General features: G+C 45.1%; 2 protein-coding genes across 6 annotated transcripts; one reads left to right on the forward strand and one right to left on the reverse strand.

The window, feature by feature from the left end:
* Positions 1 to 7,854: 7,854 nt before the first annotated feature.
* Positions 7,855 to 21,466, reverse strand: clcf1 (cardiotrophin-like cytokine factor 1). Its single transcript, XM_045717722.1, has 4 exons — positions 20,960 to 21,466; positions 11,262 to 11,422; positions 9,721 to 10,944; positions 7,855 to 9,688 (listed from the first exon to the last, which is right to left on the reverse strand). The coding sequence occupies exons 1-4, from the start codon at positions 20,970 to 20,972 to the stop codon at positions 9,575 to 9,577; spliced, it is 1,512 nt and encodes a 503-aa protein (XP_045573678.1). The 5' UTR covers positions 20,973 to 21,466; the 3' UTR covers positions 7,855 to 9,574.
* A 3,038-nt stretch (positions 21,467 to 24,504) lies between these two features.
* ssrp1a (structure specific recognition protein 1a) lies at positions 24,505 to 54,664 on the forward strand. Of its 5 annotated transcripts, none has more exons than XM_045718088.1 (19): positions 24,505 to 24,775; positions 25,347 to 25,428; positions 26,471 to 26,656; positions 41,049 to 41,154; positions 41,386 to 41,579; positions 41,795 to 41,895; positions 42,082 to 42,211; positions 42,426 to 42,529; positions 42,704 to 42,832; positions 44,166 to 44,390; positions 44,474 to 44,546; positions 44,668 to 44,673; positions 45,774 to 45,897; positions 46,159 to 46,201; positions 48,817 to 48,949; positions 52,734 to 52,901; positions 53,076 to 53,173; positions 53,305 to 53,527; positions 54,116 to 54,664. In XM_045718088.1, exons 2-19 carry the CDS (start codon positions 25,375 to 25,377, stop codon positions 54,179 to 54,181), a joined length of 2,163 nt encoding a protein of 720 aa, XP_045574044.1. In that variant the 5' UTR covers positions 24,505 to 24,775; positions 25,347 to 25,374; the 3' UTR covers positions 54,182 to 54,664. The 5 variants fall into 5 exon arrangements, with proteins under 5 accessions (XP_045574044.1, XP_045574047.1, XP_045574045.1 ...); XM_045718091.1 differs by having other exon boundaries at positions 53,326 to 53,527; XM_045718089.1 differs by lacking the exon at positions 44,668 to 44,673 and having other exon boundaries at positions 45,771 to 45,897.
* The last annotated feature ends 6,284 nt before the right edge of the window (positions 54,665 to 60,948 follow it).

A 60,948-nucleotide genomic window follows, 5' to 3' on the forward strand; every position in this document is an offset into this window, starting at 1 on the left:
ACGCTCACTGAGGATGAATTGATTAACTCATAAATCAAGCTCATCCCAAGCCCTCGGGCAACCCCTGCCTAGCGGTTAAGAGGTTCAGCCCAACCCTGCACCCTCCAGCTAAGTTAGTGGAGGCAGAACGTTCCATTGCATGGCAATGGCCCAGAGTGGGGGGAGGGAGAGGGTGGGGCAGGTGGGGCATGAGGTAAAAGGAAGGGATGGGCCAGGAAGAAGTGGGGTGGAGGAGAGAGACGAGGGGAGGAGAAGAGAGACGAGGGGAGGTAGATTCAAGAGTGTGAGAATAAATGTATGTGAAGACAAAGGATGGAGAGAGAAAGGGGAAATAAAATTGTTAAAAAGAGAAAACATGTCAATGCTATGTAGCTGTGCAGAGAGAGAAGAGGAATGCAGTAAATCCCTGGGACGACTCAACAGTTCTGTGGAGAAATAAAATAGGAATTTTTATGTGCTGCAGGTGAGCAGAACAGAGGGAAGGAAAGAGAATTGAAGATAGACATAAAAAGGGCTCCCGAGTGGCGCAGCGGTCTAAGCCACTGTGTCTCAGTGCTAGAGGCGTCATTAGTCACTGGTTCGAATCCAGGCTGTATCACAACCGGCTGTGATTGGGAGTCCCCATAGGGCGGCACTCAATTGGCCCAGCATCGTCCGGGTTTGGCCGGTGTAGGCCGTCATTGTAAATAAGAATTTGTACTTAACTGACTTGCCTAGTTAAATAAAGGTTCAATTGAAAAAAAAAATATATAATAATAAAAAGAGGGAGAGAATAAGGGGGTATTAGAGTTAAAAAGTGATGGTAATGAGAGATTTGCGGTGAAATGTAGTTGGACGGACAGACAGATAGAATGACTGACAGGCTGGTTAACATTCGGATAGATGGACTGAAAAAGAAAGGGATTCAAAGGGACATATGGGGAAGAGATTGAAAGAGTGAGAGAGGGAGAGAGACCGACGGGGGGGGGGTCAGATTTGTACTTAGGAAGGAGCATCTGTGTGCAAGGAGAGAGAAGGAAGTAAGAACAGAGGGAGAGAGAAAGACAAGAGACAGACAGCGTTGCCTCTCACAGTGCAAATAAAAGTTCTTAACAAGAGGACTTATATGTCAACTCCTCTGTAGGCCATAACTCTTCCATTAGGTCACAGACTGCCACTCATCTGGACAGGGCTTTCCCAGACTGCTACAGTGAGCCTTAGAGAATGGAACTCAATACAGACTGCTACAGGGGGGCTTAGAGAATGGAACTCAATACAGACTGCTACAGGGGGCTTAGAGAATGGAACTCAATACAGACTGCTACAGGGGGGCTTAGAGAATGGAACTCAATACAGACTGCTACAGGGGGGCTTAGAGAATGGAACTCAATACAGACTGCTACAGGGGGGCTTAGAGAATGGAACTCAATACAGACTGCTACAGGGGGGCTTAGAGAATGGAACTCAATACAGACTGCTACAGTGAGCCTTAGGGAATGGAACTCAATACAGACTGCTACAGTGAGCCTTAGGGAATGGAACTCAATACAGACTGCTACAGGGGGGCTTAGAGAATGGAACTCAATACAGACTGCTACAGTGAGCCTTAGGGAATGGAACTCAATACAGACTGCTACAGTGAGCCTTAGGGAATGGAACTCAATACAGACTGCTACAGTGAACCTTAGGGAATGGAACTCAATACAGACTGCTACAGTGAGCCTTAGGGAATGGAACTCAATACAGACTGCTTTCAGGGGGGCTTAGGGAATGGAACTCAATACAGACTGCTACAGTGAGCCTTAGAGAATGGAACTCAATACAGACTGCTACAGTGAACCTTAGGGAATGGAACTCAATACAGACTGCTACAGTGAGCCTTAGGGAATGGAACTCAATACAGACTGCTACAGTGAGCCTTAGGGAATGGAACTCAATACAGACTGCTACAGTGAGCCTTAGGGAATGGAACTCAATACAGACTGCTACAGGGGGCCTTAGAGAATGGAACTCAATACAGACTGCTACAGTGAACCTTAGGGAATGGAACTCAATACAGACTGCTACAGTGAGCCTTAGGGAATGGAACTCAATACAGACTGCTACAGTGAGCCTTAGGGAATGGAACTCAATACAGACTGCTACAGTGAGCCTTAGGGAATGGAACTCAATACAGACTGCTACAGTGAGCCTTAGAGAATGGAACTCAATACAGACTGCTACAGTGAACCTTAGGGAATGGAACTCAATACAGACTGCTACAGTGAGCCTTAGGGAATGGAACTCAATACAGACTGCTACAGTGAGCCTCAGGGAATGGAACTCAATACAGACTGCTACAGTGAGCCTTAGGGAATGGAACTCAATACAGACTGCTACAGTGAGCCTTAGAGAATGGAACTCAATACAGACTGCTACAGTGAACCTTAGGGAATGGAACTCAATACAGACTGCTACAGTGAGCCTTAGGGAATGGAACTCAATACAGACTGCTACAGTGAGCCTTAGGGAATGGAACTCAATACAGACTGCTACAGTGAGCCTTAGGGAATGGAACTTAATACAGACTGCTACAGTGAGCCTTATGGAATGGAACTTAATACAGACTGCTACAGGGGGGCTTAGAGAATGGAACTCAATACAGACTGCTACAGTGAGCCTTAGAGAATGGAACTTAATACAGACTGCTACAGTGAGCCTTATGGAATGGAACTTAATACAGACTGCTACAGTGAGCCTTATGGAATGGAACTTAATACAGACTGCTACAGTGAGCCTTAGGGAATGGAACTTAATACGTAAATAACAAGAAAATGCCACTGGTCAGACTAACATTGGGTAACACTCACCAGTTACATCATCAATCTACTCATCCATACAGAGAGAAATATTGAGACTGTGTGAGTGTGTGTTGCAGGAGAGAGAGTGTAGAAATGGCATAGTTGTGAAGGGGGAGCCTCGTTTATACCCGCTTATGACACTTGCGCCTTGTATGAGTCACACACGTGGGGCGCATACAAGCCACACAGGGTCAGACACGTGCATGCACACATGCACAAACACACTCTGGCACAAAGCGGTCTTTGTTGACCACTGGTGGCGGCCCCTTTGATGTCTTTTACCAAATGTAAAAAACACACTGCGCTGTGTGTGTGTGTGCTGTCTCAGAGTTAACCCTTTCCCCCACTTTCACTCATAGTTACTGAGTCAGAGCGTGTATGACCATGTGTCAGCATTGACAACCAACCAAGGATAAGTCCCTTCCTACTGAACCATTACTGCTCCCTTTCCCCCCCCCCCCCGGTTGGGTTGGGAGTTTGAACGTCAGTGTGTGTGTATATGTGTGTGTCAAATACAATTTTATTCGTCACATGCTTCGTAAACAACAACTGTAAACTAAAAGGGAAATGTTTACTTACGGGTCCTTCCCAACAATGCAGAGAGAAAGAATACAGAGAAATAGTAGAAAAGTAACACGTAATAATAAAAGTAATAATAGATACACAATAAGTAACGTAAACATGGCTGTATACGCCGGTACCAGTCGATGTGCAGGTGTATGAGGTAATTGAGGTAGATACATATAACTAGGAATAAAGTGACAGATAGTAAACACTAGCAAAAGTGTATGTGATGAGTCAAAAAAGTTAGTGCAAAAAGGGTCAATGCAGATAATTAAATAAACTCGTAATAACTTCACAGATCTTCATTGCAAAGGGTTTAAACACTGTTTCCCATGCTTGTTCAATGAACCATAATTCATGAACATGCACCTGTGGAACGGTCGTTAAGACACTAACAGCTTACAGACGGTAGGCAATTAAGGTCACAGTTATGAACACTAAGGACACTAAAGAGGCCTTTCTACTGACTCTGAAAAACACGCGTGAACGTGCCTTAGGTATGCTGCAAGGAGGCATGAGGACTGCAGATGTGGCCAGGGCAATAAATTGCAATGTCCGTACTGTGAGACGCCCAAGACAGCGCTACAGGGAGACAGGACGAACAGTTGATCGTCCTCGTAGTGGCAGACCACATGTAACAACACCTGCACAGGATCGGTACATCCGAACATCACACCTGCGGGACAGGTACAGGATGGCAACAACAACTGCCTGAGTTACACCAGGAACACACAATCCCTCCATCAGTGCTCAGACTGTCCGCAATAGGCTGAGAGAGGCTGGACTGAGGGCTTGTAGGCCTGTTGTAAGGCAGGTCCTCACCAGACATCACCGGCAACAATGTCGCCTATGGGCACAAACCCACCGTCGCTGGACCAGACAGGACTGGCAAAAAGTGCTCTTCACTGACAAGTCGCAGTTTTGTCTCACCAGGGGTGATGGTCGGATTCGCGTTTATCATCGATGGAATGAGCGTTACAACGAGGCCTGTACTCTGGAGCGGGATCGATTTGGAGGTGGAGGGTTCGTCATGGTCTGGGGCGGTGTGTCACAGCATCATCGGACTGAGCTTGTTGTCATTGCAGGTAATCTCAACGCTGTGTGTTACAGGGAAGACATCCTCCTCCCTCATGTGGTACCCTTCCTGCAGGCTCATCCTGACATGACCCTCCAGCATGACAATGCCACCAGCCATACTGCTTGTTCTGTGCGTGATTTCCTGCAAGACAAGAATGTCAGTGTTCTGCCATGGCCAGCGAAGAGCCCGGATCTCAATCCCATTGAGTACGTCTGGGACCTGTTGGATCGGAGGGTGAGGGCTAGGGACATTCCCCCTAGAAATGTCCGGGAACTTGCAGGTGCCTTGGTGGAAGAGTGGGGTAACATCTCACAGCAAGAACTGGCAAATCTGGTGCAGTCCATGAGGAGGAGACTTAATGCAGCTGGTGGTCACACCAGATACGGACTGTTACTTTTGACCCCCCCCCCCCTTTGTTCAGGGACACATTTTTCAATTTCTGTTAGTCACATGTCTGTGGAACTTGTTCAGTTTATGTCTCAGTTGTTGAATCTTATGTTCACACAAATATTTACACGTTAAGTTTGCTGAAAATAAATGCAGTTGACAGTGAGACAGGGGCGAAAATCTGATATCAACTTTGGGGGGGACAATTACATTAAATTTTCTCAAGAGCAATTCCTGAGGGGGACACCAAAAGTAGTGCCGTAACACATAGCCTACATTGTAATATGGTAAATGTATATTGAGGAACCAAAGAAATAAGGTGTTTGCCGTACTCCTAACTACCGGTACCCAAAACTACACAACTACTCACAACAGCAATACCATTGCCTTTAACAAATCTTAGTTCAGTCACCAGTTTAAGTTGAGAGTGGGGGTATCCATGGCATTTTCCAATTATGTTCCTATTTTACAAGTTAAAAAAATGGAGAACCTTTCATGTTGCCAAACAAAGACTCAACAAACTTACCTGAGACTCCCTGTCTCTGCCAGTCTGTCCCTGCATATCTGTCCCCAACTCTGCTGTCTGTGTGCCATCTGTTGCCTGCTCTGCCTAATGACATCATTGTGAAACATTTCCATTAGAATTTCATTTCTTTCTTATGAACATTTTATCAACTAGTCTTTGAGATATTAGGCTACTAGGGTTCTTACTTTGCGTTTTGGTGTACTGAAAAATACTCTGATGTCTGTCTTTTATTTTTCTGCCATTTTTCTACCTGGCTGGCTGGCTACACACACACACAGTGTGTAGGTTATTTACAGTAGGAGATGGGCTTCTATCATATCTTTTATCATTCTATTTGGGTTTCGATCTAAAAGGTAGCTAGCAAATGTGAAACGGATTAAAATGACAAGAGTTGACAGCTGTATGAGTTCACCATTTACACAACATATGCTGCAACCTTTTGTAATTTTAATAGTTTGTTTCATATTGGCTGGCTTCCAACAATAGCTGAATTTGCAAAGCTAGCGAGCACCAATTCAGTTTCAGTGGTGTTTGCTATAATCTTTGCTACCCGGGTTAAATAAAATAAATAAAGAAAAGTTCCCTTGCGACAATTTAGCTTTTGCAACGAGACCATTAAATATATTTAAGACAATGGTAGAAGAGAGTGTAGTTCTGTTCAGTTTGGACTTCAGTTTATCGCTAACCTTATCACAGGGACTTTAAAGCACTAACTTACATCATCTGCATGCTGATCTCGGAATAAATTGACGATAGCAAAGATTCCATCTTTGACGAGGCCACATAAATGGAATAGGTACTAGCTAGCTTAATAGTTAATATTTGCGCACTAGCTCTGCATATTCAGCTAGTGTGAGTGCGCGATTGACTGGATTAACCTCACGTCAGTTACGTTCATTGAGTGCCTTTCAGACAGTGGCTACAACCCCTCTGTTACCTTGCCAGTGGATCAAACCATTGTGAGGAAAAGGGTGGGGGGGTCGCAATCTTTTGAAACTTAAAAACGCGCTATTAAGTGTCTATAATCAGCACAATTGCTTTCATTGCGTATTATTAATATTATTTAAATTACATAGTTATGTTTCAGTGATATATTGGGGGGGACAAATCATATTTTTCCCAGGATGGGGGGGTCGTGTCCCCCCCGTCTCCCCTGGGATTTCCGCCCATGCAGTGAGAGGATGTTTCCTTTTTTGCTGAGTTTAGTTAACCAAGTAGCAATCCGGACTAACTATTTATCAGTCTTATGGCTTGGGGGTAGAAGCTGTTCAGGGTCCAGGTTCTAGACTTGGTGCATCAGTACCGCTTGCCATGCAGTCGCAGAGAGAACAGTCTATGACTGGGGTGGCTAGAGTCTTTGACAATTTTTAGGATCTTCCTCTGACACTGCATGGTATAGAGGTCCTGAATGGCAGGGAGTTTGACCCCAGTGATGTACTGGGCCGTACGCACTACCCTTGCAGTCAGATGCCAAGCAGCAGCTGTACAAAGTGGTGATGCAGCCAGTCAAGACGCTCTCAATGGTGCAGCTGTATATCTTTTTGAGGATCTGAGGGCTCATGCCAAATGTTTTCAGCCTCCTGAGGGGGAAGAGGCGTTATCGTGCCCTCTTCATGACTGTGTTGGCGTGTGTGGAACATGATAATTCCTTAGTGATGTGGACACCGAGGAACTCTCGACCTGCTCCACTACGGCCCCGTCGATATGAATGGGGGCGTGCTTGGCCCTCCGTTTTCCGTAGTTCACGATCAGCTCCTTTGTCTTGCTGACGTTGAGGGAGAGGTTGTTGTCCTGGCACCATACTGCCAGGTCTCTGACCTCCTCCCTATAGGCTGTCTCATCGTCGTCAGTGATCAGCCTACCACCGCCGTGTCATCGGCAGACTTAATGATGGTGTTGGAGTCGTGCGCGGCCATGCATTCGTGGATGAACAGGGAGTACAGGAGGTGACTAAGCACGCACGCCTGAGGGGCCCCCGTGTTGAAGGTCAGTGTGGTGGATGTGTTGTTGCCTACCCTCACCACCTGGGGGCATCGTGTCAGGAAGTCCAGGATCCAGTTACAGAGGGAGGCATTCAGTCCCAGTGTCCTTAGCTTAGTGGTTTAGCTTGGAGGGCATCTATGGTGTTGAACACTGAGCTGTAGTCAATGAACAGCATTCTCACATAGGTGTTCTTCTTGTCCAGGTGGGAGTGCAATAGAGAGGGCAATATGGAGTGCAATTGAGTCATCTGTAGATCTGTTCCCACTCAAATGAGAATTTGAGTGGGTCCAGGGTGTCTGGGATGATGGTGTGGCTGTGACCTCCAAGTTTGTTAGTAACTCTCACTCAGATGTCAATAACATGGCATAAGCCATGGCAAAATAGGTCGAATTGCAGGAAATTAGCTGTAAAACTGAAAAGAAAATATCGGCGCCATGGCAAAATGAGTAGAATTGCATGACATTTTTTTCTAAAATATAAAAAGTTTATTTCCGCCCATGGCGAAATATGTAGAATTGCAGGAAATTAACTTAAAATTTACATTTCTCTATGTCAAGAGGGGGGCACACTAAAAGGGCCCCCAAAAGGCTAGAGCCGGCCCTGTGTATCTGTGTGTGTAGTCGGTTGGGAAATGGTTGTGCACAGTGTAGGTGTGTAGCTGAGGTGAAGGGTGGGATCTTCATTGATCCCTTAATTTCCAGCCTGAGGGGAAACGAGAGACGGGGGGAGAAAGAGAGTGAGAAACTGTGTGAGGGAAATGGAAGAGAGAGTTAGAGACAGAGAACAACGGAAAGAAACAGAGGGGGTGAAGGTGGACGTGTTTAAGGGTTGTGTTCGTACCTGTGTGTTTATGCTCCTAAGCTCTGTCTGTTACGAGGCAGGTTAGAGGGATATTTTTGGGAAGGCGAGATGCGTGAGATAATAGGATGGAGAACAGAAAGGGAGTAGTGAGGGATGGGGGGAAGGGGAGAGATGAAAGAAAAAGAGACATCGTAAATTTTGTCAAGACAGACAAATAAAACTCTTTCATTACCCTCTTGTTTTTGATAAATGTGAGTCGCTCTTAGTTTTCGGAAATGCACCCCCTTCCAAATCTTTCAGTTGTACCCCTCACCCAAACCAACACAGTCAAAACCATAACGTTCAAAAACAACCTCACTCCCCAAACACCCCTCCCTAAAGGAACAATAACATTCATCTCAGTACAAAAGCTCATATTTGATTATTTTCCATCTCCAACATGATGTAGGACAGTATTCACACAAGAAAATAAATACAACATCTTGTTCAATAAATATCACAGATATAATCTAATCCTAAACTATACATACACACTGTTGGACATTACTGAAAAGGTCCCAGACCTGCTGTAAAGACAAGGCAGTTGATAGAAAACCCCACCATGCCAAGGTTAGGGGCTTTTGTGTTGCATATGGCTGAAAAAAGTGGAGGGAAAGGCTGAGATACCCATTCTAAAGCTAAAAGTGTCAACAACTGAACTGTAAAAACAGTTGGCCAATTCACAAATGACTGGTACGCCTGGAAATGGGTCTGTACTGTGTGTGTCCGGTGGGTGTCTATGCAGTGTTTACTGTAAGTGTCTGCAGATTTCTGATTACTCAGCAACCCCCACCGCCCACTTTCTCTCTTTCTCCCACTCACTCTCTTTCTACCCTCTTCTCCTTCCTCTTCTTCCCTGTCTCTCTCCATTCATAACTCTCTCTTCCTCCCTAAGATGAATGTCTAGTGATTCACTGCTGTTCTGATTCAGCTCTCAGTCAATGACATGACTGTCTAGCTGCTTGATCACCACCTTTGTCCAGTATGTGAGGTGTTACATCCAGTAAATAAGTTCCAATGGCAGATCAATGACCTGCTATGTCATGATGTCATGACATTGGTGACAGTGCTGATATTGTCCACAGACAGCGACAGACAATTGATTATTTTCCATCCCCGGATGTGCCAATGTGTGCTCAGGCTGATGGCAGGCCAGAAAGCCACTTTTCTGTGGTTCAGCACTAGGTAGGTATTCCAACACTGTCTGTGTGAAAATGTGTGTGTGTGTTTGTGCCCACTCTCAGGTTCTATGTGTGGGTATGTCTCTGTGTGTGTTCTCTCAGTTTCTCAGACTGTGTGTGTGAGAGAGAGAGAGAGAGAGAGACAGAGAGAGAGAGACAGACAGACAGTGTGTGTCCTCCCTCCTCTATCAGTCTGTCAGACTCGGAGTCTCTTCTTGAGGCGGTTGAAGTCCTTGGCGGAGCGCCACAGCCAGCTCTGCAGTTCCCTCAGTACCCAGAAGCCCTCAACCTTCCTGGAGAAGTCGTTCAGCGCCGGCTGCACCGCCAGCAGAGGGGAGGAGGACAGAAGAGGTGACAGGGGAGGGGGGCGGCAGCAAGGGGGGACCCCTCCTCAATGACAGGGGAACTGGTTCTGACAACAGGGTGTGTCCCTCCCCCGGCCCTGTGCCAAACGGGTAGAGGAGGGAGAGGGGTGAGAGGGGGGGGTGGAGAGTGGGGGAGAATAAGGAGCGAGGGGATCGGCGCTGGGGATGGAAGGATGAAGAGGAGGAGAGGAGGGATGCAGACTCTCGGATGATGTATTGTTCCTCCTCTGTCGCCCTGTTTTCTGAATCCCCCCCCGGCTCTGTCCTTATTTTGGGGGTGATAGTTGAAGTTGTAGCTGTAGAGGTTGTTGTGATCATAGTTGTTGTTGTTATTGTTGTTTAGGAGTTGTTGTTGGGGGAAGGTTTGTCTGTCTGAAAAGGACAGAGTGACGCTGGCTTCAGAGTCCAGTGGACCCTGCTTAACTGTTCTCTCTCCTTCCTCTGAAACACTCAGCAGCCTCCTCCCCCTTCTGTCCTTCCCTCCCTTTCTCTCCAACTCATCCTCCTCTTCCCTGTCTTCACTGGCCCCCTCCCAATCTTCTGCCTCTCTCCTCCTCCCTTTCCTCCCACGCTCCCATCTCTCCTCCTGCCTCGACCCCACGCTCCTAACCACAGCCCTAGTTACCTCCGCTCTCCTACCCTCCCTCCCCCTATCTTTCTCTCTCTCCCTCTTTCTCGCTGTCATTTCTCTCCTGGTGCTCTCCTCCTTTTCTCCTCTCACTGCCCCTCTGGTGGTCCCAGTACCCCTCTGATCACCAAGAGGATGCCTCTTTGGCCCCACCTCCGCCCCCACCCCTGCCTTATAGAGACCCTGACTCATCAGTGGGGATGGTCTGCGTCCCATTGCCTCTCTGTCGCCCCCTGTGTCTCTCTGCAGGTACTGCGCCTCGATCCCAGCAGGAGGCAGGGCATACCCCTGAGTGTTCATGAGGCTTGATATAGACCCCAGCAGACTGTCCAGGCCTGTAGAGAAGTGCAGCAGGGAGCTCTGGAGGTAGGGGCAGAGGGTGGAGCGGGCCAGCTCCCTCACCGCTCCCAGCAGGACAGAGTAAGCCCTATGGTTCTGGGTCAGCCTGGCACGGTTCTCCAATCCCCGCCACAGCTCCAGACGGGTGGCGGCGCTGGGCAGGGACAGGGTCGTGCTGTTGGGCCGTGGAGGGGAGAAGTCTGGATCACTGAACGGAGGGCCCAGGTAGGATAGCTAAGGGAGGGAAGAGGGGAGGAGATGGAGGAAGAGCAGAGTATGGAAAGAGGGAGTGGGAGGGAGAGAAGGAATATTTAATCCAACATGTGCAATCAGTCATGGATTAACTATGCTCAGACACAAGCCTGGGTGCCAGTCTGTTTCTGTGTTAGCAAACTCCCAATAGCAAAGACCAAAGGGTTGGCTGGAGCAGAAACAGAATGGAACCAGGCTTCTCAAATATGTGGTGAATTCAAACACTTGTGGAAAGAAACATTGACATGCTCCAACATAAGTGTTTCAACACAGCATCTATATAACAGTACAGTACTCACATAGGTGTCCTTTATCTCTCTCAGCTGATGCTCCAGGTACTTGGTCAGCTCATACGTCCTCTCAATCGAAGTTCTCTCATTAGACAGGCTGAGGTAGGGCTCTGGGACCTGGACCGATGCTACGGCTGCAGACAATAGCAGTGTGAGCTGGATGTGATGGACTGGGGGAGAATCCAGTCAAAGGAAAGATCAGTATTTGTTGAAGATTAAAACTACACAAGGCTGTTTATTTCTAAGTCTCTATGGTGATGGTTTTGTTTGAATATATTGGCAAATCTAAGTAATCTGACTGGCAATAAAACCTTTCGGTTTCAATCCAATTTTAGAGGTTCTGGCTGTCAAGTGTTTTCTTTGGTCTCAAATAAAACTTCAGTCAAAGCTTCAAACAGTCAGACGAATGGTCTCACTGTTCAATCCACCTCTAACACACGCACACACACACACTCATGCACGCAGGCAGGCCCTCACACACACACACACACACACACACAGCAGAGATATATATCTGGCTTACTTTATTGTCATCAACATGTTTATTTGTGTGCGTTTGTTTTGAATGCATGACTTTGTCTCTTATTTGCCTTAATTTGCTTGTGTTTACGTTGGTGTTGTATAAGTGTTTACGTTGGTGTTGTATAAGTGTTTACGTTGGTGTTGTATAAGTGTTTACGTTGGTGTTGTATAAGTGTTTACGTTGGTGTTGTATAAGTGTTTATGTTGGCATGTGAGTGCTTGTAAATGTGCGTACATGTGTGCATGATTTTGTTGTTTGTACTTGGAATGCTGTACATCGGTGTGGATACATTGGTGTGCATGTGTGTGTTTAATGTTAAGCGTGTGTGCCTGTTTACATGAGTGCATGCATACGTTGTGTGTGTGTGCGTGTGTTAAGTTGGAGGTGTGTGTGTTAAGTTGGAGGTGTGTGTGTGTGTGTGTTAAGTTGGAGGTGTGTGTGTGTGTTAAGTTGGAGGTGTGTGTGTGTGTTAAGTTGGAGGTGTGTGTGTTAAGTTGGAGGTGTGTGTGTGTGTGTGTTAAGTTGGAGGTGTGTGTGTGTGTTAAGTTGGAGGTGTGTGTGTTAAGGTGGAGGTGTGTGTGTGTGTGTGTTAAGTTGGAGGTGTGTGTGTGTGTGTTAAGTTGGAGGTGTGTGTGTGTGTTAAGTTGGAGGTGTGTGTGTGTGTGTTAAGTTGGAGGTGTGTGTGTGTGTGTGTTAAGTTGGAGGTGTGTGTGTGTGTTAAGTTGGAGGTGTGTGTGTGTGTGTGTTAAGTTGGAGGTGTGTGTGTTAAGGTGGAGGTGTGTGTGTGTGTGTGTTAAGTTGGAGGTGTGTGTGTGTGTGTGTTAAGTTGGAGGTGTGTGTGTGTGTGTGTGTGTTAAGTTGGAGGTGTGTGTGTGTGTGTTAAGTTGGAGGTGTGTGTGTGTGTGTTAAGTTGGAGGTGTGTGTGTGTGTGTGTTAAGTTGGAGGTGTGTGTGTGTGTGTGTTAAGTTGGAGGTGTGTGTGTGTGTGTGTTAAGTTGGAGGTGTGTGTGTGTGTGTTAAGTTGGAGGTGTGGTGTGTGTGTGTGTTAAGTTGGAGGTGTGTGTGTGTGTGTGTGTTAAGTTGGAGGTGGTGTGTGTGTTAAGGTGGAGGTGTGTGTGTGTGTGTGTGTGTTAAGTTGGAGGTGTGTGTGTGTGTGTGTGTTAAGTTGGAGGTGTGTGTGTGTGTGTGTGTTAAGTTGGAGGTGTGTGTGTGTGTTAAGTTGGAGGTGTGTGTGTGTGTGTGTTAAGTTGGAGGTGTGTGTGTGTGTGTTAAGTTGGAGGTGTGTGTGTGTGTGTTAAGTTGGAGGTGTGTGTGTGTGTTAAGTTGGAGGTGTGTGTGTGTGTGTGTGTTAAGTTGGAGGTGTGTGTGTGTTAAGGTGGAGGTGTGTGTGTGTGTGTGTTAAGTTGGAGGTGTGTGTGTGTGTGTGTTAAGTTAGGAGTGTGTGTGTGTGTGTGTTAAGTTGGAGGTGGTGTGTGTGTGTGTTAAGTTGGAGGTGTGTGTGTGTGTGTTAAGTTGGAGGTGTGTGTGTGTGTGTTAAGTTGGAGGTGTGTGTGTGTGTGTGTGTAAGTTGGAGGTGACCAGGGGGGGCTAATGTGTGGACCCTTTTTAAGGCCCTCTCTTCCAGCTTCACACAGGGAAAATGGTGGCCAAATGATCTATGTTAATGGTAGAGAGCTCAGTGCCTATCCACTTCCCTGTCCCATAGGGCCACTGAGAGACAGAACACACAGAGAATCCTATTCCCCTGTCTGTCTGTCTGTCTGTCTGTCTGTCTGTCTGTCCCCCAGGACTCAGCTGTCATAACTTCCCAAATGCTCTCATTTTATGCATCCTTTAATCTCTCCCCCCCCCTTTCTCCATCTTGTTGCCACACACATCTGTTACCTCTCTCCTATTCTCTTTTGCCCTTTGCTTTCCAAGAACCGTTTCATCCACCCTATACTCTCTCTCTTTTCCCTTCCTCCACCACGCTTGTATTCATGGTCCCGCTCTCTCTCGGTCTTCCAGGCTGACAGGCAGACAGGGCAAGGGTCTGTGTAATTCTGAGTTTTAAACATGTTGCTGTTCACCAGGTGTGAAATATGTTCTGTACAGGATGTGACCATCTCTCTGTTCCCCCATCCATCCCCTTCTTTCTCTCTCTATCCAATCCATCGCTCTCCTTTCAACTCCTCTTCCACTTATTCTCTCCTGTCTTTCTTACTCCTGCAATATCCCTCTGTTTCTCATTTCCTCTCTTCCTTTCTGTCCCTCCATCTATTTGGTGAAGGTTATCAGGTTGTTGATTGTTTTCTCCATTTCCTCTCCTTCTCCTCCTTTACCCCTCTCTTTCTTCTCGTCTTTAAAATCTTGTCTTGAAAATAAGAATTTGTTCTTAACCGACTTGCCTAGTTAAATAAAGGTAAAATGACATTTAGAAGTCTTCCGTTTTTTTTGCCCCAGGCCAAAATAACAGCAGCTTATTAACCCTGATTAGTGCTCTCTCTCTCTCTCTCTCTCTCTCTCACTCCCTCATTCTTCCCTCCATCAGTTTGCCCCCGGGGAGTGAAAGACTTAAGAGGAGCTCTTGAACAACTCACAAACATTTATGCAGACACCTTGTTCTGCTCAGAACTAACCAAACATGTCAGGACTTTTTCCACTATAGAACCCATTTCTCAACGTCATCACTTTCAACATATTACTCCTTAACACACCTCAACACCTTTCATCTGAATCGGTTTAACAGTTACAGCAAAACATGTCAACTCCTTTCAATCACAAAAGCTCGATGCCCGACACACCTTAATATTTAGAACGAATTGCAACAGCTCAACAACTCTCCCGTGGAACATAGAAGAATACTGTAGAGAAATATAACTCATCTCGGTAACTTCCTAACACGCACCTGGAACACTTCACATTGCATGTGTTTTAATGCAAAACACAACGCAGCCTGGCAGAATGCCGCTTTGATGCACAAGCGTCGTCTGTAGAATGAGACAGTTTTACTGTGGACGGTAAATGTTAGGATAACGTAAAGCCCAAACCCTCGGTCTTCGGAGCAGGGAGCAGTACCTGGCACTAAGAACAAACTCCACAGGACAGGTTGAAGCCAGAACATTCTCACAGGCATGATCACATTACAACAGAGCTTTCCTGTGACCTGTGTGTGTGTGTGTGTGTGTGTGTGTGCGTATACACGCAGTTCTCCATTCTCTAAACCATGTTTGATTATCTATGTTAATCTATGGTTTGATTGCAGATGTAAATGTGAAACTTTGCACAGTCTTATGGCTGCCAGCTGTAGGACAACATTTATGGTGCTTGATTTGAGGTTAAGAGTCTGTGGTCAGTCAAGGTTGAACATTGGGGTTAGGGCACAGGCTGGCCTCAGGGCTGGGGTACAGATCCTACAGACTACAGAAGACTTGCTATCAGCTACCGTCATGTCCAAAATTATTGGCACCCTTGATAAAGATTAGCAAAAAAAGACTGTATAAAATAAATCATATAAATACGGAGCTATATTGTATGCTAAGTGGGATTTTTATTGTATACTAATAGAGTTGCTCAGAGACTATTTTATTTAACTAATAAAACGAATCTAAAAAAAGATAAGGCTGTTTTCAGTACTCCAGCAGCCTCACCTTGCGAGGATATTGACAATGAGCCTTTTCTAAAATGTCTCATGAGATTGGAGAACACAATGGGAGGGGTCTTAGACCACTCCTCCAGATCTTTGATATCCTTCGTCTGCGCTTATGGACTGACCTCTTCAATTCAAACCACAGGTTTTCAATGGGGTTCAAGTCTGGAGACTGTTGATTTTGTGGTTAATTAACCATATATTTGTGTATTTTGATGTGTGTGTTGGGGTTATTGTCTTGATGGAAGATCCCCTTGCGTCTAAGTTCCCGCCTCTTAGCTGAAGGAGCCAGGTTTTGGGCTAAAATGTCCTGGTACTTGGTAAAGTTGATGATGCCGTTGACCTTAACAAGGGCCGCAGGACCAGTGGAAGCAAAATAGCCCCATGACATCAACGATCCACCACCATATTTTACAGTGGGTATGAGCTACTATTCTGTATATGCTTCTGTTTTTCAACGACAAACCCACCACTGGTGTGCGTGGCCAAAGAACTCTATTTTCATGTCATCTGACCATAACCCTGCTCGGAGTTTGCTAAACGGCATTGGCACTTGGATTGGAAGCGGTGCTATATTCTACATTATAAACTGGGTGGTTCGAGCCCAGAATGCTGATTGGCTGAAAGCCGTGGTATATGAGACTGTATACCACGGGTATGACAAAACATGTATTTTTACTGTTCTAATTACATTTGTAACCAGTTTATAATAGCAATGGGGCACCTCAGGGATTTGTGGTATATGGCCAATATACCACGGCTAAGGGCTGTATCCAGGCACTCCGCGTTGCGCATAAGAACAGCCCTTAGCCGTGGTATATTGGCCATATACCACACCCACTCGGGCCTTATTTCTTAATTCTATTTAGTTCTATTCTATCCATATTTAGTACCTGAGGAAAATGATATTTCACCATAAAGTAAGGTGGCTTTGTGCATGCACACACTGATACCCTGGCTGGCTGGACAGTAACAGGCGTTTAGACCACAGGGAGGGGGGTGGCAGGGTCAGGGTCGATGTGTGCCTGTGTACAGTTACAGCACAGATTTATGTACTCAATCAAACGTGCATTCCTTCACTAACTCAACACACACACACGCGCGCGCATACACGCACGCACACATGCACACACACACAAGGACCAACGTGCCAATCTTTTGAAACACACTTACATGTGCTTGAGCATATACACACACACACACACACACACACACACACACACACACTCACACTCACACTCTCTCCATCTCTTATCCCTGGAGATATCTTCTTGGAGTTCATATTGAAATTCAAATTGATCTACTTGGCATGGAACGGACCCTGGATTGCCAAAGAACATCAATGACAGAAAACCAAAAGGGAGATAGAGAGGCATAAAACATACAATACAATTGTATGATTACAACAAAACCCTCTCTTTGCTACTTCCAACAAACTCAACGTTCACTCTTTTTAGTTTTGTGTTTCTCTCTGATTTAATTATCTTCCTCTCCCCGTTTGTTTATTCTCTCTCCTTCCCAGAGAAATGTGTCTTTAATTCTTACTTTCATTACACACTTCGTCCTCTCAGTTTTCCATCCACCGCCTAATGATCAATATTAGCTCTCTCCATATCCCTTTCTTTCTCTCCTTCAATGTTCACTTTTTGGACTCTCTCTTTCTTCCCTTCTCTAATTAGCACACCTCATCCCCTTCATCTACTGTACCTCTTTCCATTCTTCCCTCCTTTTTTCAGACAGTCAGACTTAGGTTTCTAATTTACATTTTAGTCATTTTAGCAGACGCTCTTATCCAGAGCGACTTACAGTAGTGAGTGCATACATTTTCATACATTTCATTTCATGCATTTTCTTTTTTTTTTGTACTGGCCCCCCGGGGGAAATCGAACCCACAACCCTGGCGTTGCGCACACCATGCTGGCGTTGCAAACACCATGCTCTACCAACTGAGCCACAGGGAGTCTACCTTCCCCTGCTCTGCCTAACTCCCTATCCAAAACCCCCAGGTTACGCTTAAAAAGGAAGTCTGCAACAACAAAAATACAAGAGCCGTCCGTTCAATGTATTCTGTCTGTCTGCTTTAGAAAACAATGGAGGAGAGAGGGAGAGAAAGGGGGGATGGGGGAGAAAGTGACAGACAGACATAAAGAGAGGGATGTAGAGAGAAATACAGAGAGGAGGAGAAGGGGTAAAGGACTTGGATGAGAGAGAATAAGGGAAAGGCAGAGAGAGAGAGAGATGAAGTGAAGGGCCATGTTAATTTGGGAAAAATGTAAACAGCATGTGTAACTGTTCAAAGCGTGACCAACTCATTTTATATCATTCCCCCTCTCCCTCTCTCGCTAACTCCTGTCAATAGGGAATCTGTACTGTATTAATCCTGCACCACCACTTTCTCCTTCTCTTACTCAATCCCTCTTTCTCTCACTCTTTCGACCTCAATGTCTCTCTCCCTCTCTCTCACACACACAGAGTCAAGGATGGGGCTGAGCAAAGGATGTGAATGGTCCATCGCTTTTTCTTTCATCCCTCTCTCTTTACTTTCTCCTATATTCTTCTGTCGCTCTGCTCTAGACCCAAGTGTGGGTTTGAACCCTTCAACAGAGTGGATGTGCTCTGCTTTCCACACGGACACAAACACTGTTATCTAAAACACACCGACACTAATTCAGCCTCACAGCCATAACATGCCGGTGTGTGTCAGAGAGAAAAACACGCACAGGAGACAGACAGAGAAAGAAAGAGAGACAAAGAAAGAGGTCAAAGGCAATACGGTCTGTCTGTTTGAACTTGGTTTATATTCTTTATATGCTCAAATCTGGGAAACTTGGTCATATCAAGTGGTTTAGTTATATAACTAATATTGGATCATTTGTATGGGGGGGGGGGTTGTTGTTTTAACCTTATTGCTTTATTGAAGACCATCTGAAAGCGTGGGAGAGAGGAGGAAAAAAAGAGTGGGAGAGAGAGAGGCAGGGAGAGAGAGGAGAGGAAATCTTCAGCCTATTATTCTTTTGTTTTAGAGCTTATAAACTCAGCAAAAAAAGAAATGTCCCTTTTTCAGGACCATGTCTTTCAAAGATAATTCGTAAAAATCCAAATAACTTCACAGATCTTCATTGTAAAGGGTTTAAACACCGTTTCCCATGCTTGTTCAATGAACCATAAACGATTCATGACAATGCATAGCTTTCCCTGTGGCTCAGTTGGTAGAGCATGGTGTTTGCAACGCCAGCATGGTGTGTGCAATGCCGGGGTTGTGGGTTCGATTCCCACGGGGGGCCAGTACAAAAAAATGCATGAAATGAAATGTATGCGTTCACTACTGTCAGTTGCTCTGGATAAGAGTGTCTGCTAAATGAGTAAAATGTAAAAAATGTAAATGCACCTGTGGAACGGTCGTTAAGACACTAACAGCTTACAGATGGTAGGCAATTAAGGTCACAGTTAGGAAAACTTAGGACACTAAAGAGGCCTTTCTACTGACTCTGAAAAACACCAAAAGAAAGATGCCCAGGGTCCCTGCTCATCTGTGTGAACGTGCCTTAGGCATGCTGCAAGGAGGCATGAGGACTGCAGATGTGGCCAGGACAATAAATTGCAATGTCTGTACTGTGAGACAGCACTACAGGGAGACAGGACAGACAACTGATTGTCCTTGCAGGGGCAGACCATGTGTAACACCTGCACAGGATCGGTACATCTGAACATCACACCTGTGGGACAGGTACAGGATGGCAACAACAAATCCCTCCATCAGTGCTCAGACTGTCCGCAATAGGCTGAGAGAGGCTGGACTGAGGGGATTGTAAGGCAACAATGTTGCCTATGGGCATAAACCCACTGTTGCTGGTCCAGAGACTGGCAAACTGACGAGTCACAGTTTTGTCTCACCAGGGGTGATGGTCAGATTCGTGTTTATCATCGATGGAATGAGTGTGAGGCCTGTACTCTGGAGCGGGATCGAGGTGGAGGGTCCGTCATGGTCTGGGGCGGTGTGTCACAGCATCATCGGACTGAGCTTGTTGTCATTGCAGGTAATCTCAATGCTGTGCGTTACAGGGAAGACGTCCTCCTCCCTCATGTGGTACCCTTCCTGCAGGCTCATCCTGACATGACCCTCCAGCATGACCATGCTACCAGCCATACCGCTCGTTCTGTGCGTGATTTCCTGCAAGACAGGAATGTCAGTGTTCTGCCATGGCCAGCGAAGAGCCCGGGTCTCAATCCCATTGAGCAGGTCTGGGACCTGTTGGATCGGAGGGTGAGGGCTAGGGACATTCCCCCCAGAAATGTTCGGGAAACTTGCAGGTGCCTTGGTGGAAGAGTGGGGTAACATCTCACAGCAAGAACTGGCAAATCTGGTGCAGTCCATGAGGAGGAGATGCACTGCAGTACTTAATGCAGCTGGTGGCCACACCAGATACGGACTGTTACTTTTGATTTTGACCCCCCCTTTGTTCAGGGACACATAATTCCATTTCTGTTAGTCACATGTCTGTGGAACTTGTTCAGTTTATGTCTCAGTTGTTGAATCTTGTTATGTTCATACAAATATTTACACATGTTTAGTTTGCTGAAAACTTAAAAAGATGTTTCTATTTTTACTGAGTTTAGCATCATTTTGTCACACAATGTTTAACCTCCCTCTCTTTTACCCCCCATCCACAGACATGGAACACCAGCCGCATAGGCTGTCCCAAGGGGCAGGTGTATGTGTGTTCTCACACCCTGACTAACGTGAACAATGTACTTTCTCATATCAATGTCTGCTAACTAGACAAGGGCTTTAGCTCCATCTTGTACCTCTCAACCCAAGCCATTTTTTACAATGAAGGAAACTTCTCATTCACACACACACACACACACACACACACACACACACACACACACACAGCCACTAGCGCTAATTTAAAAAACATTTGTCATTTCTAAGCTTGTGAAAACTTACATTCAGATCAAATTGCCTCCTCAATGTCCTACACTGTAAATCCCCCTTTTTAATAGAACAGAGAAGTTCTCAAAGGGATTTTTGTTATGTTATAACATTTGATCTCAGTATTTGTTTATATTTTGAGTATCAATATATATGATATGTGCAGACAAAAGCTCAACTACTCTATTTCTTCTGTATTCTCAGATAAACATGCTTTACGTATTTGTTATCTTTTAATATGTTATTACAATTGTCAACTGGGGAGGGATTTCTGCTATTATCTGAAAATATTCAGGGTTCATATATCCATTGAAATTTACTTAGAAATTTGACTTAGGTGGTAGAGAAAATGAAGTGCAAATTCACCTTGGTCATCATCATATTATTATGCAAAATGTACAACTTACTGGGAACTCCTACTGTGGATAATTTCAAAATGATCAAATAACAGGAATACCACTAGTGTGGTTTGTAAAATATTCATTTGTAAAAGAGATTGGTTCATAGTAAATCATTATTATCCTAATCACATGAATCATCATTATAATAAATAAATACAATTTTTTATAAGACTGTTATTGTGGAAGATATTAAGCTTTGATCATTTTTACAGGGACTTACCTCCAAAATGCATCTTTAATTTTGGCAAATTACTTTATTTCCTTTCAGTTCACACTGATTAAATCAGCAAGGCTTTAATCCAAAGACAACTTGCCAAATTGCGTAATGATGAATTCGTATCCTCTTTTGTTAGTTTAACCTATTCGACTTTAATTTGTCCTTGATTAGTCCAATTTTAAATATATTCTCTTGAAAAAATACATTTCTGAATCCTGGGTACGTAGAATTCACACCTTCTCTAATGAAAAATGTGTGAGTTGATAAAAAAATATCGATAACACCGAATTCCATCGGTGGGTCCCTGTCTATCCAAGCCGAGGTGTGCGCACCAAATCCGCCAGGCTGACGTTGACGGTCCGTAGACTTGACGGGCGTATGGTCTGTGTGACAGACTGCCTGCGGATGGTTTTTGTAAGGAGGGAGAAAGTTTTTCTGTCCCCCTCCTTTCCTCCTCCCATCCCTCTTTTCCTTTATTTCTTTATCCTCCTGGTGATTCACCAAATTGACGCATAGGCAAAACTTGAAGGAGCCACCCCAGCTAGCACATAACGTTCTGAGAACCATGTTTCTTAGAGCTTGGTGAGAGTGTTGTGCTATGGTTATTTTGCATACAACATCCCCACCATGTTCTGGGAATGCCGCAGGATAACCAGCTAGCACATAACGTTCTGGGAACCATATTTTTCTTTGGTGGGAATTTCAGTACTTCAGCATAATGTTTCCTACAGGTTTCCTCATGGTTCAATTGAGTGCTTGGCTTGGGCAGGAGCTCACTGGAGCTGAGTACCCGGCAACTCAAATGTTCTACTGCTTGAGCTCCAAAGTATCGTGGAGAACCTGCACCTAAATATAAACAGTACCAACACCCAAAATTAGTGCTGGCACATATTTCTGAGTGCTAACGTTACTAGCAGCAGTAAGAGTAAATCCAGGTATAATGTACACAGACATTGGCTACCACGATATCCTTCAAGTTATATTGGCCAATAAAGATTAGGCAAGTTAACAAAAATAAAGACATACTTTGAAAGAAACAATGACATTAATCCAATAAGTATTTGACCATTCATTTCTGCTAAATGTGCAGTGTTGATGGAGTTGTTGTAGATTGCTTGCTCATTCCATCCCCAAACACCATGCTAGATAGATCTAAGTGGGCCAGTTCATTTTGCATGGCCCGGTGCACTTAGATGGGAAAGGGAAAGGGGGATACCTAGTCAGTTGTACAACTGAATGCATTTAACTGAAATGTGTCTTCCGCATTTAACCCAACCCCTCTGAATCAGAGAGGTGCGGGCGGCTGCCTTAATCAACATCCACGTCTTCGGCTCCCAGGGAACAGTGGGTTAACTGCCTTGCTCGGGCAAAACCACAGATTTTATCCTTGTCAGCTCAGGGATTCTATCCAGCAATCTTTTGGTTACTGGCCCAACACTCTAACCACTAGGTTACCTTACTTTTTTAAATAATCTACTAGCAACAACATGACAAAACTCTTTCGGCACTTTAGTACCTACTTGCCCGATTGGCCTACATCGCCGAAGCCAAGAGCAGGCTGTTCCTTCTTGACATCAAAGCCGCAGTGTATAGTTGGTATAGGAGTTTTTTATAAATGTAATTCAAATTGCAAAAATAGAAGTGTATAATTTTAAAATATAAACTTTTGCATTAAGACCATTTAGATGGAATATGATCAATCTATGTTATCAGATTTGTAGACTATATAGCGTGCAACCTTTCCTTTAAGTGTGCTTATGTGTGTTGGCCTCACCCATTAATTGGCCACACCTGATCTTAATGAGTGCTTGTTTCCTTTGAAATTGGGTCTGTTTGACTAGACTAAAATGAACAGATTTCTATGAGTAAAAAAAGAAGTGGAAGGGGACTAATTCCATGAATAGTAATCAGAAGTTTACAAGTTCAAATCTCATTGATGTAGTGCTACAATAAAAAAGAAATGTGTTTGCCTGATTAATGCCCAAGCAAATGATTTTCCATGTGTCCTGTCTGTTTGGTGTTCAAATCAGTTAACCCAAACTAAGCTAGGAGTGTTATTAAAAGTCTTATTGAAACATGTTCTCTTCAAATAACCTATAAGTTCCGTTCTCAGAACGTTAATAAAAACTCCCAGGAAAACTTTAAGGGAACCATAGTAAAACGTTCTCAGAACCACCCTGAAACCAGAACAGGCGACATTTTCACTTTTGTTGTCAGAACGTTTAAAAAACATTCTGTTTTACCGGTTAGAAAACGTATGACTTCGTTCCCAGAACCAATGTGAAACCAAAAATGTACGTTCCCACAACTTCCAATGAAACAAATGTGCTAGCTGGGATGACTGGAACTTGTCACAAACAATTTCTATCTCTCAGTGATTCTTCCTTTTCATCAATCATATACTTATTTTATTCCCATGATGTTTCATCAGGAGAGTTGTAAGGCCTACATGTCATGTCAATGCAATATACCTCAGCAAATTAAAACAGCCCACTTGAATTAAAGTTAAGTGAATAGGGTCTATGAATAGAGTGTGATGTCTGTGTGTGGTCACTGTGTATTTAGGTGTGTGTGTATGTAAATGCCTATGTGAATGTTTGCCTGCTTCACTCATACTTTTCTCCTTTGTGTAACATTCATTCCTTTGGCATTAGCATTATTGACAGTTAGACTAGTCTGATCTGCTCTCACTTCCACCTGTCAGTTAACGTGTGCCATTGTGTACCCAGAGTGTGAGCTGCGATTGATGAATGTGTATGTGTGAGAGAGAGAGAGAGAGAGAGAGAGAGAGAGAGAGAAAGAGAGACACCAATGTTAAATCTAACCATTTAAAAACTAATATTTAATTATTATCAAAACATTGATATGTGTCTGCTCATAGGATTCATATAACATAGTATGTTGATATTGGATCAAGGCAAGTCAGTGGAACAAGATTTTACAAGATTTTAGTAACCTATCAGTGTAATTCCTTTGCCAAAGTGGTACAGTAGGCTCTTTGGGATGGGTCCAATGATTTATATATACTCTAGATGACCAATAGGGGGCGCTGCGTTCAAGCCACCGTGCCTCCACGTTCAAGATGTCCCTACCCTTACCTAACCCTGACCATTTTACATGTCAACTTCAATGGGGTAGGGATGTCCCAAAGATCCCGGATAGCACAGACCATCTTGGCACTCCCCACCATTGTAAAAAATATATTTTGGAAGCTTTAGAAATGCATTTGTTTTTGCCACATTTATTCTATTAAATGCATACTTTTTAATTATTATGTCAGCTAAGTATACTTTTTGAGATTACTAATGTTGCTGCCCCCACTACAACAAAACAATACTTAAATACATGTAATTTTGTCCTTTAAACGTTTCATTGAAATACAGTAGAATTCCATTCATTCCTACAGAGGACTGCTCCTACTGGGGAGTGCCAATATGGCCGACCGGTGGCTTTATCATCATCCATCCACAGTGAACAATTATTTTAACAGGTTGCTGCGTGCACCCCTTAATGGTGGTGAGTAGTCATTGCAGGCGGTTCTGAAAACGATGAGGGTTGCGTTTCATAAAACAAGCCTAACTAAAGACTGAAAGCTTTCGTATTAAACGATTCTCACCTGTTTCTAGAGGAAGCCAAGTTATTTATGTTAGTGTCAGGCGAAAGACCAACACAGCCGAACATCTTTAAAAAGTGTTATTTTCTGGTAAGAAGAACGAAACGGAAGTAAATGCAAAAGTAGCATGGATTGTTTCCGGTGACGTCAGCTCTTGCCTTGACGCTTCACGCGGGAAACGGCGAGGTCTCCTCATCACATTCACAGTAAGACATCAAGTTTTTGTTCTTTTTATTTAGGGAGATAAATAGTGGATTGCAAATATATGTGTATAAAACCAGATAAATTAGACAAGTAAAATTGTCCTAGCTACTATTGATCCATAGGAATCAAATAGTTATCGAAGCAACTCAACATCATCACTAGCCAGCTAGCATGCTAGCCACACTCGACTGGCATCCATTTACTAGCCATCTCGTTACATGTCCAGCTATCTAACGTTTTACGATGGATAGCTAGTTACTATCTACATGTTCTAGCCACAAATAAAGCAGCTTGCTCATTGTTGTTCACTTACTACTAAGCCTTTATAACCGCATTGAGTTGTCACGCTAGCGGATGCTGTTATTGGCTAATTACATAGCCTAAATACATGTTTTGATTTTGCGAAGCTAGCTAACTAGCTAGATATTAAATGAAATAGCAACGACAGTCTGTGTCAGCTGTTGACTCTCAGAGGAATTAGCAAAATAGCTAGATATATTACAACTTGGGCTCCTCTGAATTGACATTGCTAGCTTGCTAACTGTTGGACATGATCTTCCTCTGTGTCCTCAGTTGAGCATCACTTCTTGCAGAGGCAGAGATGGGAGACACGCTGGAGTTCAACGAGATCTACCATGAATCCAAGGGATCCTGGGTCAGTAACTAGCTATTCTAATGCTTTCCCAATAATATTGCAATAAGTCACCGATTTGGCACATTGTGCACATGTTACACATCATTAAATATGGATTGACGCAAAAATGACAGACAGTATGCGAGCCAGCAAAATAGAACTAGATTGGCTGAACGTGAAATTGATTTCAATATGATTGAAATATATAGGCCTATGTATGTAGCCTACTGTATTTATCTTTTACTGTCATCTTGGTTTTCATTTGAAGCATCTGTTTATCCTTTGCTTGTTTGTAACAATTGCAGAGACATTGGCAACATTCTATGTGTAGTCAACTTCGTTCTGAAGTTACCCGCGGTCACAGAGACAGATAAACATCTGGATTCTATGTTTAGCTGAGATATTCTGTCTATAAAGTGACGCGGAAGGACAAAAAAAGCATTTAACGATGCACTTAGCTGTTTTAATAGCGGTCTGAGGCAGTCGGTAAATAACACGCGTTTTCAATTGCAACTTTAGTAACAAAGGTTTTGGGGAAACTGCTCAGAGATTTTAACGATGCTCCTACAAAGGTTCTAATGACGAACTTAGCCTTAAGATGCTTTTGGAAAACCGGTCCCTGATTAATTCAATCAGGTGTGTTAGGCCTGCCTGGGATCAATGTAGAACAAATGCCTGCACGCCCTGTGGGTCTCCAGGACCAGGATAGAAGTAGACATGGATATTAGGGTTGGCACTATACCAGTATGAAGAGGACTTCATTCCTTGAGGAAAACAGTCCTAATGTTAGCAACAACTTGTATGTTGTCACCCAGAGTCACATTTGTTTATTTGCAAGCAATAGCACATTATATTTGACAAAAGTAGGTTTTAAAGGAACATAGAGTGAAGTCTTTGCTTCGTGTTTTCTTTTTAGCCAAGGAAAATTGAGTGTTGTAATGATTCTACAAATAAATTGCCACAATCTGGCTCTGGCACCAACCAAAACTCAGCGTCTAGCTAACAGGAAATGTGTCAATCGCAGTAACCTAAGTGTATTTATGTGTGTGTGGTCTCTCTGCAGAACGACGGTCGTCTGCGGTTCAGTAAGCAGAATGTGGTGTATAAGAGCAGTAAGACCGGGAAGGTGGACAACATCCCGGCAGCAGAGCTGTCTGTGGCCACATGGAGGCGTGTGTGTCTGGGACACGGCATCAAACTGGCAACCAGCAACGGACACGTCTACAAATATGACGGCTTCAGAGACACGGTGAGGCGGTGTGTGAACGAGTGAGAGAATTTGTTTGAAAATGGTGGCGTGAGCGACGGCTGTGGTTTTGTGTTCATTTGTGAGTTCTGTGTGGGTAGGTGTCGGGTGAGCTTTTTAGATAAGTCCGTTGATCTGTTCACACGTGACTGTGTATTGTGCAAGAGTGGATCTGTGTGTCTCTGCGTGTGTGAATGTGAGTGCATGTGTATATAATCTAGCCTTACCAGTGCTGCACCAGATCTCCTGAGGTAAGCTGCTACAGAGAGAGAGAGAGAAGGAAAGCTGGTCTCCTGAGGGTAATCATTGTATTTTTGAAGATGGGATCTTCTGACTGAGGGTTTAGACAACGGTGTCACACTGTCACTGGTGAGGAATTCAAACATTGGTTAGTGGAGCAGCCAGCGAGTCAGTCACTTTGATGTGTTCACCCTCTATGTCCTCTAGGACTGACCCCATTGTTGTCGACTGGTGGATTATTTGGTCGATAGGCTGTTGGTCGACCGAGATTTCTTTAATCGAGCAGTAGCAACATAAAAAATAAAGAAAATCTTTGTGTACAATGCATCAGTCTGATTGGCACCAGTCTGAGTGGACTGATCCATTGTGGAGGCTGTGGGGATGGCACAGTCCATCACTAAGACGTGATATTGAAATTGCATTTGGTTAACCTCTTACATCTAGAAGTTCCGCTAGCGGAACACCTGCTCCAATATCAATGATAGGCGTGGCGCGAATTACAAATTCCTCAAAAATACAAAAACTTCAATTTTTCAAACATATGACTATTTCACAGCATTTTAAAGACAAGACTCTCCTTTATCTAACCACACTGTCCGATTTCAAAAAGGCTTTACAGCGAAAGCAAAACATTAGATTATGTCAGCAGAGTACCAAGCCAGAAATAATCAGACACCCATTTTTCAAGCTAGCATATAATGTCACAAAAACCCAGAAGACAGCTAAATGCAGCACTAACCTTTGATGATCTTCATCAGATGACAACCCTAGGACATTATGTTATACAATACATGCATGTTTTGTTCAATCAAGTTCATATTTATATCAAAAAACAGCTTTTTACATTAGCATGTGACGTTCAGAACTAGCATACCACCCGCAAACTTCCGGGGAATTTGCTAACAATTTACTAAATTACTCACGATAAACGTTCACAAAAAGCATAACAAATATTTTAAGAATTATAGATACAGAACTCCTCTATGCACTCGATATGTCCGATTTTTAAAATAGCTTTTTGGTGAAAGCACATTTTGCAATAATCTAAGTACATAGCCCAGCCATCACGGGCTAGCTATTTAGACACCCGGCAAGTTTAGCACTCACCAATATCAGATTTACTATTATAAAAGTTTGATTACCTTTTGTTGTCTTCGTCAGAATGCACTCCCAGGACTGCTACTTCAATAACAAATGTTGGTTTGGTCCAAAATAATCCATCGTTATATCCGAATAGCGGCGTTTTGTTAGTGCGTCCCAGACACTATCCGAATGGTAAAGAAGGGTCGCGCGCATGGCGCAATTCGTGACAAAAAAAATCTAAATATTCCATTACCGTACTTCGAAGCATGTCAACCGCTGTTTAAAATCAATTTTTATGCCATTTTTCTCGTAAAAAAGCAATAATATTCCGACCGTGAATGTCCATTTAGCTAAACAGAGGAAAGAAAACAAAGCTTTCGGTCGACGCGGGCACGAGCCTGAGTCTCACAGTACTGTAACCAGCCACTACCCAAACGCGCTACTTTGTTTCAGCCAGAGCCTGCAAAGCCACGATTCAGTATTTTGCCGCCTTCTGAGAGCCTATGGCAGCCGTAGGAAGTGTCACGGGACAGCTAAGATCCTCACTCTTCAATAAACAGAGACAAGAAGAACGACACCTTGTCAGACAGGCCACTTCCTGCATGAAATCTTCTCAGGTTTTTGCCTGCCATATGAGTTCTGTTATACTCACAGACACCATTCAAACGGTTTTAGAAACTTTAGGGTGTTTTCTATCCAAAGCCAATAATTATATGCATATTCTAGTTACTGGGCAGGAGTAGTAACCAGATTAAATCGGGTACGTTTTTTATCCAGCCGTGAAAATACTGCCCCCTAGCCATAACAGGTTATATTATGTAAGAACAATGGTGTAACACAAATAAAAAATTATATTATTTTATAACAAATGCTCTTTCTCCCCCGTTGGATAGTGGTCCGCGTTTCTGAAACACATCAATGTGCTGTTGAATTGTCGCCTAGACCATGTTGCTATGTGCCTAATAGCAAAGTTAACCAGCATATTGGTGTTGAGAATAATGCGGTGGAGACAGCAGCAGAGTTAGGAGAAGAGAAAACAGCACTTGCCTTAATTGTCTAAGAAAAGTGAAGAGAGAGGAAACCCCAACTTAATAGGTTTATAATAGGTCTATAATCAATAGCCTAACTGTTATGTGCCTGGCTTTATAAATCATATATATATATATATCAGTGCATTCGAAAAGTATTCAGACCCCTTGACTTTTTCCAAATTTTGTTTCATTACAGCCTTATTCTAAAATGGATTAAATAGTTTTTCCCCCTTCAAATCCATACACAATACCCCATAATGACAAAGCATTAATGAGGTGTTTATACATTTCTGCAAATGTATGAAAAGGAAGGAATTTTTTAAATTTTACATAAGTATTCCGACCCTTTAGTCAGTACAGGACAATGCCACAGGCACTAGCTGATGTGTGGAGACATTTCACTGCAGCTAATGTAGATGGAAAAGCTGTGTCAAATCATGTGAAGAATGCAATGAAGATGCAGAATCATCTGGCCAAGTGCATAAAGTTCCCTCAGTGCTCACAACAAGCAACCTCTGACAAAAGTCCCTCTACTTCTATTCAAGGTGAAAATGATGAATCAGACACCTTATCGATAGCAACAGCTCATGATCGTCCTGGAATCTGAAGTGTTTTTGACTCAATTGAGGAACGTTGTCAGATAAATGCTGATGAATGTCTTGCTCGAGCTGTGTATGCAACTGGTTCACCTCTGATGCTCACAGGCAATGTGTATTGGAAGAGATTTCTGAATGTTCTTCACCCAGCATACACCCCTCCAACCAGACATACTTTATCTACTAATTTGCTGGATGCAGAGTTCAACAGAGTTCAAGTGAAGGTCAAGCAAATCATTGAGAAAGCAGACTGTATCACAATCATCTCTGATGGGTGGTCTAATGTTCATGGGCAAGCAATTAACTACATCTCCACCCCTCACCAGTATTCTACAAGAGCACAGACACAAGGGACAACAGACACACCGGTCTCTACATTGCAGATGAGCTGAAGGCAGTCATCAATGACCTTGGACCACAGAAGGTATTTGTACTGGTGACAGACAATGCTGCGACCATGAAGGCTGCTTGGTCTAAAGTGGAGGAGTCCTACCCTCACATCACACCCATTGGCTGTGCGGCTCATGCATTGAATATGCTCCTCAAGGACATCATGGCACTGAAAACAATCGATACACTCTTCAAGAGAGCCAAGGAAATGGTTAGGTATGTGAAGGGTCATCAAGCAATCTACCTCGCCAAGCAAAGTGAGAGGAATAAGAGCACCACATTGAAGCTGCCCAGCAACACTCGTTGGGGTGGTGTCATCATCATGTTTGACAGTCTCCTGGAGGGGAAGGAGTCTCTCCAAGAAATGGCCATATCACAGTCTGCCGATATGGACAGCCCTATCAAGGGGATCCTCCTGGACTGCCCTGCCCACTTCACTGCCCTGCCCACTTCACTGTTGCTCCAAGCAGAGGAAACTGCAGTTCTGAAATGCATCCAAAAGCGTGAAGACTTCTGCCTGAATCCCATACACGCTGCAGCATACATGTTGGATCCCAAGCATGCTGGCAAGAGCATCCTGTCTGGTGCAGAGATCAACAAGGCCTATGGTGTCATCACTACCACGTCTCGCCACCTTGGCCTGGATGAGGGCAAGGTTCTTGGCAGTCTGGTGAAGTACACTTCCAAGCAAGGGCTTTGGGATGGAGATGCAACATGGCAGTCGTGCCAACATATCTCATCAGCCACCTGGTGGAAGGGAGGCTCTGAGGCTCTTTCCCCTGTTGCCTCCCATCATCCTCCAAATCCCACCAACATCAGCCGCCTCGGAGCGTAACTGGTCCTTGTTTGGAACACACACACCAAAGCACGCAACAGGCTGACCAATACAAGGGTTGACAAAATTGTTGGCCATCCGGGCAAATTTGAGGTATTTTGATCCTGACAACGAGCCATCCTCAACGAGGTTGGAACGTGACAGTGAAGATGAGGCCTCAGTCTGATGTTCAAGAGGTGGACATTGAGGAGGTCCAGGGAGAAGACGTGGACAACCAAAGCTTTAGGTTCTACACTGTCATTTTACAGATGTACGTTGAAAATGTTTTTGGGAGATGCGATGGATCATTCAATATTCCCTTTTGTTGTTCAGTGAAATCATCCCTTGTGAAGTGTCCACTCATTTAATTAAAGTTAAATTCATAACTCAATCGTTTTTTTAAATTTCTATTGGACAGATTTAGTCATTTGCAATTATGTCTGCTTATGATAAGGTAAAAGTTTCTGTTTCTGTCTCCATATGATGTGGTAATTATATCCAATGCAAAAAAAATCTACATTTTAAATGGTATTAATATTAATTTGCATATATTCCCGTTAATTCCCACGGAAAGTTTCCACCTCTGAATATTCCCCAAAAGGTGCAAACCTAATCCTGACTAGTCTCCCAGTCCCTGCTGCTCAAAAACATCCCCACAGCATGATGTTGCCACCACCATGCTTCACTGTAGCGATGGTGCCAGGTATCCTCCAGACGTGACGCTTGGCATTCAGGCTGATTGGTGGAGTACTGCAGAGATGGTTGTCCTTCTGGAAGGTTCTCCCATCTCCACAGAGGAACTCTGGAGCTCTGTCAGCGATCATCGGGTTCTTGGTCACCTCCCAGACCAAGGCCCTTCACCTCCGATTGCTCAGTTTGACCGGGCGGTCAGCTCTAGGAAGAGTCTTGGTGGTTCCAAACTTCTTCCATTTAAGAATGATGGAAGCCACTGTGTTATTGGGGACCTTGAATCCTGCAGACATTTTTGGTACCCTTCCCAATTCTGTCTCTGAGCTCTACGGACAATTCCTTCTACCTCATGGCTTGGTTCTTGCTCTGACATGTGGTGTCAACTGTGGGACCGGCGTTCGCCTTTCCAAATCAAGTCATACCAATTGAATTTACCACAGGTGGACTCAATCAAGTTGTAGAAACATCTCAAGGATGCACCTGAGCTCAATTTCGAGTCTCATAGCAAAGGGTCTGAATACTTATATAAATATGGTATTTCTGTTTTTATTTTATAAATTTGTAAAGATTTTAAAAAATCTGTGCTTTTTCATTATAGGCTATTGTGTGTAGATTGATGGGGGGGGGTCCATTTTAGAATAAAGCTTTAAAGTAACAATGTGGGAAAATTCTAAGGGTCTGAATACTTTCCGAATGCACTGTACCTACAGAAATAAGACCAATCCTGCTTCTGTTGCCTGTTTTAGCGTTTGGTTAATAGCTTACTGATTCCGTGAACAGCAAGCCTCACGCAACAATTTCATAAATTGGGCTGTTTTTAATCTTTGCTCAGCTGTAATAAAGGCTCTACACTTTTCTTTGCGTTAGACCAGCCTCTCTGGTATTATTTTTGAATTGATTTAGTATTGTTTAATCTGTTACAAATTATCAGAAAAATGATGCTTCAAAGAAAAAGGAGGGTTATTATTAGAGCTCCTTTTTGTTATTACTATCATTATAATAAGTACTTTCATTATTATTAGTAGGCTTAGTATAGCAGCCTTGTATAACCACCATCGAGCTGTCGGCCTAAGAGTGCGACCTGTTTAGTCTTAATATTGTAACTTACTTAGGCCTATAAGTATTGAAATATAGGCCTATTGTAACAATCAATCATTTATTTGTTCATGTCATCAAACAGCATACGGGTCATTCATGATGTGAAATGTTATCAAGCATTTTAGTTTTAAAATAACAAAGTGACCATTGAATAATTAGCGTAGATAATAAATTGGCCTAAACCATTCCGTTTCAGAAATTGCATTCACGAATGAATGTGACTGTTTTTAGTCTTTGCTGTAATAAAGGCTTTACAAAAAAACTAAAAACGTTCCAACTGGTACGCCCATCATTTATTTTGTGTTTACATTGTTCCAAACGGTCTGAAATTATATTGTAATCTAACAGCACCTGTTTGGCGCACACACAGCCCTGATGTGCACGCAGCGCTTGCTCCATACCTTCTTTTTCTTGATCTCCAGTATTTTCCATAACTAGTCAAATGTATTCCTCACATCTGACTTCCCCTTTACCTCCTGCGCAACCAGTAAGCATTTCCCCGTTTCAAATGTATTTTTAACGTCGTCTGCTTCCATTTTGCTGTCACGTGTTAAGGTGTTCAGAGTTTGTTTTAACCAATTTATTTATGATGTGACTGTTTTGTAAATGTATGGGTCAGGCCCTAGGGTTAAGGGAATAGGGAATATTTTTTTTTCCTAAACAAATGAGGGATTTCGGTAAAAGAACTTTTCGTAAGAAAAGGACAGCGCGATAAACACTGATGTTCTCTGGTGGTCTCTGCACCAGTGAGGACCGAGTCAGCGGGTGCTAGTCACACAGTCACCCGCTGTCTTGTTTTCCTTTTCTTTTTTACACGGGTCAGCAAGTCTGAGCCAGGCGGCACAATCAAATCAATTGTGGTCGAACTCCCTCTAGTTATTTGTCTTTTAATTATTTAATCAAACAGTGCCCGTTAAGCTTCAGACAAGCTCAGTGCATATAGTTGATTTAATTAAAACATAGGATGTGTCAATCGAATCATATATGAAAAAAGAAATGTTTAATACATTTAGACCATTCGATTGGTCGAAAGAACAGACAACTCTTAGTTGACCAAGATGTTTTTTAGTCGGGGGACAGCCCAAATATCCTCACTGGTTCAACACCACCTCAGCCTACTTCTCATGTACAGTACCAGTCAAAAGTTTGGACACACCTACTCATTTAATTATTTTACTATTTTCTACATTGTAGAATAATAGTGAAGACCTCAACACTATGAAATAACACATATGGAATCGTGTAGTAACCCAAAAAGTGTTAAACAAATCAAAATATATTTGACATTCTTCAAAGTAGCCAACCTTTCCCTTGATGACAGCTTTGCACACACTCTCTCAACCATCTTCATAAGGTAGTCACCTGGAATGCATTTACATTAACAGGTGTGCCTTGTTCATTTGTGGAATTTATTTCCTTCTTAATGTGTTTGAGCCAATCGGTTGTGTTGTGACAAGGTAGGGGTGGTGTACACACGATAGGGCTATTTGGTAAAAGACCAAGTCCATGTTATGGCCCGAACAGCTCAAATAAGCAAAGAGAAACGACAGTCCATCATTACTTTAAGACATGAAGGTCAGTCAATGCGGAAAATTTCAAGAACTTCCCCTCCCAGACCAAGGCCCTTCACCTCCGATTGCTCAGTTTGACCGGGCGGTCAGCTCTAGGAAGAGTCTTGGTGGTTCCAAACTTCTTCCATTTAAGAATGATGGAAGCCACTGTGTTATTGGGGACCTTGAATGCTGCAGACTTTTGGTACCCTTCCCAATTCTGTCTCTGAGCTCTACGGACAATTCCTTGGTTCTTGCTCTGACATGTGGTGTCAACTGTGGGACCTTATGTAGACGGGTGTTCGCCTTTCCAAATCAAGTCATATCAATTGAATTTACCACAGGTGGACTCAATCAAGTTGTAGAAACATCTCAAGGATGATCAATGGAAACAGGATGCACCTGAGCTCAATTTCGAGTCTCATAGCAAAGGGTCTGAATACTTATATAAATATGGTATTTCTGTTTTTATTTTATAAATTTAAAAAATCTGTGCTTTTTCATTATAGGCTATTGTGTGTAGAATGATGGGGTGATTATTTAGTCCATTTTAGAATAAAGCTGTAAAGTAACAAAATGTGGAAAAATTCAAAGGGTCTGAATACTTTCCGAATGCACTGTACCTTCAGAAATAAGACCGATCCTGCTTCTGTTGCCTGTTTTAGCGTTTGGTTAATGGCTTACTGATTCCGTGAACAGCAAGCCTCACGCAACAATTTCATAAATTGGGCTAGTTTTAATCTTTGCTCTGCTGTAATAAAGGCTCTACAATGTAGAAAATAGTAAAAATAAGGGAAAACCCTTGAATGAGTAGGTGTGTCCAAACTTTTGACTGGTAGTGTTTAGACAATGTGTTGAATGTCTGTGTTGAACAAGTAATGATAATGTATTTGAATTGGGACTGGTGAATTGCACTGATGATGAATCACAAGTCATCTGTTTACTAATTTGGCACCTCTTGTAAACAGCACTGCACTTACCCTGAGTTTGCTTTGCACTGATCTGGACTCCACTGTGTTAGCCATAACTGTGTCTATTCACTAGGCACAATTTCCAAAACCTAAACAAAGAGGGCCGACACACTGGTGAGGGACAATCCTGTCCAATAGAAAACACTTGTTTTCGTTTCCTGTTGTAACACTTGGTGTCCACTAATGCATAGGACCCTGGTGTCAAGATCACATAGCAACATCTGTGTTACAGAGCATCATGTTAGTTAGGGGGAGAGGAAGAGGTGTTGGAATGGAACAGATAGGGGACGGGGATGGGTGGAGGGAGGGAGGATTGGGACCGTGTTTTTTGGGGAGGAAATTGGTGTGTGTGTAGAGGCTGGGATGAGTTATTATTATGGCTATGTCATGTAAGCAACAGCACTCTGCCAAAGGAGTAATGAAAGAAGGTGCTCTACACATTGGAGCTGATGAGGACAGCAGGAACACACACACACACACACATTGATATGTACATCTTTACATAGTTACCGGTCACTCATTACACACACGCACAGATTTATATCCAGTATATACTATATAATGTAAACTTCGATCTGTATATACGGGCTGTCACACACAAACACAATGTGTTCATACATCTTTACAAACACACGCACCGACGCTGTCAACACACTGATCTGATGTTCTATACACACACAGATGGACACGCATACACAGTCTGGCGTATATTCTCTCTCTCTGTCCAACACACACACACACACACACATACACACACACACACTCTACTAACCGAACACAGGGGTTTTCAAACTGGGGGTTTCCAAACTGGGGTTTTTCCAAACTTTTTTTTTTTTTCAAACGGGGGTTTTCAAACAGGGGTCCGAGGTACTGTAGGGGGTTGGCAATGTTTTTAGAAAATATTTTTACCATCATGGATACCATTTTTATGTCTCTGCGTCCAGTATGAAGGAAGTTAGAGTTTTACGTGGCAATGCTAACTAGCGATAGCACAATGACTGGAAGTCTACAGGAACAGTTGGCCTGCTGGGTATTCCTGTTCATCCAACTCTGGGGAAGTAGATAAATGGCTTCATTGCTAAAATCTAGAACAATCCCTTTTTAATACGGAGGAAATGACAGTCATTTCAGCTAATTACAGGGTTTTTTCTCTATAGAAAATTCTTAGGCGGGCCGTCTGAGTGCACATTTTTGGGATGGAAAAACAGTTTGCGTCAACTTAACCCTTTACACTCGTGGGAATTGGCCTATATGGAGAAGTAGGGCTGGGACAATACCAGTATTGCGATACTCGTTGGTATCGTGGCAGGGAAACCAAGGAGATTGAGCTTCTTTAGGATAACAAGCCAAATGTTTTCATCCGCAGTCTCACTTTATTTATTTACCATGCTACAGCACACTATCATTTACATAAAACAGGGTTTTAAAGGACCAAAGAGTTTTCATTTTTGCCATGTAAAAAATATTGCTTTACTGGTATCATCCCTAATTGGATAGGGCTAAATTGAAATGTTTCTTACAGAAGAAATATGAAAAAACATATTCATAACCATGGTAGCAATTGAAAAGCGACAGTTTCGAGTTTATGGGGAAATTATTAGACCAAAGGTGAGGAGGACAGAACAGTTCAGCTGACACAAGACTGAATACTTTTTTTTCTCCTCAATTTTGTCATATACAATTGGTAGTTACAGTTTTATCGCTGCAACTCCCGTACAGACTCGGGAGAGGTGAAGGTCGAGAGCCACGCGTTGTCCTGAAACACGACCCCGCCAAGCCCACTGCTTCTTGACACAATGCACGCTTAACCTCTTGGGGCTAGGTGGGACGCTAGCGTGCCACCTGTGGTGCACTCCATCAACAGCAGGTGCATTTCAAGAGCGGCAAATTTGAATCCAAATAAATGTCAAAATTCAAATTTTTCAAAAATACAACTATGTTACACCATTTGAAAGATAAACATCTCCTTAATCTAACCACGTTTTACGATTTCAAAAAGGTTTTACGGCGAAAGCATAAATTTAGAGTATGTTAGGACAGTACATTTACAAGAGTTGTGTGTAATGTTTTGTCAAGTCAAAGACAGGGTCACCAAAACCATAAAACCAGCTAAAATGATACACTAACCTTTTACAATCTCCATCAGATGACACTCCTAGGACATTATGTTAGACAATGCATGCATTTTTAGTTCTATCAAGTTCATATTTATATACAAAAACAGCGTTTTACTATGGCATTGATGTTGAGGAAATCGTTTCCCTCCAATAACCGGCAGTCAAGTCAGCGTCACAAATTAAATAATTAAAATTAGAAAACATTGGTAAAATATTATATTGTCATTTAAAGAATTATAGATTTACATCTTTTGAACGCAATCAACTTGCCAGATTTAAAAATAACCTTACTGGGAAATCACACTTTGCAATAATCTGAGCACTGTGCCCAGAAAAATACGCGTTGCGATACAGACTAGACGTCATGTTGGGGAGATCTAAAATCGAAAATACTATGTAAATAATCCATTACCTTTGATTCTCTTCATCAGATGTCACTTCCAGGTATCACAGGTCCATAACGAATGTAGTTTTGTTCAAAAAAGCTCATCATTTATGTCCAAAAATCTCCGTCTCGTTAGCACATGATGTAAGCCAGCCGGACTTCTCGTCATGAACGAGGGGAAAAAATATATTTCCGTTCGTTCAAACATGTCAAACGTTGTATAGCATAAATCATTAGGGCCTTTTTTAACCAGAACATGAATAATATTCAAGGTGGACGAATGCATAGCCTTTTATAACGTATTGGAACGAGGGTACCCAACATGAAGTAGCGCGCCAGGTGTCTAATGGGACATCACCGTTCCATGGCTCTTGTTCGGTCAGATCTCCCTCCAGAAGACTCAAAACACTTTGTAAAGGCTGGTGACATCTAGTGGAAGCAATAGGAAGTGCCAAAATATTCCTAAACCCCTGTGTTTTTCAATGGGAGAGGTTTAAAGTCAATACAACACATCAGGTATCCACTTCCTGTCAGAAAATGTCTCAGGGTTTTGCCTGCCAAATGAGTTCTGTTATACTCACAGACACCATTCAAACAGTTTTGGAAACTTTAGAGTGTTTTCTATCCATATATAATAAGTATATGCATATTCTAGTTACTGGGTAGGATTAGTAACCAGATTAAATCGGGTACATTTTTTTTATCCAGACGTGCAAATGCTGCCCCCTAGACCCAACAGGTTAACCAGGAAGCCAGCCGCACCATTGTGTCGGGAGAAACACTGTACGCCTGGTGACCGTGTCAGCGTGCATGCGCCCCGGCCCGCCACAGGAGTCGCTAGAGAGCGATGGGACAAGGACATCCCGGCCGGACAAACCTTCTCCTAACCCGGACGACGCTGGACCAATTGTGCATCGCCGCCTGGGTCTCCCGGTTGCTGCCGGCGGCGACACAGCCTGGTATCAAACCAGGATCTGTAGTAACAGAGCTAGCACTGCGATGCAGTGCCTTAGACCGCTGCGCCACTCTAGAGGACACATGTATTGTTTTTATGTGAATTTTAAATGTATTGTACTTTTTTCCGCAATTGTTGACAACATTTGAATATACTCTGGCTACATTCAAAATGTAGGTTAGGTGCAACATAAGACTACAACATGACAAGGGTTTGAGTGAGAGGACTAACCGGTGTCTTCAAGGGGTCACACACCTCTCCAAAGTGTGCACAGTTCCTAAGTCATTTCAATGCACTTTTATGACTCAAAAGTAACTCCGTTATTAAGGTGTTTTTTTGGGGGGGGGGCTCTTAGCTGTGCTGTTGAAGAACACAACCTTGCATTCCCCGCCCTCACACAATTACTGTTTTTTACGCAGTCCAAAACGCAGTCTGGGTCAGGTGGGCATCATTTGAAAGTCTGTTCTATTGCCAACATGACTAGCAAAGTTATAAAATAGGATATTACAGTGTTAGGCTTTCACAATGCAGTTCAGGGTATACGGATAATCATTTTGGTGCACATAGAAAGGCCTAAGGAGCCGTGTGTGTGTGTGTGTGTGTGTGTGTGTGTGTGTGTGTGTGTGTGTGTGTGTGTGTGTGTGTGTGTGTGTGTGTGTGTGTGTGTGTGTGTGTGTGTGTGTGTGTGTGTGTGTGTGTGTGTGTGTGTGTGTGTGTGTGTGTGTGTGTGTGTGTGTGTGCGCGCGCCGTGGCAAATTGTTTCCAATAGACAAATGGGTGCATTATATTTTTTTTAGAACAATCCAGGGTATGACTCCATGTTGTCTTGTAACTGCACATCGTGATCGTAAACGTTGACCTGTATATCAAATCAAGCTTTATTTGTCACATGCGCCGAATACAACAAGTGTGGACCTTACCGTGAAATGCTTACTTACAAAGCCCTTAACCAACAATGCAGTTCAAGAAGAGTTAAGAAAATATTTACCAAATAAAGTAAAATACTTTTTATTATTTATTTGTATTTTTGTAACACAATAAACTAACACTCAGGAGGCTATATACGGGGGTACCGGTACCGAGTCAGTGTTACAGAAATCACAGAAAATGTGCTTGAGAACAGCGAAATGTTCTCGCCACTGCCAAGCTACAGTACCTTCACCTTTCTAGCTAATGGGCTATGTTAGAGTTTACACTTCCAATGAACTGTGGGGAGGTCAAAATAATGAAACTGTACCAAATCAATGTGGATGACTTTTACCTGATGACAAGGCATCTATTTGTTTGCTAACATGATGGGGTCCCTGGGTCGCTGGTTTTCCTGGACAGGGGTCCCTGGGTCGCTGGTTTTCCTGGGCAGGAGTCGCTGGTTTTCCTGGGCAGGGGTCGCTGGTTTTCCTGGGTTGCTGGTTTTCCTGGGTCGCTGGTTTTCCTGGGTCGCTGGTTTTCCTGGGTCGCTGGTTTTCCTGGTTTTCCTGGGCAGGGGTCCCTGGTTTTCCTGGGCAGGGGTCGCTGGTTTTCCTGGGCAGGGGTCGCTGGTTTTCCTGGGCAGGGGTCGCTGGTTTTCCTGGGCAGGGGTCGCTGGTTTTCCTGGGCAGGGGTCGCTGGTTTTCCTGGGCAGGGGTCGCTGGTTTTCCTGGGCAGGGGTCGCTGGTTTTCCTGGGCAGGGGTCGCTGGTTTTCCTGGGTAGGGGTCCCTGGACAAGAAAAGTTTGAAAACCCCTGACCTAACAGACAAGCTGATACCCAGGTTCATAAGCCCTATTTCCTACACGTTCTCCTTTTCCTCTTTCAAAAACACGCACATACACACTGTCCTTTCACACACATGTGGTAGTGATTGCGGTGTGTGCCTGGGTGCTCCAGCTCTAATCGGGCCGGCAGGATAAATAAACGGGCTGATTGTAAGCTGCGAGAAGGAGAGAGCGACCAGAAGGAGCTGTGATTAATTAGCCTCCTCATCAAGGGGGAGGAAAGAGGGATGTTTCTTTGTTTTTCACTGAATAGTGTGGGCAGTAAGAATTTAACTGAGAACATCTTTCCTCTCTTTCTATTTTGCTTTCTCTCTGCCCCCCCCCCCCCCGTCGTCTCCCTCCACTCCTCCCTCTCTCTCTCTCTACTCCTCCCTCTCTCTCTACTCCCCCCTCTCCCTCACTCTCTACTCCCCTCTCTCTCTACTCCCCCCTCTCCTCTCCCTCTCTCTCTACTCCCCCCTCTCCTCTCCCTCTCTCTCTACTCCCCTCTCTCTCTACTCCCCTCTCTCTCTACTCCCCTCTCTCTCTACTCCCCCCTCTCCTCTCCCTCTCTCTCTACTCCCCCCTCTCCCTCTCTCTCTACTCCCCTCTCTCTCTACTCCCCCCTCTCCTCTCCCTCTCTCTCTACTCCCCCCTCTCCTCTCCCTCTCTCTCTACTCCCCTCTCTCTCTACTCCCCTCTCTCTCTACTCCCCCCTCTCCTCTACCTCCCTCTCTCTGCAGGATTATGAGAGGATCTCTGAGTTCTTCAAGGCCAACTACAAGGTGGAGCTGACAGAGAAGGACATGTGCGTGAAGGGCTGGAACTGGGGCACTGCTAAATTCTCTGGTAAACAACACCCTCGAAATGTCACTGAACACTTATCACACAACACCAGCAGAGGATCTAATCCTCCTGTAATTCCCTCCTGGATGGCTGGCATATTTACAAAACAACCTTTTTCATCTCTGGATCTGTCTTACTGATCCGTTGAAGCGTTCATTGTAGTATTCCTCCGGCTATGTAGTGGTGCATTATGGAAGCTGTAGTTTTGAACCCCTCTTTCCCCTCTCTCTGCAGGTCCGTTGTTGTCGTTTGACGTGAATGACAGCTCCGTGTTTGAGATCCCCCTGGCCAGCGTGTCCCAGTGTGCCACAGGGAAGAACGAGGTGACGCTGGAGTTCCACCAGAACGATGACGCTGAGGTCTCTCTCATGGAGGTCCGTTTCTACGTCCCCCCAGGCACCGCAGACGAGGGGACAGACCCCGTGGAGGTAACCCACGCTCTACTACCGGGCCTGTACCGGGGATGGGATGAACAGCCACTAACCAATCACTCTGTCCTGCCGCCGGCTCGTCGGTGCCTTACTGACTTCACCCCAGCAGATGGCGCTACCACCACAGCTGTCCCTACACCCAGAAACAGTTCATTTTCACACCAACGTCATTGACGCGGTGGTTGACCCTGTGTTCCTATCCTCTCTGTCAGGCGTTTGCCCAGAACGTGCGGTCTAAGGCAGATGTGATCCAGGCTACAGGAGATGCTGTTTGTGTCTTCAAAGAGCTGCAGTGCCTCACACCCAGGGGCAGGTACTGTGGCATCAGCACCACGAACCACTCATCATCAGTATTATCCGTCCTTGTTTTGTTGAATATTACTCTCCATTTATCAGATTGATCCGCATTGTTCACTTGGCTCAACGCCAGCCCCCCCCCCCCTCCCTTCCTCTCTTTCTGGCCCTCGTTCACCCACGTTCTTCTCCCTCTGCGTGTCAGGTATGATATCCTCATCTACCCTGCCTTCCTGCACCTCCATGGTAAGACGTTTGACTACAAGATCCCCTACACCACCGTGCTGCGTCTCTTCCTGCTACCGAGCAAGGACCAGAGGCAGATGTTCTTCGTTGTAAGTGTGTGTGTGTGTGTGTGTGTGTGTGTGTGTGTGTGTGTGTGTGTGTTTTGATTGAGGTGAGTGGTTGACAGTCGAGTGTAGATAGCGTTGGGCCACCAAACGTGCCGACAATACAGTGTAAATGCCATCATTCTCACTTCAAAGCCCTTGCCATCGTCTTGGACTCATAATCATTCTGTCTTCTTCTTCCCTCTCCCGCCGTCTGTAGATCAGTCTGGACCCGCCCATTAAGCAGGGACAGACGCGTTACCACTTCCTCATCCTGCACTTCTCTAAGGAGGAGGAGCTCAAGCTTACCCTCAACATGAGCGAGTGAGTGGGAGAGTGAAATGACAGCAGCTCAACATCGCATGGGAGAGGAAGAATGGCCTTGTTGGGTGGCGAGAATCGCTTAATACAATGTCTGTTTCCCTCTTCTCTCCCCCTCTCTCTTTGGGCCGCTCTCCCCCTGTTGTTGCTCCCTCTCCTCCCCCTCCCTCACCGAAGGGAGGAGGTGGAGAAGCGTTATGAAGGGAAGCTCAGTAAGAACATGTCAGGTTCTCTCTATGAGATGGTCAGCAGGGTGATGAAGGCTCTGGTCAACAGGAAGATCACCGTGCCCGGAAACTTCCAGGGGTAAACGCACACATACACACCGCATCACATACACACCGGATCACATACACACCGCATCACATACACACCGGATCACATACACACCGCATCACAGACACACCGGATCACATACACACCGGATCACATACACACCGCATCACATACACACCGGATCACATACACACCGCATCACAGACACACCGGATCACATACACACCGCATCACAGACACACCGGATCACATACACACCGGATCACATACACACCGGATCACATACACACCGCATCACATACACACCGCATCACATACACACCGGATCACATACACACCGGATCACATACACACCGGATCACATACACACCGGATCACATACACACCGGATCACATACACACCGCATCACATACACACCGCATCACATACACACCGCATCACATACACACCGGATCACATACACACCGGATCACATACACACCGGATCACATACACACCGGATCACAGACACACCGCATCACAGACACACCGCATCACAGACACACCGCATCACAGACACACCGGATCACAGACACACCGGATCACAGACACACCGGATCACAGACACACCGCATCACAGACACACCGCATCACATACACACCGGATCACATACACACCGGATCACATACACAACACACACAGACACACCGGATCACATACACACCGGATCACATACACACCGGATCACATACACACCGGATCACATACACACCGGATCACCGACACAACACACACACGGTCACCAACGCACACATGCAGAATCACTTGCAAATATGCACCAATGTTCCTCCTCTCTCCTGAAGTGTAAACCCTTTGGGGCTGTACACCGTTCCTCCTCTCTCCTAAAGTGTAAACCCTTTGGGGCTGTACACCGTTCCTCCTCTCTCCTAAAGTGTAAACCCTTTGGGGCTGTACACCGTTCCTCCTCTCTTCTAAAGTGTAAACCCTTTGGGGCTGTACACCGTTCCTCCTCTCTCCTAAAGTGTAAACCCTTTGGGGCTGTACACCGTTCCTCCTCTCTCCTAAAGTGTAAACCCTTTGGGGCTGTACACCGTTCCTCCTCTCTCCTAAAGTGTAAACCCTTTGGGGCTGTACACCGTTCCTCCTCTCTCCTAAAGTGTAAACCCTTTGCGGCTGTACACCGTTCCTCCTCTCTCCTAAAGTGTAAACCCTTTGGGGCTGTACACCGTTCCTCCTCTCTCCTAAAGTGTAAACCCTTTGGGGCTGTACACCGTTCCTCTCCCGAGACATGACATCATAAACACGCCATGAAACATTGTCATGTCCCTCAGAATAACTGAGTCTCCTCCACTCCCCTGTAGTAACACCCCTGGAGCCCAGTGTATAACGTGTTCCTACAAGGCCCAGTCCGGCCTGCTCTACCCTCTGGAGCGGGGCTTCATCTACGTCCACAAGCCCCCGGTTCACCTGCGCTTCGAGGAGATCTCCAGTGTGAACTTCGCCAGAGGCACCACCACAACGCGCTCCTTCGACTTCGAGGTGGAGACCAAGCAGGGCAACCAGTTCACCTTCAGCAGCATAGAGAGGTATTAGAGGGGGCGGAGAAACACACACAAGCTACCGTGTTGATTCTGTGTTGAATTCATGGTTCCTGATTCTCTCGTCACAGGGAAGAGTACGGGAAGCTGTTTGACTTTGTAAACGCCAAGAAACTCCACATCAAGAACCGAGGATTCAAGGAGGTAACCTTTAGGAGATGTTTCCTGTGGTGGACATACATTCAAGTCCTCTCCAAGATAAATAATGTTTATAAATATTGATGATGTCACTCTCTTCTTGTCTGTCTGTTGTGTACCCCTGAAGAAGAAGGTTGGTATGGTTACGGGGGTGTGGGAGTGTTGGCTTGATTTTTGGTTTGGAGCGATTACTGCTCGCATGGTGTGTGTGTTGGGGGGGGGGTCTTGTGTCTGTGTATGTTGGGGGGGGGGGGCTATAATTCTAATCATGGTGGTTGATTTCTGTGAAGAACCATGAATGATTTACTAATCGGTATATGATTGCTGATTATGCTTATCCACAGATGTGTTTTGGAGAGTGTGTGTGAAAGAGAGGTGTGTGTGTGTGTGTGTGTGTGTGGTCTTGTTCTTCTATCCTCGTGGGGACTGGAAATCCCCCAAATTCTCAAAGGATAGTAAAACAAGGGACAAAATGTCCGTTGTGGGGACATTTTCCAGAAAATCTATTTTAGGCTTAGGGGTTAGGGAAAATAGGATTTTGAATGGAAATCTAATTTAGGTCCCGACGAGGATAGTAAAACATGCTGTGTTTGTGTGTGGGGGGTGCTGCCTGCATTGTCTTGACTAATGTATTGCCCAAGGCATTGCAGTGTGTTAACTGAAAGATGAAACATCCTCTAAACCAAATACAGGAAGTCCTGATTTTACTCCCAGAATGCTCTCTGGTAATATAAACAGCCCACTCTGTCCATCAGTGCCCCATTCCGTTGCCCTGGGTGGTAGTTGCCACGGCAACAAACTACTGCCTTGAGGTCACCTGAATGGTCAAGAACTACAAAGGATCCTGTCTTCCACTTCCTCCTGTTTGTCCAGCTTCTTAGCTTTTAACTTAGGGAGAATCTCATTACATTTCCTTGATTCCTCACGTCCTCTCTCCAAGCCTCCTCAAAACACATTAGATGAGAAGGTCAGAGGTCCTTAGACCTTCTCATCCAATGGGTTTTAAGGACGCGAGGAATCAAGGAAATGCAATGAGATTCTCTCCTAGTCTCTCCATTCCCAGCAGTAGTCCTAAAGGTAAGGAGGTGAGGAAAGGAAGCCATTGTAAAGTGTTGGAACACAGCCCCTTCTGTACAGTAACCTGCTGTCCATAGGAAGAGATACAGGGCCTTGTTGGAGCATCATGGGTAGTGTAGTCTCTGACTCTCTGCTGCCCCCCGACATGGTATAAAGGCTAAGAACAACGAGTACAGTGACTCAGACGACGATCAGCACGATGCCTACCTGGAGAGGATGAAAGCCGAGGGCAAGATCAGAGAGGAGGGAGACGGCAGCAACGACTCAGACGAAGAGACCGGTAAGTGACAGCTCCCGCAGTTATTAGGGTGACCAAGCCGCTATGTGGCAGCTCCCGCAGCCAATAGGGTGGCCAGGCTGCTGATTGACAGCTCCCGCAGCCAATCAGGGCCTCCCTAATAGATCTCAATGGGACTCGTTCATACATGGAGAGATTTAAAAACGTTGTAGGTCTGGCTATTGTGAGCTAGTTATGTCCCTGTCCAAGAGTGCAGCAGGTTTGGGGGAGAGCTGTGGTAATGATGTTCTCTCTTTTTACTAGATGAGTCTTTCAACCCTGGAGAGGAGAGTGATGTCGCTGAGGAGTGAGTTTTTACCCGTCATCCCTCACTCATTCTCCCATTGCCTACTTCAGCCCCCCCTCTCGCTGTCTGTTTAACAGTATTCCTCCCCTCTCTCTCCCCCCCCTCTCTCTCCCTCCCCTCTCTCTCCCTCTCTGTTTAACAGTATTCCTCCCCTCTCTCTCCCTCCCCTCTCTCTCCCTCCCCTCTCTCTCCCTCTCTGTTTAACAGTATTCCTCCCCTCTCTCTCTCTCTCTCCCCTCTCTCTCCCTCTCTGTTTAACAGTATTCCTCCCCTCTCTCTCTCTCTCCCTCCCCTCTCTCTCCCTCTCTGTTTAACAGTATTCCTCCCCTCTCTCTCCCTCCCCTCTCTCTCCCTCCCCTCTCTCTCCCTCTCTGTTTAACAGTATTCCTCCCCTCTCTCTCCCTCCCCTCTCTCTCCCTCCCCTCTCTCTCTGTTTAACAGTATTCCTCCCCTCTCTCTTCCTCCCCTCTCTCTCCCTCCCCTCTCTCTCCCTCTCTGTTTAACAGTATTCCTCCCCTCTCTCTCTCTCTCTCCCTCCCCTCTCTCTCCCTCTCTGTTTAACAGTATTCCTCCCCTCTCTCCCTCCCCTCTCTCTCCCTCCCCTCTCTCCCTCTCTGTTTAACAGTATTCCTCCCCTCTCTCTCCCTCCCCTCTCTCTCCCTCCCCTCTCTCTCCCTCCCCTCTCTCCCTCTCTGTTTAACAGTATTCCTCCCCTCTCTCTCCCTCCCCTCTCTCCCTCTGTTTAACAGTATTCCTCCCCTCTCTCTCTCTCTCTCCCTCCCCTCTCTCTCCCTCTGTTTAACAGTATTCCTCCCCTCTCTCTCCCTCCCCTCTCTCTCCCTCCCCTCTCTCCCTCTCTGTTTAACAGTATTCCTCCCCTCTCTCTCCCTCCCCTCTCTCTCCCTCTCTGTTTAACAGTATTCCTCCCCTCTCTCTCCCTCTCTGTTTAACAGTATCCCTCCCCTCTCTCCCTCTCTGTTTAACAGTATTCCTCCCCTCTCTCTCCCTCCCCTCTCTCTCCCTCTCTGTTTAACAGTATTCCTCCCCTCTCTCTCTCTCTCTCTCTCCCTCCCCTCTCTCTCCCTCTCTGTTTAACAGTATCCCTCCCCTCTCTCTCTCTCTCCCTCCCCTCTCTCTCCCTCCCTTCTCTCTCCCTCCCCTCTCTCTCCCTCCCCTCTCTCTCCCTCTCTGTTTAACAGTATTCCTCCCCTCTCTCTCCCTCCCCTCTCTCTCCCTCTCTGTTTAACAGTATTCCTCCCCTCTCTCTCCCTCCCCTCTCTCCCTCTGTTTAACAGTATTCCTCCCCTCTCTCTCTCTCTCTCCCTCCCCTCTCTCTCCCTCTCTGTTTAACAGTATTCCTCCCCTCTCTCTCCCTCCCCTCTCTCTCCCTCCCCTCTCTCCCTCTCTGTTTAACAGTATTCCTCCCCTCTCTCTCCCTCCCCTCTCTCTCCCTCCCCTCTCTCTCCCTCTCTGTTTAACAGTATTCCTCCCCTCTCTCTCTCTCTCTCCCTCCCCTCTCTCTCCCTCTCTGTTTAACAGTATCCCTCTCTCTCTCTCTCCCTCCCCTCTCTCTCCCTCCCCTCTCTCTCCCTCCCCTCTCTCTCCCTCTCTGTTTAACAGTATTCCTCCCCTCTCTCTCCCTCCCCTCTCTCTCCCTCCCCTCTCTCTCCCTCTCTGTTTAACAGTATTACTCCCCTCTCTCCCTCCCCTCTCTCTCCCTCTCTGTTTAACAGTATTCCTCCCCTCTCTCTCCCTCCCCTCTCTCTCCCTCTCTGTTTAACAGTATTCCTCCCCTCTCTCTCCCTCCCCTCTCTCTCCCTCCCCTCTCTCTCCCTCCCCTCACTCTCTCTCTCTGTTTAACAGTATTCCTCCCCTCTCTCTCCCTCCCCTCTCTCTCCCTCCCCTCTCTCCCTCTCTGTTTAACAGTATTCCTCCCCTCTCTCTCCCTCCCCTCTCTCTCCCTCTGTTTAACAGTATTCCTCCCCTCTCTCTCCCTCCCCTCTCTCTCCCTCTCTGTTTAACAGTATTCCTCCCCTCTCTCTCTCCCTCCCCTCTCTCTCCCTCCCCTCACTCTCTCTCTCTGTTTAACAGTATTCCTCCCCTCTCTCTCCCTCCCCTCTCTCTCCCTCTGTTTAACAGTATTCCTCCCCTCTCTCTCCCTCCCCTCTCTCTCCCTCTCTGTTTAACAGTATTCCTCCCCTCTCTCCCTCCCCTCTCTCTCCCTCCCCTCTCTCTCCCTCCCCTCACTCTCTCTCTCTGTTTAACAGTATTCCTCCCCTCTCTCCCTCCCCTCTCTCTCCCTCCCCTCTCTCTCCCTCCCCTCTCTCTCCCTCTCTGTTTAACAGTATTCCTCCCCTCTCTCTCCCTCCCTTCTCTCTCCCTCTCTGTTTAACAGTATTCCTCCCCTCTCTCTCCCTCTCTGTTTAACAGTATTCCTCCCCTCTCTCTCCCTCCCCTCTCTCCCTCTGTTTAACAGTATTCCTCCCCTCTCTCTCCCTCCCCTCTCTCCCTCTCTGTTTAACAGTATTCCTCCCCTCTCTCCCTCTCTGTTTAACAGTATTCCTCCCCTCTCTCCCTCTCTGTTTAACAGTATTCCTCCCCTCTCTCCCCCTCAGGTATGACAGTAACGCGTCGGAGAGCGACAGCGGCAGCGGAGGGGATGGCAGTGATGACGAGGGAAAGAAGAAGAAACCTGCAAAGAAGGCCAAAGTAGTGAAAGAGAAGAAGGAGAGGAAACCACGCAGAGAGGTGAGCGAGAAGAGGAGAGGGATTAGGAGTAATCTAAAAGAGGGAAGAGGAGAGGGATTAGGAGTAATCTAAAAGAGGGAAGAGGAGAGGGATTAGGAGTAATCTAGAAGAGGGAAGAGGAGAGGGATTAGGAGTAATCTAGAAGAGGGAAGAGGAGAGGGATTAGGAGTAATCTAAAAGAGGGAAGAGGAGGGGGATTAGGAGTAATCTAAAAGAGGGAAGAGGAGAGGGATTAGGAGTAATCTAGAAGAGGGAAGAGGAGAGGGATTAGGAGTAATCTAAAAGAGGGAAGAGGAGAGGGATTAGGAGTAATCTAAAAGAGGGAAGAGGAGAGGGATTAGGAGTAATCTAAAAGAGGGAAGAGGAGAGGGATTAGGAGTAATCTAGAAGAGGGAAGAGGAGAGGGATTAGGAGTAATCTAAAAGAGGGAAGAGGAGAGGGGTTAGGAGTAATCTAAAAGAGGGAAGAGGAGAGGGATTAGGAGTAATCTAGAAGAGGGAAGAGGAGAGGGATTAGGAGTAATCTAAAAGAGGAGAGGGATTAGGAGTAATCTAAAAGAGGAGAGGGATTAGGAGTAATCTAGAAGAGGGAAGAGGAGAGGGATTAGGAGTAATCTAAAAGAGGAGAGGGATTAGGAGTAATCTAGAAGAGGGAAGAGGAGAGGGATTAGGAGTAATCTAGAAGAGGGAAGAGGAGAGGGATTAGGAGTAATCTAGAAGAGGGAAGAGGAGAGGGATTAGGAGTAATCTAGAAGAGGGAAGAGGAGAGGGATTAGGAGTAATCTAGAAGAGGGAAGAGGAGAGGGATTAGGAGTAATCTAGAAGAGGGAAGAGGAGAGGGATTAGGAGTAATCTAGAAGAGGGAAGGGGAGAGGGATTAGGAGTAATCTAAAAGAGGGAAGAGGAGAGGGATTAGGAGTAATCTAAAAGAGGAGAGGGATTAGGAGTAATCTAAAAGAGGAGAGGGATTAGGAGTAATCTAAAAGAGGAGAGGGATTAGGAGTAATCTAAAAGAGGAGAGGGATTAGGAGTAATCTAGAAGAGGGAAGAGGAGAGGGATTAGGAGTAATCTAAAAGAGGAGAGGGATTAGGAGTAATCTAGAAGAGGGAAGAGGAGAGGGATTAGGAGTAATCTAGAAGAGGGAAGAGGAGAGGGATTAGGAGTAATCTAGAAGAGGGAAGAGGAGAGGGATTAGGAGTAATCTAAGAAGAGGGAAGAGGAGAGGGATTAGGAGTAATCTAGAAGAGGGAAGAGGAGAGGGATTAGGAGTAATCTAAAAGAGGGAAGAGGAGAGGGATTAGGAGTAATCTAGAAGAGGGAAGAGGGAGAGGGATTAGGAGTAATCTAGAAGAGGGAAGAGGAGAGGGATTAGGAGTAATCTAAAAGAGGGAAGAGGAGAGGGATTAGGAGTAATCTAAAAGAGGGAAGAGGAGAGGGATTAGGAGTAATCTAAAAGAGGGAAGAGGAGAGGGATTAGGAGTAATCTAGAAGAGGGAAGGGGAGAGGGATTAGGAGTAATCTAAAAGAGGGAAGAGGAGAGGGATTAGGAGTAATCTAAAAGAGGGAAGAGGAGAGGGATTAGGAGTAATCTAAAAGAGGGAAGAGGAGAGGGATTAGGAGTAATCTAAAAGAGGGAAGAGGAGAGGGATTAGGAGTAATCTAGAAGAGGGAAGAGGAGAGGGATTAGGAGTAATCTAGAAGAGGGAAGAGGAGAGGGATTAGGAGTAATCTAGAAGAGGGAAGAGGAGAGGGATTAGGAGTAATCTAGAAGAGGGAAGAGGAGAGGGATTAGGAGTAATCTAGAAGAGGAAAGAGATTAGGAGTAATCTAAAAGAGGGAAGAGGAGAGGGATTAGGAGTAATCTAGAAGAGGGAAGAGGAGAGGGATTAGGAGTAATCTAGAAGAGGGAAGAGGAGAGGGATTAGGAGTAATCTAAAAGAGGGAAGAGGAGAGGGATTAGGAGTAATCTAAAAGAGGGAAGAGGAGAGGGATTAGGAGTAATCTAAAAGAGGGAAGAGGAGAGGGATTAGGAGTAATCTAAAAGAGGGAAGAGGAGAGGGATTAGGAGTAATCTAAAAGAGGGAAGAGGAGAGGGATTAGGAGTAATCTAAAAGAGGGAAGAGGAGAGGGATTAGGAGTAATCTAGAAGAGGGAAGGGGAGAGGGATTAGGAGTAATCTAAAAGAGGGAAGAGGAGAGGGATTAGGAGTAATCTAAAAGAGGGAAGAGGAGAGGGATTAGGAGTAATCTAGAAGAGGGAAGAGGAGAGGGATTAGGAGTAATCTAGAAGAGGGAAGAGGAGAGGGATTAGGAGTAATCTAAAAGAGGGAAGAGGAGAGGGATTAGGAGTAATCTAGAAGAGGGAAGAGGAGAGGGATTAGGAGTAATCTAAAAGAGGGAAGAGGAGAGGGATTAGGAGTAATCTAAAAGAGGGAAGAGGAGAGGGATTAGGAGTAATCTAAAAGAGGGAAGAGGAGAGGGATTAGGAGTAATCTAAAAGAGGGAAGAGGAGAGGGATTAGGAGTAATCTAGAAGAGGGAAGAGGAGAGGGATTAGGAGTAATCTAAAAGAGGAGAGGGATTAGGAGTAATCTAGAAGAGGGAAGAGGAGAGGGATTAGGAGTAATCTAGAAGAGGGAAGAGGAGAGGGATTAGGAGTAATCTAGAAGAGGGAAGAGGAGAGGGATTAGGAGTAATCTAAAAGAGGAGAGGGATTAGGAGTAATCTAGAAGAGGGAAGAGGAGAGGGATTAGGAGTAATCTAGAAGAGGAAAGAGGAGAGAGTTTAGGAGTAATCTAGAAGAGGGAAGAGGAGAGGGATTAGGAGTAATCTAGAAGAGGAAAGAGGAGAGGGATTAGGAGTAATCTAGAAGAGGAAAGAGATTAGGAGTAATCTAAAAGAGGGAAGAGGAGAGGGATTAGGAGTAATCTAGAAGAGGGAAGAGGAGAGGGATTAGGAGTAATCTAAAAGAGGGAAGAGGAGAGGGATTAGGAGTAATCTAAAAGAGGGAAGAGGAGAGGGATTAGGAGTAATCTAAAAGAGGGAAGAGGAGAGGGATTAGGAGTAATCTAAAAGAGGGAAGAGGAGAGGGATTAGGAGTAATCTAAAAGAGGGAAGAGGAGAGGGATTAGGAGTAATCTAGAAGAGGGAAGGGGAGAGGGATTAGGAGTAATCTAGAAGAGGGAAGAGGAGAGGGATTAGGAGTAATCTAAAAGAGGGAAGAGGAGAGGGATTAGGAGTAATCTAGAAGAGGAGAGGGATTAGGAGTAATCTAAAAGAGGGAAGAGGAGAGGGATTAGGAGTAATCTAAAAGAGGGAAGAGGAGAGGGATTAGGAGTAATCTAAAAGAGGGAAGAGGAGAGGGATTAGGAGTAATCTAAAAGAGGGAAGAGGAGAGGGATTAGGAGTAATCTAAAAGAGGGAAGAGGAGAGGGATTAGGAGTAATCTAGAAGAGGGAAGAGGAGAGGGATTAGGAGTAATCTAGAAGAGGGAAGAGGAGAGGGATTAGGAGTAATCTAGAAGAGGGAAGGGGAGAGGGATTAGGAGTAATCTAAAAGAGGGAAGAGGAGAGGGATTAGGAGTAATCTAAAAGAGAGATTAGGAGTAATCTAGAAGAGGAAAGAGGTGAGAGAAAGAAGGGGGAATAGATGAGTAATATCTTTGTTTATTATTGTATCAGATAAAAATATACCTTTTTGACCTATGGCAGCACTTACATCAACTTTGTATTTATGCACATGTGATGTGTGTGTGTGCTCATGTTTCTCTCTCTGTCTGCGTTTTAGAAGAAGCAGAAGGACACCAACGCCCCCAAGAGGCCGATGAGTTCCTACATGCTGTGGCTCAACTCCAGCCGAGAGCGCATCAAGTCGGAAAACCCCGGAATCTCCATCACAGAGATCTCCAAGAAGGCAGGAGAGATGTGGAAACAGATAGGGAAGGAGGACAAAGAGGTGAGGGATGGGAAATGCTTTCTCTACTCTCTGTTTCCTCTATTCTGCTCCTCTCTCCCATTTTTCGGTTTGGGCATTTTGAATAAAATAATTGTCCCCTTAGTGAACTGTAATTCTGTATTTAAACCGTTATTTAAGAAAACAGTTTGATAACAGAATGTTTCTCTCTGCTAGGAATGGGACGGGAAGGCAGAGGAGGCTAAAAAGAACTACGAGAAAGCCATGAAAGAATACAGAGAGAGTGGTGGAGGGTCCTCCACACCAGCCAAGAAGTAGGAGACCAGAAACACACACACACACACACACACACACACACACACACACACACACACACACACACACTACCAGGTGCACATAGAAGCTCTCTTAACACACACACTCATAACAACCATCTTGACCCTAGGGTTCCATTTCTCTCCATCAGGGAGAGCAAGAAGAAGGCGGGAGGCAAGAAGGAGGACAAGAAGAGGAAGTCTGGTGGAGGAGAGAAGGAAAAGGAGCAAGGAGGGAACGACAGCTTCAAGAGCCGAGAGTTTATCTCCAGTGAGGAGAGTTCGTCTGACGGTGAACGCAAGAAAGCCAAGAAGGCCAAGAAAGCCAAAGGCAAACCTCAGAGCAGGGGCAAGGTACTGCACTGTCACCATGGCAACAATAGGATGAATTGATGGGATTATCATAGTGAAGAATATCTCTCTCTCTCTCTCTCTCTCTCTCTCTCTCTCTCTGTGTGTGCGTCTCTCTCTCTGTGTGTGTGCGTCTCTCTCTCTGTGTGTGTGCGTCTCTCTCTCTGTGTGTGTGCGTCTCTCTCTCTGTGTGTGTGCGTCTCTCTCTCTGTGTGTGTGCGTCTCTCTCTCTGTGTGTGTGCGTCTCTCTCTCTGTGTGTGTGCGTCTCTCTCTCTGTGTGTGCGTCTGTCTCTCTGTGTGTGCGTCTCTCTCTCTGTGTGTGTGCGTCTCTCTCTCTGTGTGTGCGTCTGTCTCTCTGTGTGTGCGTCTGTCTCTCTGTGTGTGCGTCTCTCTCTCTCTGTGTGTGTGTGCGTCGCTCTCTCTCTCTCTGTGTGTGCGTCTCTCTCTCTCTGTGTGTCCGTTTCTCTCTTTCTCTCTGTGTCCGTCTCTCTCTTTCTCTCTGTGTGCGTCTCTCTCTCTCTCTCTCTCTCTCTCTCTCTCTCTCTCTCTCTCTCTCTCTGTGTCCGTCTCTCATTGTGTCTCTGTCTCAGGAGTCTGAGGAGGAAGAAGAGGAAGCGATGACCACACCCCCCAGCTCTGTAGAGGACTCTGACTGAGGAGAGGGGGAGGAGCCTCGCTGGACCTGCTGAAGACATCTCAACGAATGGAGAACATTTGGACAAGTTTCCTCAGTGACCGGTGCACGAAGAAACGCAGATCATAAACACACACACTAAGCGTTAAATGGACCAATCATTTGTACTCCCGCTCTGATGTCCTACATATTCTCAGAAAGTGAATACCTCTTGCTGTGCTGACAGACTATTTGTTTTCCTGATGCTATATAGAGGCTTTCAACAGACTAAGTCCGATCTATCCAACAGCATATTATGTACTACATTACCCATGATTCTACTGGGTTCTATTCTATTCGCCCCATGGGGATGGTTGTAGTTTAATAGCACTGAGACATGCAGAGGGGTCTTGAGGTTTTAAACTGTTTAGAGAAATTAAGAACTGCAATTCTGTGCGTTTTTGTTTATTTGCCATGTCAAGTTTGTCTTTTTCAAAGTGAAAAAATAAATCTTTTTTTAATAAAATGTGAGTGATTGTTTGTGGGGACTTGAGGAAATGAAAGGAACTGAGATGGGGGGGGGGGCGTTTGGGAGGATTGGGATGGAGCCAGGTCAGAGGATGAATGTATTCTATGAGTGGAGGGCTATCTGGTAGAGGAATGAGATTTAAACCAATAGAGACTGGTCTCTACCCTGAAATGAATCTGAAGACCACCAGCTCTCACACACACAAACACACACACACCCAGTTGGCTATAATATGTTGTGAGGTCAGCAACCACATCAAATGGAGGCAGATGAGGACTGTATTAACACACACCCACTTACACAAATGATAATAGGCAGAAGTACACACACTTCCAAAAATACCTTTTTTCATGACTTCTATTAACTGGCTCTTAATTGAGCTTGTAGATAGTTTGACGTTAGCGGCTGTACTGAGAGATATTACATACATGAAGGTTTATTATGCTATATTGTTCAGATGTGCCACATTAGCCAATCAACAAGTCATATATCTGGAAGTATTAAGCTATGTTATTGTAGGCTCATAGAGGCAGGGAATGGTTTTGCCCTTTGGAATTGGAGGAGAGGAGAGAGGCAAAGAACGATTCCCTGTATAATAACAGAACAAGACCGGTTGTAGTAGTGAGTGTGTGGAGGGAAGGGACAAAAGGTGAACCATGAGGAACTTCATCCTGGATGCAGAAAGTTGTTAAAGGTTCAATGCAGCCATTTTTATCTCAATATCAAATCATTTCTGGGTAACAATTAAGTACCTTACTGCTGGCAAGAATTTTGTTAGGACTGTCATGCAGTGGTCTGAGTGGGGAAGGGGAAACTGAAAATTGGTCTTATTGGTCTCAACGAATTTACCGCATGGTGATGTCCATCCCACCAAAACAGGCAGAAATTTCAAGCGCTCTTTTCAAACAGATCATACACTAAAAGGGCTTATCATAATTTTAACAATTTCACAGTATTATTCCAAACTCATAGTGTGGAAATACATAAAACACGGGAGAAATCAAGCTTTTGAGTGCACTGGGGCTTTAAAACGAAGAGAGGACCTTAAATTATTTTTCTGCTACTTATATAGAGTTGAAGTCAGAAGTTTACATACACCTTAGCCAAATACATTTTAACTCCGTTTTTCACAATTCCTGACATTTAAACCTAGTAAAAATTCCCTGTCTTGTGTCAGTTAGGATCACCACTTTATTTTAAGAATGTGAAATGTCAGAGTAATAGTAGAGAGAATGATTTATTTCAGCTTTTATTTCTTTCATCACATTCCCAGTGGGTCATAAGTTTACATACACTAAAATAGTATTTGGTAGCATTGCCTTTAAATTGTTTAACTTGGGTCAAATGTTTTGGGTAGCCTTCCACAAGCTTCTCACAATAAGTTGGGTGAATTTTGGCCCATTCTTCCTGACAGAGCTGGTGTAACTGAGTCAGGTTTCTAGGCCTCCTTGCTCTAACACGCTTTTTCAGTTCTGCCTACACATTTTCTATAGGATTGAGGTCAGGGCTTAGTGATGGCCACTTCAATACATCTTTGTTGTCCTTAAGCCATTTTGCCACAACTTTGGAAGTATGCTTGGGGTCATTGTCCATTTGGAAGACCCATTTGCGAGCAAGCTTTAACTTCCTGACTGATGTCTTGAGATGTTGCTTCAATATATCCACATAATTTTCCTACCTCATGATGCCATCTATTTTGTGAAGTGCATCAGTCCCTCCTGCAGCAAAGCACCCCCACAACAGGATGCTGCCACCCCCATGCTTCACAGTTGGGATGGTGTTCTTCGGCTTGCAAGCCTCCCCCTTCCTTGCTGAACGGCCTTTCAGGTTATGTCGATATAGGACATGTTTTACTATGGATATAGATACTTTTTATTTCCTCCAGCATCTTCACAACGTCCTTTGCTGTATGACGGCTGCGTGGTCCCATGGTGTTTATACTTGCGTACTTTTGTTTGTACAGATGAACGTGGTACCTTCGGGCGTTTGGAAATTGCTCCCAAGGATGAACCAGGTTTACAATTTATTTTCTGACGTCTTGGCTGATTTTTATTTTCCCATGATGTCAAGTAAAGAGGCACTGAGTTTGAAGGTAGGCCTTGAAATACACCCACAGGTACACCTCCAATTGACTCAAATTATGTCAATTCGCCTACCAAAACTGTAGTTTGTTAACAAGAAATTTTGTGGAGTGGTTGAAAACTAGTTTTAAATACTCCAACCTAAGTGTATGTAAACTTCCGACTTCAACTGTTATATATATATATATATATATATATATATATATATATATATATATATATATATATATATATATATATATATATGTGTGTATATGGTTTAACTAAGCAGGGATGGTTGTTTCAGAGTGAATTATAATGATAGATGTTGGCGAGGCACCGTAGAGACAGTGGTTGTAGAGTGGGGTCAGAATAGTAAGGCTGCTTATTAAAAGGGTCTGGGTGGGGAGTGTTGTTTTTAAAAGGTGCTGGGTAAGGTGGGGAGTGTGGTTTTTAAAAGAGGATGGGTAAGGTGGGGAGTGTTGTTTTTAAAAGGTGCTTGGTAAGGTGGGGAGTGTGGTTTTTAAAAGAGGATGGGTAAGGTGGGGAATGTTATTTTTAAAGGGGATGGGTAAGGTGGGAGTGTGGTTTTAAAAGCTTTACCATGTTCATCAGAGATCCCTCCCTGCCTCAGGTCACTGCAACTCAATCCCTTATGTCAGCGTTTCCCAAACTCAGTCCTCGGTCCCCCCTTGGGTGCATGTTTTGGTTTTTGTCCCAGCATTACACAGCTGATTAAAATTATCAATTTATCATCAAGCTTTGATTTTTTGAATCAGCTGTGTAGTGCTAGGGCAAAAACCAAAATGTGCACCCAGGGGGCCCTGGGAACGAGTTTGGGGAACCCTGGGTTATGTGTATATCTATAATTTTGCTAAGACTTACTTTTTTGCATGTGCATGTTTATCTGTTCATGCTGAGTCCATTTCCTGTATGATGATAACTTGTGGTTTTCCCTTTCACAAAAATCTTAGTAATGAGAGAGACCTCAGTCAATCTGATTTCCTCTCTCTCTCTTTCGCTCTCTTTCTGTCTTTCTCTCTCTTCGCAACTCCCTCTCTCGCTCGCTCTCTCTCTTTCTGTATCTCTTGTGTCATTAGCATGCGGTCATGTGTGCTTCCTGGTTCTTATTAAGTCTCTCATGTAACATTTATGTCTGAAGTGTATATAGATTTCAGAGAACCATGTCATTTCCTGGAACGTGACAACATTGCCTCGGTGTGTGCACTCAGAGCTCATATAACTGTATTGTGTTGCATTACTGTAATTTGCCATAGAAGTAATGGAACCACTTAAGAAATTAAGAGATGCTATCGTCCAGCTCGGTCTCTAGACACTACACACATGTACACACGTAGCAAACACACACATTTTGAAATTATTGCATTAACACACTGTGTGGATGACTACGCGTGACTATTATAGCCATTATCATTAGACCCATAATGATATGTCATATAGTTTGTATTGATCTCTAAAAGGCATCTACTATTCTGTGTTTACTGTTCTGCAGAGTACTGTCCACACGTTGTTCTGTTCTGCTCTCACGTTTTAGGGAAGACCCAGATGCAGACAGTGTTGAAGTAACAAAAGTTTATTACTAGAAAGGGGGGCAGGCAGTCTCAGGGTCAGGGCAGGCAGAGGTCGGTAATTCAGATCAGAGTCCAAACGGTACAGAATGACAGGCAGTCTCAGGGTCAGGGCAGGCAGAGGTCGGTAATTCAGATCAGAGTCCAAAAGGTACAGAATGGCAGGCAGTCTCAGGGTCAGGGCAGGCAGAGGTCCATAATCCAGTGTGATGTGACAACGTAGAGAACGGCAGGCAGGCTCAGGGTCAGGGCAGACAGAATGGTCAAAACCGGGAAAACTAGAAAACAGGAACTAGAAACAGACAGGAGCAAGGGGAAAACGCTGGTAGGCTTGACGAACAAAACGAACTGGCAACAGACAAACAGAGAACACAGGTATAAATACACTAGGGATAATGGGGAAGATGGGCAACACTTGGAGGGGGGTGGAGACAAGCACAAAGACAGGTGAAACAGATCAGGGTGTGACAGTACCCCCCCCTCTAGGGCGTCCTACCTGGGCGTATACCTGGTTGACCGGGGTGCTGGCGTTGGAAATCAGCAATGAGGCCTGGGTCCAGGAGACAAAGGGCTGAGAGAGATAGGTTTGATTCTAGACACATGAAAAGTGGGAAGTATACGGAGGGTACGGGGCAACAGAAGATGAACAGCAGAGGGGCTAATGACAGAGATGGGGAAAGGGGCAATAAACCGGGCCGGAAGATTGCTGGACTCCACCCGGAGGGGCAAATCCCGGGTGGACAGCCATACCTTCTACCCGAGACTATACCGGGGAGCCGGGGTCTGGTGGCGGTCCACTTGTTGTTGATACCTGGAAGTGGTCTTGAGAAGGGCTGACCAGGTTCTCTTCCAGGTATGATGACAGCAGCGCACAAACATGTGGGCCAAAGGTATGCCAACCTCTTCCTCTTGCTCAGGGAAGAGCGGGAGCTGATAACCCAGGGAACACTCAAAGGGAGAAAGACCCGTGGCAGAGCAAGGAAGGATGTTGTGGGCGTATTCGAAACCAGGCAGCGAAGAGTCTTCTCCAGGTCTTGGTTTGCTTGCTCAGACTGGCCGTCGGACTGGGGGTGGAACCAGGAGGACAGGCTGGCCAACGACCCAATGAGTGTGCAGAACGCCTTCCAGAACTGGGACGAGAACTGAGGACCCCGGTCGGAGACCATGTCCACTGGGAGTCCATGGATCCGGAAGACGTGCTGCATCATGAGCTGGGCTGTCTCTTTGGCAGAGGGTAGCTCGGAGAAAGGAATGAAGTGGGCGGCTTTGGAAAACCGGTCCACTATTGTCAGGATGGCGGTGTTGTCATCAGATGGGGGGGAGACCCGTGACAAAGTCTAAGGATATGTGAGACCAGGGACAGTGAGGGACAGGCAGAGATTAAAGGAGACCAGTCGGAGCTTGCCAAGGAGTCTTGTTCTGCTCACAGATCATGCATGCGGCGACGAACATGGAGACGTCAGGAACCATGGTAGGCCAACAAAAGCGTTGTCGCACCAAGGTCAGGGTCCGACGGGAGCCCGGGTGGCAGGCAAGCCTGGAGTAGTGGGCCCACTCCAGGACTGAGGAGCGGACTGCGTCAGGAACAAACATCTGGTTATCTGGCCCCCTCCCCTGGGGTTCGGCTGGGAAAGCTGCGCCTCATGAACCTGCTTCCCTATTCCCTAGCTGAGTGTCGTTGCCAGGCACGATGCCTAACAGACAACCCGCGGAATTGCTCCAGCAATGTGTTCAACGCTCAGTCATGGGATTCGGTCAAGGTCTGGAACTCTTCCATAAGACCACGAAGCAACTCCTTGTGTCGTCCAATGGTGACTCCTTGGGAGGAGGTGGCGTTGCGGAGCTGGTCTGTGTCTGCTCGGTCAGTCATGGCCAGTTCGTACTATCACATTTTAGTGAAGACCCAGATGCGGACAGTGTCGAAGTAACAAAAGTTAATTACTAGAACAGGGGACAGGCAAAACAACAGCTCAAGGGCAGGCAGAGGTCGGTAATCCAGATCTATAACGTTTCAGGTAAGACCAAAGTGCAGACTGTGTTGAAGTAACAATGTTTATTACAGCAACAGGGGCAGGCAAACGACAGGTCAAGGCAGGCAGGGGTCGATAATCCAGAGTAGTGGGGCAAAGGTACAGGACGGCAGGCAGGCCCAGGGTCAGGTCAGGCAGAGGTCGGTAATCCAGAGAAGGGACAACAGTACAGGACGGCAGGCAGGCTCAGGGTCAGGGAAAGGCAGCGTGGTCAGGCAGGCGGGCTCAGAGTCCGGACAGGCAAGGGTCAAAACCAGGAAGGCGAGAAAAAGTGAGACTGGGGAAAAGCAGGAGCTGAGAAAAACGCTGGTTGAATTAACAAACAAGACAGGCAGGCAGAGATCAATAATCCAGTGTGATATGACAAGGTACAGAATGGCAGGCAGGCTCAGGCTCAGGGTGGGCAGAATGGTCAAAACCGGGAAAACTAGAAAACAGGAACTAGAAACAGACAGGAGCAAGGGGAACAATGCTAGTAGGCTTGACGAACAAAATGAACTAGCAAGAGACAAACAGAGAACACAGGTATAAATACACTGGGGATAATGGGGAAGATGGGCAACACCTGGATGGGGTGGAGACAAGCACAAAGACAGGTGAAA

Source organism: Salmo salar, chromosome ssa05 (assembly GCF_905237065.1).
Source record: "Salmo salar chromosome ssa05, Ssal_v3.1, whole genome shotgun sequence".
In the NCBI taxonomy this organism is placed as follows: Eukaryota; Metazoa; Chordata; class Actinopteri; order Salmoniformes; family Salmonidae; genus Salmo; species Salmo salar.

What these genes read in the sequence shown, in the direction of transcription:
- clcf1 (XM_045717722.1), bottom strand. An exon ending in GAGAGATAAAGGACACCTAT is followed by an intron (nt 10,945 to 11,261) that starts GTGAGTACTGTA and finishes TCCCTCCCTTAG; the next exon opens with CTATCCTACCTGGGCCCTCC. An exon ending in TCCCCTGTCACCTCTTCTGT is followed by an intron (nt 9,689 to 9,720) that starts CCTCCTCCCCTC and finishes GTGCAGCCGGCG; the next exon opens with CTGAACGACTTCTCCAGGAA.
- ssrp1a (XM_045718088.1), top strand. Translation starts at nt 25,375, where the DNA reads ATGGGAGACACGCTGGAGTTCAACGAGATCTACCATGAATCCAAGGGA. An exon ending in GGGCACTGCTAAATTCTCTG is followed by an intron (nt 41,155 to 41,385) that starts GTAAACAACACC and finishes CTCTCTCTGCAG; the next exon opens with GTCCGTTGTTGTCGTTTGAC. An exon ending in TAGGGAAGGAGGACAAAGAG is followed by an intron (nt 52,902 to 53,075) that starts GTGAGGGATGGG and finishes TCTCTCTGCTAG; the next exon opens with GAATGGGACGGGAAGGCAGA.